The sequence below is a fragment of the Scomber japonicus genome, chromosome 24 (assembly GCF_027409825.1).
Source record: "Scomber japonicus isolate fScoJap1 chromosome 24, fScoJap1.pri, whole genome shotgun sequence".
NCBI classification, from domain to species: Eukaryota; Metazoa; Chordata; class Actinopteri; order Scombriformes; family Scombridae; genus Scomber; species Scomber japonicus.
In genome coordinates, this window is record NC_070601.1 from 18,632,182 (window position 1) to 18,704,270 (window position 72,089).

Below are 72,089 nucleotides of genomic sequence, written 5' to 3' on the forward strand. Positions count from 1 at the left end.
TCCCAGCCATAAACCATCCCCAAGTAAGTCACTTCTCTCTGGTCTCCTCAGCCAAGAACCAGCCAAACGGCTTTCTCTTACCGCCGAACTGCTGTCCACTTGCATACACACCATTCACTCAGGATACCAAACTTCTCACATCGCCCTGACCCTCAAAGCAATGTTCATATTAGCATTTTTTCAGTTTCCTTGGATGCTCAGAATTCACTGTGTCACCATCGCACTTCGACCCGTGCCGCCTTGCTTGTATCTTCGACTTATCACTATTAACGCCTCATTAACATATCACCGCTATATCTGCTCAGACTCAACGATCTAAGATCCGCACGAGCACGTCTCAAATAATTGGAGGTTTTTGGGGGTTCGTCACTGCCCGGGCGCAGCGGCGGATCCTTCGTCCGACCTCCCCACACCGTATCAAGAATCACCGTACCAAGAATCACTCCGCATCAAGAATACACAATTCATTCAAATTCTGTCAATAAATCTGTTAAAACGTATCTCGTTGGTGATGTGTTCCTTGCTCGTGAATTACCTTTTAAATTAATCCATTGCAGGCATTATTGGTAGCACAGAGGGAGATCCTATTCCTTGATTCTCTGCGTCCTGATGGGTTTGGAGATGAGGCCTACAAAAAAGTCTTTAGGTTCTGATTATACATAATTAATGGCTTTGTTCTATGGCCAAACTTGTTGTCAGGCTACGTGTTCCAGAAGTGGTCTTGTTCTGATACCACAGATTCCAAAATAGCCTTGTTCTATAGCTAAATGTCACACAAGTGGTCGCGTTCTGATACCACAGATTCCAAAGTAGCCGTGTTCCTTGGCTACCAGTTCATAATTAGCCTTGTTATCAGGATAAAGGAATATTCATTAAATCAGATATGTAATGTTGGTACTCTTTTTTCCTTTAATTGCCAGGCAAATTGCCAGTCGCATTGATGTGCGACCATGGACAGAGAGGACAGGAGTGGACCTTTAAGTAAGTCTGTATCCCTGAGCCATGTTTGCTTCATGGCATTACAACTGAATGCGCACAGTACACAGTTGTATTAAAAGTATTTTACATTTCGATTTCAACAGAATTTCCCAAGGCAAACCACCGGGAATTCCTGTGGTATTTTCATGCTGATGGTAAGCCATGTTGTCTTCCTCAAAGAGGAAATTCAGTGTGCATTGTAAGTGTCAACGTTACAGGGTTTTTTTTGTATTACATAGTATGCCCTCTGCCTGAGCACTTCAGCCCCAATGTCATCCATGGAGGTACTGCTATTTCTGTCCTATTGTCAAAAATGTATTATAAAACTGTTTATTTGTAGATTGACTTGCCACTAATAAGACAATGGTGGTGTGTAGAACTCATGGAGAGATTTGGGATAGAGGGGTATGCATCGCATCACAGAAAAAATCAAATCTTTACTTTGTGGGGTCACTGTAGTCTAAAGGATGTAATTTTTCACAGGCATGGCCAGAGGTTTGCTTACTGGACCAGCGAGGCCTCCAGTCTGTTGAGGGAAGAACTTGAGCCTGTCTTCAGGCTGCCAAAATCCTCTGGCAAACCACAGCCTGGTACGTATGCTGTGATTCACAGGGAATCCACAGAATATGTCACAGACGCAATAATATCTGAAGTTAAAATACAATTTAACTTTTGTCATTTCAGTTACATCAAAAGCACCAGCGGCCTTCCCTGAGATACGACAGACACAGGTACGTAACTACACAATCTCAATTGTTATTTGGTCGTCAAAAGTTACAAGATTTATTTTGATTTGATTGATTTGATTTCATTTTGAGTTATTCCTAATTGTTTGTGTTACAGGGACTACTGGATGATATAGTGGCTGCAGCTACCTGGCTACATACCAATGCAAGGTTGCTCAGGGGGAAGGTGGCTGAGCCAAGTATCCTATCAGAAGATAACATGGAACAGCAGGAGATTCTAGAAACACTGCACTATCTGATGATACTGCAGAAATGGATCCCCTGCTGTTCGTTTTTTGATTACTTCCAGGATATGGAACTCTTCCAAAACATGGCAGACAAGGAGGATCTTAGGATCTGCTGAATGTTTTTGGGTCACTGGGATGACAGTAATCAAATCTGAGCTGGACATCTACGCCAAATAACAGTCCACTGAACATCCTCCTCAAGTACCTGCCTCCCCATCTACGTCAATTGTGTTTAAATGACACCCTTCCAGTCTCCACTCTCGGTAAGAGCCTGATGTCAGTAGTCTGTACTTTGCCTGTAGGATCAACACAATACTTAATTTATTTCCATCTTCTTGTTGCCTTACTTCAGATTAACAGTCCACTGAACAGGACTGACTGAGAGAGAGTGATCAAATCTGAGCTGGACATCCTCGCCAATTGTGTTTAAATGACACCGTTCCAGTCTCCACTCTCAGTAAGAACCTGATGTCAGTAGTTTGTGCTTTGACTATAGGATCAATGAATGCCTAACTTATCTTATTTCCATCTTCTTGTTGCCTTACTTCAGATTAACAGTCTAAAAGACTGTGTAGGAGAGAGTGATCAAAACTGAGCTGGACATCTACGCCAATTGTGTTTAAATGACATTGTTCCAGTCTCCACTCTCGGTAAGAAGCTGGTGTAGTTTGTACTTTAACTGTAGGATCAATGAATGCCTAACTTATCTTATTTTCATCTTCTTGTTGTCTTAATTCAGATTAACAGTCTAAAGGACATGGCTGTCTAGGAGAGAGTGATCAAATCTGAGCTGGACATCTACGCCAAATACAATAAAGTCATCCTCATCATCCTCCTCAAGTACCTGCCTCCCCATCTACGTCAATTGTGTTTAAATGACACCCTTCCAGTCTCCACTCTCAGTTAGAACCTGATGTCAGTAGTTTGTACTTTGTCTGTAGGATCAATGCCTAATTTATCTTATTTATCAATGCCTAACTTATCTTATTTTATTAACTTAACTTATTTTATTATCTTGTTGTCTTACTTCAGATTAACAGTCTAAAAGACTGCCTAGGAGAGAGTGATCAAGTCTGAGTTGGACATCTATGGCAAACACAATAAAGTCAATTGTGTTTAAATGACACCGTTCCAGTCTCCACTCTCGGTAAGAACCTGATGTCAGTAGTTTGTGCTTTGACTATAGGATCAATGAATGCCTAACTTATCTTATTTCCATCTTCTTGTTGCCTTACTTCAGATTAACAGTCTAAAAGACTGTGTAGGAGAGAGTGATCAAAACTGAGCTGGACATCTACGCCAATTGTGTTTAAATGACATTGTTCCAGTCTCCACTCTCGGTAAGAAGCTGGTGTAGTTTGTACTTTAACTGTAGGATCAATGAATGCCTAACTTATCTTATTTTCATCTTCTTGTTGTCTTAATTCAGATTAACAGTCTAAAGGACATGACTGTCTAGGAGAGAGTGATCAAATCTGAGCTGGACATCTACGCCAAATACAATAAAGTCATCCTCATCATCCTCCTCAAGTACCTGCCTCCCCATCTACTTCAATTGTGTTTAAATGACACCCTTCCAGTCTCCACTCTCAGTTAGAACCTGATGTCAGTAGTTTGTACTTTGTCTGTAGGATCAATGCCTAATTTATATTATTTATCAATGCCTATCTTATTTTATTATCTTGTTGTCTTACTTCAGATTAACAGTCTAAAAGACTGCCTAGGAGAGAGTGATCAAGTCTGAGCTGGACATCTATGGCAAACACAATAAAGTCAATTGTGTTTAAATGACACCGTTCCAGTCTCCACTCTCGGTAAGAACCTGATGTCAGTAGTTTGTACTTTGTCTGTAGGATCACCACAATACTTATCTTATTTCCATCTTCTTGTTGTCTTACTTCAGATTAACAGTCTAAAAGACTGTCTAGGAGAGAGTGATCAAATCTGAACTGGACATCTATGACAAACACAATAAAGTCAATTGTGTTTAAATGACACTGAACCAGTCTCCACTCTCTGTAAGAACCTGATGTCAGTAGTTTGTACTTTGTCTGTAGGATCACCACAATACTTCTCTTATTTTCAATTTCTTGTTGTCTTACTTCAGATTAACAGTCTAAAGGACTGTCTAGGAGAGACTGATAAAACTGAGTTGCACATCTACGCCGATTGTGTTTAAATGACACTGTTCCAGTCTCCACTCTGGGTAAGAGCCTGATGTCAGGAGTTTGTACTTTGTCTGTAGGATCGACACAATACTTAACTTATTTCCATCTCCTGGCCCCTTACTTCAGACAAACAGTCTAAAGGACTGTGTAGGAGAGAGTGATCAAATCTGAGCTGGACATCTACGCCAATGGTGTTTAAATGACACTGTACCAGTCTCCACTCTCGGTAAGAAGCTAATTAGGTAGTTTGTACTTTAACTGTGGGATCAATGCCTAACTTATCTTATTTCCATCTTCTTGTTGTCTTACTTCAGAGTAACAGTCTAGAGGACTGTCTAGGAGAGAGTGATCAAATCTGAGCTGGGCATCTACGCCAAATACAGTAAAGTCATCCTCGTCATCCTCCTCAAGTACCTGCCTCCCCATCTACGTCAATTGTGTTTAAATGACACCCTTCCAGTCTCCACTCTCGGTAAGAACCTGATGTCAGTAGTTTGTGCTTTGACTGTAGGATCAATGAATGCCTAACTTATCTTATTTTCAATTTCTTGTTGCCTTACTTCAGATTAACAGTCTAAAGGACTGTGTAGGAGAGAGTGATCAAATCTGAGCTGGACGTCTATGTCAGTCGTGTTTAAATGACACTGTTCCAGTCTCCACTCTCAGTAAGAACCTGATGTCAGTAGTTTGTACTGTCTCTGTGGGATCAATGTCTAATTTATCTTATTTCCATCTTCTTGTTGTCTTACTTCAGATTAACAGTCTAAAGGACTGTGTAGGAGAGAGTGATCAAGTCTGAGCTGGACATCTACGTCAATTGTGTTTAAATGACACTGTTCCAGTCTCCACTCTCAGTAAGAACCTGATTTGGTAGTTTCTACTTTGTCTGTGTGATCAATGCCTAACTTTAATTTCTTGTTGTCTTACTTCAGAGTAACAATTTAGAGGACTGTCTAGGAGAGAGTGATCAAATCTGAGCTGGACATCTACGCCAAATACAGTAAAGTCATCCTCCTCAAGTACCTGCCTCCCCATCTACGTCAATTGTGTTTAAATGACATCGTTCCAGTCTCCACTCTCGGTAAGAACCTGATTTGGTAGTTTGTACTTTGACTGTGGGATCAATGCCTAACTTATCTTATTTTCATCTTCTTGTTGTCTTACTTCAGACTAACAGTCTAAAGGACATGACTGTGTAGGAGAGAGTGATCAAATCTGAGCTGGACATCTACGTCAATTGTGTTTAAATGACAGTGTTCCAGTCTCCACTCTCAGTAAGAACCTGATTTGGTAGTTTGTACTTTGTCTGTGGGATCAATGCTTAACCTCAATTTCTTGTTGTCTTAATTCAGATTAACAGTCTGACAGACTGTCTTGGAGAGAGTGATCAAATCTGAGCTGGACATCTACACCAATTGTGTTTAAGTAACACGCTTCCAGTCTCCATTGTTGGTAAGAAGCTCATGTCAGTAGTTTGTGTCCATCTTTCAAACATCTTGTCTGTGTAATGTTAATACATTACTTTTCTTCTTCCTTTCCTCCATCTTTACTGCTAACATGGATGTATAGCCTGCTGAACATGACTGAATCCTTGACAGAAGAAATCTGGACTCTACTCATCTTCCTCAAGTCCTTTTTGATTCTTTCAGAAGCTAAGTGCTCTGTTTGTTGTATTCATCTCTTTTGATGTTGGGGGTCTCATCGTCCAGTCTTTGCAGCTTTGTTTGTTAGTTTTCATAATTTTGGTTAACATTGGTATTGGTTTTTAATGCATAAAAACATTTAGCGAGTCCTTTTCATATGAGCACAGGGTTAAGCCAAATGTTTCCTTTGTTGTAGCCATAACACCATTGTTTTACCTGTCTTTTTAATATTAATCTGAAACTCATCTTCTATTTTCCCTCTTGTTTAACAGCCTGAATAAACAGGACAGAATTACTGACTGAAGAAACCTATACTCGACGCATCTCCCTCCAGTTCTGTTGCCCCTAAAGCTAAGTGTTCTTTTTCTGTGGTTGATATTTTCATGTTTAATCACAAATGTTTTATTGTATGGTCAAAAAACTACTACTACTTCTAACAAATAACAACTACCCAAGTGAGAATGATACAAGAATTAGCATTTGAACACGTCCCAACACAAGACACTGAGGTAAAGTTAACTTGTATGAGGTAGAACTGGTGCTTAATTTGTTTTATTAACTGTAATATCTACTGAGTGTGTGGACACATGTTTAAAAGACAGTGCCATATAGCTTCAAGTTTACTATAATATCTGTTGTACTAATATCGTTATTTTTGTGCAATTTCAGGAAAAGATGAAGATGATCGGGAGACTGCACAGTTGACAATCATCCTTCTGCCTTAAGCACCTACATACCTGTATGCTCCAGATTCAGATTGCTTCAGTCTTTCTCTCTCTCTTTCTGTATCAACCCCAACCGGTCAAGGCAGATGCCCGCCCACCTAGAGCCTGGTTCTGCCTGAGGTTTCTTCCCGTTACTGGGGAGTTTTTTTCTTGCCACTGTCGCCAAGTACTTGCTCATGGGGGAATGTTGGGTCTCTTTAAACTAAAGAGTACAGTCATAACTTCTTATGTGATTACATAAAATTGTCTTTACTTGAATATATGCAAAATCTTTCATATAGCTATGTACATACATGTGTCTTTTGTTTCCTCCATTGTTTATATTAAATTTTTAAAGCATGTGGTTAAAATTCAAGATTTAAATTCTTTGACAATCCTGTTTAAGCTCTGTCTTTTGTTTTGTCCATCTCTGACATCAATTTGATGGAAACACATTTTTGTATTTTTAGATTAAAATGTTTGGTTCATGTTCAAAATGGAATTCTTTGGTCCTTCAAAGTTATAAACTGAAAGTTACCAAACTTTCAGTACTGGCTTGAGCATTCATTCATTTGAAATGGTCTTGTAATAGTGTGTCAAACAGAGGCATGCATACCACAGTTTAAATATCTGTCTGCATCAAAACAACAGCTGAGGAAGTCCATCAGGTGAGTGGAGGAGCTGTGACAGAACTAGAAAGGGTGGTACCTGTGTCTATAACAAAGTATAAAAGAGTGCACATCACACATCAGATAAATCTTGGCCTCTTTTTCGTTAACAAAACGGTTCCAAAATCAAAGCTCTATGAATGTAAAATTAATGTAATGTAATGTTAAAAACTTCTGTTAGTTTATACCATTCTCAATTGAAAAAATATAAAATATTAGATAGATATAGATACATAAGATAGTGTGTATATATCTATATATATTTATATATAGATATATATTGTATATATGCTATCTTATCTATCTATCTATTTTATAGCTATATATAGATATATATTGTATATACATACTATCTTATCTATCTATTTTATATATGTATAGAATAAAATAATAATACAATATAAACATATCAATAAAAATATAGATAGATAAGATAGTGGATAGATAGATATAATTATTATTACTATTACTTTGTATTATTTTATTTCCATGTCTGATTTCCAGATAGTTCCATGATATGTATACTTACTCTTAACCTCTGACAACTTTTTATAACCAAACTATTTATATTTATTCATATTTATGTAATTATACTATTGATTTATTTTATTTATATTTATACATGTCTGATTTCCAGATATTTCCATGATATGTATACTTACTCTTAACCTCTGACAACTATTTATAACCAAACTATTTATATTTATTCATATTTATATATTTATACGATTGATATATTTTATTTATATTTATATGTTTATACAACTGATTTATTTCGCGTATCGCGTTTTGAGTCTGGGGGCGTTTTTTCCAAGCGGAGTTGCCGTACATAACTGTCCAAGATGGCGGACGATCGCGGACGCTACTGCGCATGTCAGACTCAAATCGGGTAGCGACAGTAGGGACGTAGGGACTCAGACAGAGACATTACTCAGATCGGGTAGTGACAGAGGCTTTTATTTTGACAGCTACGATACATTACCAGAAATGCATGCCTTTATTTTGAAAATCCGGAAGCCGGAAGAAGTGTTGACGCAGATCTTTTGCTGTCAATAGTTCTGAGCTGATCCTGTCTCCAGCGAATTTAGACATCTCAACGATCATCGGCCACAAAGCAAAAACGGTAAATAAATATGTCTGTATGCTTTAACTCAAGGGATTTAGCAGTCACGTCACGTGCTCATGTGCAATTTATCGTACAATATCATGGGGCTACATTGTTGTGGTAATATGGATTTTTCTATACTTCGATTGTATGGTTTAGTTAACGTCAGTCATTCTTTTTACAAAAGAATACAGAAAAGGAGCCGCCCGTGTAAAACGTCTGTGTATGCTAACATTAATTGAAGCATAATAGCTTGCTAATGTGTCTTAGCTTTGCAACACTTGCCAGCTAACGTTAGCTAAGTTAGCCCATTTAGCTCATCTAAATATGCAGTTAATATACTGGAAATGTTTTCTATAGATTATTTTGTGGGTAAAAGTAAAGAAAGTCGGTTACGAGGCTACTCACTTGTTGCTTTTGTCAGTGTAGATATCAACGGCTGCGTTACTGTTAGCTCCTGTAAGTTAGATGGATCCGCCAAATTCCATCTAAAAACTAGCCCGTTTAATGTGTGCTTGCGTGTTTTGTCAAGCATATTTGATCACATTTCCTGATTACGCTTGGATATGCTGCATACATTTAAACCATGTGATTTTACAGTAGACTTCCTATTTTGAGACCGATATATATTTCCATTATGTGCAGTGAAGCATCTGATAACAAGGGTTAGGGTTAACCCTAACCCTAACCCTTTAATCGGAGTGTAGTTCGTTTGACCCCTTGTTTCAGTTCGTTTACGTCGGTCAGTCTGCAGCAGTCGCACTCAAGTCCGCACCAAAATTAATCGGTCCGAGGCCACCCAAATTTGGTGGTCTCGATCCGCACCATCTACTGATCTCTGGTGTGGTTCCGGTGGTGAGAAAGCAACCGGAAACAAATAGGTTACGAGTTGTAATGAATTATGGGTATGGGGGATACTGAATTGTGGATAAAAGTCTTTCTGAAGTGACGTGCAGTGCGTATTTGGTGACTCCAGTGCATCACCAGATTATTTTCCAGTCACAGCCATGCCTTCAAACATGAGCAGAGGAGGGAAGTAACGAAGTATTTGTACTTTGTTACTGTACATAGGTAGATTTTTCAGGTATCTGTACTTTACTTGAGTATTTTTTTTCCTGACAACTATTTGCTGTAACCAGAGGTGGAAAGAGTAATGAAATATTCTACTCAAGTAAAAGTACCACTACTTTAATGAAATTTTACTTAAAGCGATGGTACAGTGTAATTTTGACCTAGTGTCATATCCACCATTACTCTTTACTCTTCCATGCATTGGAAAGTTTGTAAGTACACCAGAAGTTTATTAAAATAACACTTACCTGATGGCTTTTACTCACTGAAATACCGTGCGGTCGTGCGCGATCCCGCACAGAGAACATCTATTGCTGGAAGAGACTAGTTGTAGTAGTGAAGAAGGAGCAAGAAGCGAGAGTACAGCAGAAGACATCAACGACATGGCAGAGTTTGAGGTTACTATTGAACGTGAAGATATTACAATTAATCGGAGACCCTTATGTAAACGAGTGGTATGAGAAAAAAGTTGTAGATGTTGTTGATGGATGAACATAGCCATTTTATACAAGTTAATTCATTTAATGAAAAGTTTTATTTAAAATAAACACAGAATTTAGCCACATTTGCAGTGCTATTCCACTTCCCTTAAAACATATAATACAAAATACTTATTTATTCAAATGTGTCTATCAAACTTCTTGACCTTAACTGTATCTCTATTTGCTCTTATGAATATGATATTTAACCACAGTGCTGTGCTTCCACCTGAATAATGGTGAAGATGATTGATATTAAGTAGAAGACTGAGAGCTAACCACCTGGTGCTCTGGTTTTGCGTGGTTTTCGCGTAGTATTTTGAGTCTGACTAAAATATCTCAACCACTATTTGATTCATCAACAGACAATACTAAGCAGTAGGGCTGGACGATTATGGCAAAAATCATAATTTGTGGACCCCAGGAAGAATAGTCTTCATCTCTATGAAGACTAATGGGGATCCAAAGGATACAATAAACAATAATCACGATTATTTTGATCGATATTGAAATTGTGATTATAAAACATGATTATTCATAGATGTGTAAACATAAGCATTTATTGAACCACCAGAACTCAACTTGAAATATATTTGAACACCACAACCAGAAATAAATTAAAATCAACAAAAATATATATAATGATAAATGGAAATAATAATAGCAATATGTAAAAACATTAAATAAAAGTAAATAGCCAAAACCTACCAAAACAAAAATCCCCTGGCTGCCGAGCTTATTATACAAATTGTTCGTCTTGCCATGGTGTGCACTGCGTCAAGCAGTTCACATGCTCTCACGTCACCTGTCATTTCTCACGCTGAGAAGTGATCCCACCGCACAGAAATTCATATATTATGTAATCCATACATCCCAACTCTGCATATTGATAGCGGCTCTCTGACGCCCGCAAATGAGACACAATCTCCCGGAGTCTGGAGCGAACGAGCAAGAGCGAGGCTAGAGAGTGACTGTGGGCACTTGTGTGTGTTTGTGTGACTATCAATACAGCACGTGTGAGAGCACAGCATCATGATAGCTGTGTGATCTCACGCCAAACTTTTCATGAAACTTGAGAGCAGTGAAGATGTCCCAGTCCTACCTTTCTTCTTGTCAACCAAAGGCCTCTCTGTCATTTTAAATCTCCCACATCTGTGCAGAAACACACCGTCCCTCCAGCAGGTCTAACATAAGGGGCGGGACACAGAACTTGCTGGGAAAGACGGGGGCGATGGATTTATGTCGCATGTGCGCCGTGCCGGGCGGAACAATAATGTTTTATGTCGATTATTACATTTTTATAATCGTGGGAGGCCAAAATCAATATCTTCCAGCCCTACTAAGCAGCAGACTTAAGTTGTCATTACAGCTGCAATGATTAATCAAACTAATATGTTGATCTTTGATGATTTTGAGTAATTATTTGGAACAAATGTTCAAATATTCTGAATGAAGACCATTAATTGCAGTGTATTCCTTGCTATGGGGTGTGTAAGTGTGTAAGAGAGAGAGAGGCAAAGCAGAGTAAAGTAAGTGAGGGTTAAAAGAGGAAGTGAGATTGTAGAAAATGGGGTAGAAAGTCAATATAAGAGAGAAGGAAGAGTGACGCAGACATTAATGTGAAGCAATTACATTATGCTACTGGGTCACTGGCTTCTACATTTTGATTTTCAAGCTACTGAAGGCAGTATGTTAATGTGAGCTACAGTCTGTTTGCAGCATATGAAGCATTTTTAGTTGACCCTATACAAATAGTTTTATATATCAGTGATTATCACATAACAAAGACTAACTTAATTGTCATGTTTATTCTTAATTCTTGCACATTAAAAATGGTATGATCAGTCCCCCATATATTGTTTTCAATGCTCTGTTTATTATTATTTCCAAGATGAAAGCAAACACAACATAGAACATCCCCCAACAATCTCAGCAATAAGGAAAATAAATAAACAACAATGATAATATACACATATACATATACTAGGGTTGTCACTAGGCATGGGCCGGTATGAAATTCTGACGGTATGATAACCTTAGGTAAAAATATCACGGTTTCACAGTATTATGATTACGGCTATAAAATGTGATATTTTGAAATGTCTGTATTTAAAAACAAAAAAAATGTTTTTTTCCCCATTGAATGGTCTTTTATTTTTAGTAAATATGTATTTAAAATAAATGATAATAAAAAAAACTGAATTATTTCTAAATAAAAAAAAAAAGTGCAGTCCTTCAACTGAGGCTAAACCTGCAGCTCAAGTCACGACATAAATAATTGAAAAAAGTAAAAACACTTCTAAGATAAATATAAATAAATAAATGCAGGCAGGAGCTTAAAACTGAATCTCAACAGTTTTTGGAGACTTGCTCACGATCATATTGGATGTATTTCCTCCTCGCGCTGCTACTGTCTGGGACCTTCTTCCTCCAAGACGCGGCCGTCTGTCTTTTTACGGTAGCCTTATAAGTATAAATACAGCCAACTTGGCGCTTTTAGACGGGAGGAAAGTTCGGGGGGCTCGCCTCCTTCAGCCATCATACAGCCTGCAGAGCGACCTGCTTGTAACAGCAACCGGAGGTGCGCTACTTTACGCTGCAGCTGCACACGACCAGGGACCTCCACTCTCTCTCTGACGAGACGTCACATTAAAAAAAACCTGCTCATACCGCAGGAACGGTATGACGGAAATTTTTAGTGGTTTTGAAACCGTGACTTTTTCATACCGTGGTATACCTTGAAACCGGTAACCGGCCCATGCCTAGTTGTCACGATACTAAAATGTCAAACTCGATATCAATACCCAGGAAAATATTCGATACTTAATACCATTTTTGATACTGCGGGATGAAAAATGACAAATACTTAAAGGCATAAAAAATATTTTTATTAACATGAAAAACTAAAAAAAGCTTTTTCAATCTCAACATGGAACATGCTTTCTCAGCAGAACCGCAGATGCTAGTTAAGTAATCAGAAAATGAAAAAAAAAAAAACATAAAAAAACAAGACAATCACGTTTTGTTTTCACTTCACATACATGCAAAATAAATAACCCAAATATAACACAATTTGACAATATTTTAAGGTTGTCTGAGGTATTATTATTTTAACTTATTGCAAATAATCCAAAAATCTAAAATTAACAATAGCAAAAATATGCAAACAACACTTGTCTGAGGTAGTGCAAAAAGAAACTGGTTTTCTGAGGTAATGCAAACTGCAAAGAACAAAAATAGCAACAATGACATGTTTTTTGGTTGTCTGAGGTACACAACACACAAAACAACAATTAGAACAATATTTTAACAGTAACAACAACCAGTTAAAATGAACATCACACAATTGAAATGCTGTATTCTCAGCTACACTTTAAAAACAAAAAAAAGGCTGACACAGAAAAGTGCACATTTATTAAGGCACACAAGAGTTCAGAAAGTGCATTTTACTCTATGAATGACTGTCTTGGAGTCGTATTTTCGTTGCTTGTCAAACAGAAGTGGTAGACTTGGCTGTGCTTGTTTCTTCTGTTTAGTTGCAAGTCGAGTTTTCTCTGCTTCACTCTGCAACTGTAAGAGAAAACAACACGTTTGAGTAACGTTAGCTAGCTAAAGGCTGCTAGCCACGGCTAGTGGCTAATAGAAAAACAACCAACATTAATTGAGCAGAACGACGGCTCGTCCGGCTGAAAATGTTTAACATTGAAAATTTACATTCAGCGACTCCTCAAACCTCAAGGTAATGAATAGAACAATTTAATTTAATTAAAACACAACAGAACAACATTACCAAAACAGAAACACTCAAACACTTCATTGAAGGGCTGAGCTGGACAGGACAGGTTAGGTAGAGGCTGGGAAGGGAAGGGCCTGCTTGGGCTGGACTGGGCTAGGCTTAATGGCACATTGTGCAGCTGTGGTCAGAGCACTTGATTTTCCTTGGCTTTCTGAAAAAGATTTTGAGAGCCTCCTCGTAGGGGAAGTCTTGCATTGATGGGCCTTCCTCTTTGACATGTGGACTGAAATTCGTCATGCAATGGGATGCTCTTTGGCGCGGTTCTCACTTTTCGCGCTTTTTGATTTAGCATCATATCTCTCGTACGTGATGGGGGGGGGGGGGGGGGGGTGGTGTTTGGCGCCTAGATTTTCTTCCCGCCAACAGAATGGTAGGGGAAACATGCAGCAAAGGACCTCCGATCGGGATTCGAACCGGTGGCGGCTGCGTATATGGCATGTGCTCTAACCACTCGACCACCTGCGCGCCCCAGTTGTACTCCTAATTAGAAGTCACTGGTTGTTGTAGCTAATCTCAGTTAAATAATATGGGATTCAGATCGTTTATTGAAAATTGCAATTTGAGTAAATTATGATAAAAGATACTAATAGATAATTACATTATGGCCCTTCAGGAGGGCTGAAACAATTAGTTATTTTATGGATCCATCGATTGACAAAAAATGAATAGCCAATTATTTTGATAATCAGTTAATTGTCAACTTCTTCTGATTTCAGTTTCTCTGTTGTGATGATTTGCTGTTAGTGTCTGTTTATTTAATTATGTATACATTTATTTTTTAACTTGAAGTGTGTCTGTCTCTTCCAGGTTACTATTGTGTGGAGGTCACAGCTTTGTGTGTGTGACAGTGTGTGTATCTGAGACATCACTGTGCAGTGTGTGTGGGTGGGTGCGTGTTGCGCCGTTGTGCAGTGTGTGTGATGTCTTCAGAGCTGCTGGTAGACTTGGGTGAAGACCCTGCAACTGCACAGTTGGGACAGCTGAAGCTGGCTACAATAGAGGACCAGCAGTGGCCTGCTGATGATTCCACTATCAGCAAGTCAGGTGAGAGGAACTCATAACACACATGCACTCACACACAAAGACACACACACCAAATCTGAAAGAAAGGTTGTAACCAAACATTGTTTCAGAGTTCTGTATGAGTTTCAGAGTTCATTGAACAAATGCTTCTAAAGTTGAAAGCAATTGTCTCATGTATACCTGTATGCCTTTGGTACGTCATAGAGTAAAGCAAAGAAAGTGTGAAAAGAGATCAATTTTTGCTTATTCTACAAAGATATTCTAAAATGGCCTGGACAGATTAGTTGGTACCGCCAGAAAAGATTCTAAATAATTGGATTACAGTGATATTTTAAACGAGCTGTTCTTTATTTAGTGTCAGCCTTATTAAATGGAGAAAAGTAGTCTCTCTGCTGCTTGGTATCATTGTGTGCACCACACTAAACATGGACCAGAGAAAGCAAAGGAAAGAGTTGTCTGAGGATATCAGAAAGAAAATTATAGACAAGCACATTAAAGGTAGAGGCTATAAGAACAACTCCAAGCAGCTTGATGTTCATGTAACTACTGTTGCAAATATTATTAAGTTTGAGGTCCATTGGACTGTACCCAACCTTCCTTCCTGGATGTGGCCGCAACAGGAAAATTGTGCCCCAATTAAACAGACCGATTGTGCGAATGGTTAACATAGAACGAATGAAAACTTCCAAAGAAAGGTCAATGTGCATCATCTGTCACTTTTTAAGCAACTGTGGGCTCCATGGAAGAAGACCTAGGAGGACTCCACTGGAAAGAAAAATATTAAAAAAGCCAGACTGGAATTTGCTAAAATGTATATTGACAGGCAGTGTTTCCCCCATGTACATTCAGCAGTGGTGCACCGCCGCCGTTGAATTCTCAGCGCAGCTGCAAAAATGACTGCTTGAAGTAACGTGACGTTAACTATATTGATCATCTCGATTTCATTAGAAGTTGCTATCAGCTAGTTAACCATATAACTTCGCTTTTGGCTTCGGTGTAGGTTAGGCTTCATAACAGCAGCAGCAGGAGATGAGGAGAGCAGCAGGGGAATCTAGCGCACATAGTTTGTATGGAAGCCTAATGATGGTAAAAGTAAAACTGGTTACTACAAAAATAAACCATTATTATTATTTATCTTTTATTTACAGAAAATACCTCTTTTTTGTGTAGCATACATGTGTATGTTATTTTGCTATCAGACATTAACATTTAGTGGTTTTGTTTAAATTATTGTTTATAATTTAATATTACTTCAACAACTCAGGGATGTCCAAGCAGCAACATGTTGTTTGAGCACTTTTTTGCATTGTCAATTTGAAATAATGTTTTTGTTTTTGAATGAAGGGTTGGAAATTTAAGAATATTTTTTTATCAACAGGAAGTCGGCCATCCAGGAAAAACTGCCCAATTTTGATGATTTTTTGGGCATTTCCAGCCCTTATATTTTAACAAGCTCCTCCTACATTTTCAAATTCTGTCAGTGTCATCTTAACCTTTGTGATAATAAGTGATCAAAATCTAAAGTCTGCATCAAATGCCCTTACCAAACCCACGTCAAACTCTGATTATGAAGTTAAGCAGTCATCCAGATTCATTTGTGGTCTTAGTTTGCCATCTAGTGGAGACAACGTGTATTGAGGATAGATAGGATGATAGGCTTGTAACCTATAGAAATATATTTGTTTCTAATTTAGGCTGTGTTTACTTCTAGACCTATTTCTGTGTCATCTTGATGAATACTTTGTTATAACATGTTACAGTTTCAGAATATTGCAGTAGATCATGAAGTCAAGCAGTCATCCACATTAATTTGTGGTCTTAGTGTGCCATCTAGTGGAGAAAACGTATATTGATTCATGATACCAGATCAGCAAAAAAGTTACTGTTTCTAGTTAAAGTTTATTGACTGTATTATTACTATGTTCTTACACTACACTCCACCAATGACACATGGAGATTTAAGGCTGCAAATTAAACTACTGTCTCCTTTATCCTTGATCAGATGCCTGTGGTGGCTGTCATTCTACATTCAAAAACTTTGCTTGTTGTTTCCAACCTTTGGAATAATCAGATTTACATGAGCTCCACATGGTGTGTCTTTTGCACATCATACACATGACTTCTGATTGGTGGCTGTACTTGTCACTTAGTGGCTGTTTTCTACCTTCACATAGTGGACACAAGCAGTGACAATTCCCCATCACACAATGTTCAATTAAAGGCGCAGGCAAAGACATCTACATGCCCACTGTGACCGCCCTGCAACTTCGGCACGCACCTACATGAACGTATGGCATTTATCGCAGTTTGGGGGCATGCTGGGAAGTGCGAGGGCCCGTAGACGCTGCTTGCAGCTTTAATTAGTGCCTGAGCGTTGATCAGTGTGAAGCCCTATTATTATTTCGCCAAAAAAATCACAGTTTTCGCTGCCTTAACCTGCGCTTAACACACACCAGTTTGGGCCAAAAATGTCATATTTTGTGTCGCACAAAAAGGCAGGGTAAAATAGCTCTACAGCGCCACCTAGGCACACTTAAAATCGCTCCAGATCGAAATAGAAGAATGAAATTCAGTATGCATATATATCATGACCAGACGCACCAAAAACGTACTCGGACCTATACCCTAAATCCAACAGGAAGTCGGCCATTTTGGCTCAAAGTTGCGATTTTAGCCATTTCCAGCCTGCATACTTTAAAAAAACTCCTCCTTCATATTTGACCTCAGTGACTTCAAATTCAGTCAGTATCATCTACAGACCTTGGAGATGAAAAATTATGAAAATGGTGACTTTTTGTCATTCCCGGGGGGTGTGGCCTGCTGGTGAATTTTGATGATTCGCCATAAATCCAACATACAAGATCCTTTGAGGCCCAAACTTCCTGTGCTTGATAAGAGTCCCGCCCTGAACAGATCCACATGTCAATACTGGATCTGTGTCATAGCGCCACCTACTGGCAACATTAAGTTGTATGTTTTACGCTTTGACGCGCTGTGGGTAGCACGTTGATCAGAGCCCCCTCAAATTTGCTCAGAAAAGCTTCAAGACCTTGGGGATGGTTTATTCCGAAGATGGTGACTCCCTGTCAAAAGGTGTTGCCATGACAACGCTGCGTTTTTTGATGTCTCCTTTGATGCCTCTACAGTCACGAAACATAACACACACGTCTGGAGTGGTGCCAGGTAACATCCTATATAGGTCATTGGCTTGGGCGAGGCTAAATGGCTCAACAGCGCCCCCTTGAAAATTTTAAAATTGAAGCCCCGCTTTCCAAAGTTACATAGAAGAATTAAATTCAAGAGGGGAATGTATTACATCCGGACGCAAACTCTTGGAGCCATTGTCTAACATAGTCAGCCATCTTTTAAAAACAGGTACATTTTGCAGTTTTTTTGGCCATTTCCAGGCCTTATATTTTTAATGAACTCCTCCTACATTTCTGACTCATCCGTCACCAAATTCAGTCAGTGTCATCTTAAGCCCTTTGTGATGATAAGTTATTAAAAGCTAAAGTCTGCATCCAACGCCCTTACTGGGGATTTCCACCGGGTCCATCAGCGGCGCAGAACAGCTGCGCTACGGTTTAGTCCTCTGTCCGGCGTCAACTCACACCGGGAGTGTTACAGGAGCGGAGTGGAGCATGCTCTGGGAGAGAAAGCTGCCTTTTAAAATGAAGTTGCTCTGTTAATACAACAATTACGGCAGCCCAATCAAATCCGAACGAGTGCCTTTAGTCTACAGTAATTACTGTAGTAGCAGCACAACTAAATGGCCCGATTTTGCAGCAGATGTAATAAAGCCCACACAGCACGCTGGATGCAAACTAATATTAAGCCTATAGCCTATTCATTATAATGTCGATGGATATAAATTGAGTTCATAATGATAAAATAATACACTAAAAAATGGTCGGATTGGGAAACCTATATGCATAATGTCTCCTCGTTGCATTTAGTGTTACTTGAAATGACCAGGGCCAGGGATTACATTACCCCCCTACGCCCCCTATAATCGGCCAGCCAAGGACCTGTCAGGGACCAGCCAAGGAGCCATCAAGGAAATAGGGGAACTTTAAAATGGCTTCATCTGTAACATGTGAAGCACCAAATTCTGGGCCCCCATACATAAGCCTCCTGAAGGGACCCCCACCCCACCCTAAACCCACCCCCGCTGGCCCCCAAACACACACACTGTTGTCTACCTTTAAGTTGTTTTACTGTGGTTTGTGAATTGTGTTGTTTTCAGTTTGAGCTGACAGTATTGGAGATCGCAAGGCAGGCCTATTAATGACCCCCAAAGTAGACTATAACACAACTGTTATCATTTACTTCCTATAGGTTACTACACTAAAATTGCTAAGGCTACAGTACAATACAACCACACAAGACTCACCAGTCAGTCAGATTTTACTTTCAAAAGAAATCTAAACAGGTTTCCATAATGCCACACATGGCATAACATTGCTGTGATGTGATAGTGTTAAACTTTGGATCCTTAATAAACAATAAACAGCAACAAAATTCTACATCCAAAAACAAAACATGACTCAATAGTCATTATGACTAAGTCTGCAGTAGAGGATAATGGAGTAGCTGATCCACTTTCTGTTTCTGAAAGGGACTTTTGATTGAAAAGGTAAGATTTAGATTCGCTAATGGGTAATGGACATTTGCTGTATTATGTGCTAGGTTACTTATGCCATTAACTAGATTTTTAAATTATTGTCAGCATCAATATCATCAATAATAACTGCTAAGCATGTTTCAAAATGAGTAGGCTGCTGCAATTGTTACAAATAGTATTTTATAATAACTGTTATAAGTCTATTTAGCCTTCACCTAAGAGAGCTATTGATTTTGGTGATGGGTTGTCTCCATTCAAAGCAGTCTCACGCACTGGCCGTGAGACACTCATATCAAGCAGTTCACACACTCTCACACCACACCTGACATACTTTTTTTTGCTTCAATTTGTTACATTTTCAATAGTCAGCCCATGTACAGATAAATGCCAAAAAGGGAAAAAAAGAAAAAAAGGTCAACAAGAGAAAAGACAAGGAGAGAAGAGAAAGAAGGGGGGTGGGAGGGGTGGGGGTAGAGACGTGGAGAGCTACTGATCTAAGGTGCTTGCATCAAATTCACTTGTAAAGTATTCTAAAAAGTCGCACCAAGTTTTTTTGAACCTTTTTACAGAGCCCTGAATTGTGCATCTGATTTTTTCTAGCTTAAGAAAGGCCATCACCTCACGGACCCAATGTGAATGGGATGGAGGTGTGGTCGATTTCCAACCAAAAAGGATCAGTCGGCGGGCTAGTAATGTTGAAAATGCTATGAAGTCTGAATGATGTTTTGATAGCCCGCTGTTGCTAGGGGTAACCCCGAATACTGAGATAACTGGGTCTGGCTCAATTCTCTTTTTACAAATATAAGAGAATGTATTGAAAATCTCTGACCAGAATGTGTGTAGTTTTGAGCATGTCCAAAACATGTGTCCCAGAGTGGCAGGGGCCTGATGGCATCCAATGCAGTTTGGATCTGAGCCGGGGTATATCTGGGCCAGTCTGACTCCAGAGAAGTGCAGGCGGTTGAGTATCTTAAATTGAACCAATCCGTGCCTAACACAAATTGAGGATGTATGTACTATATAGCTCTTTGCCAGGTTTCCTCAGAAAGCTCCATGCTCAGGTCTTCACTCCACCGTTCTTTCAGGTGATGGAGAGAGCTACCTTCCATGTCCTGTAAAATACTATATAACTGAGACACACAGCCTGGTATGTGGGGCTTAAGCTTCAGGCATTCATCAAGTGGGCAGGCTGGAGGTTTGTGCGGGAATGATGGAAAATATGTACTAGTGAAATTGCGTATTTGACGGTACCTAAAGAAGTGGGACTTTGGTAGGTTGTACTCTTTCACAAACTGGTCAAAAGAGCCAAACAGTCCATTAATGAATAGGCCTGAAAAGCTGCATCTAACAAAGAGGGTCTAAAAAGGGGATTGGAGATGAAAGGCATTGACACCAAAGCTAGCATAAGGCCAAAGTGTTTACGAAATTGGGTCCATATACGTAGAGTGCCTCTCACAATTGGATTGTCTGTATGAGCCCCCACTGCTAATGGTAATGGGCCACACAACATAGATGCTAAGGTGACTGGTGAACATGCCTGTTGTTCCATAAGAGACCAGTTTGGACCTTCCCCTTTCACAAAAGTATTGTACCAGACAGTCACTTTATGAATATCGGCTGCCCAATAGTAATATAAAAAGTTTGGCAGCGCTGGACCACCATTTGTTGTGTTTTTCTCCAGGACAGAGTTGCGTACACGTGTTGCGTGGTGTAGTCTTATTCCAAATGAATGTGCTAATATATTTATCTACTTCTTTAAAATATGATTTCGGAAAGAAAATGGGAACCGTCTGGAATAAGTAAAGAAATTTTGGTAGAATAACCATCTTAACTGAGTTAATGCGACCGGCCAGAGATAATGGAAGCGTTGACCAGCGATTGGTATCCTTCCTAGCTTGATCTATAAGTGGTCTAAAGTTAAGTTTGAGAAGGTCTTTATGGTGGCGTGTTACCTTGACTCCTAAATATGTTAGGGGGCCAGTTGTGACTCTGAATTCGCATGAATCAAAGGACATCGTCAATGCTTTTCTATTAATGGGGAATAATACACTCTTTGTTAAATTGATTTTATAACCTGAGGCCAGACTGAATTGTGAGATTGTGTCCAGGCACTTTGGAATAGAATTTTCAGGGTCTGACATAAATAGCAAAAGGTCGTCCGCTTATAACGAAACTTTATGGACTCACCCCCCGGTTAATTCCCAATATTTCATTGTTTAGTCGCAGAGCTATAGCCAATGGCTCAATGGTGAGATTAAATAGAAGAGGGGACAGCAGACAGCCTTGCCTCGTTCCCCTATGGAGGATGAAATACTCAGAATCGATGTTATTGGTCCTAACTGATGCCTGTGGCATAGAGTACAGTCTTTGAATCCAAGAAGTAAAAGTCGGGCCAAATCCAAATTTGCTTAATGATTTAAAAAGGTGTCCATATTCGATTCGATCAAAAGCTTTGTGTGCGTCCAGTGAAATGACTATCTCTGGAAGTTGGGTCGAGTGTTCACAATACACTATATTAAAGATGATATATATGATTATGATATAGCTGCCTGCCCTTTATGAAACCTGTTTGGTCAGGGTGCACAATAGTTGGTAAAACAGATTCTAATCGAAGGGCAAGGATTTTTGTAAGTATATAGGCAGGAGTAGTAAAAATCAATCCTTGAATACATTTGATGTGCAGTAGAAAAAAAGTGTTGGACTTTTAAATCTCCAAAGATCTACCACACCACTGGACTGGCAAAACGTCTTAATAATATGAGCAGATTTGGAGAGAGGGCCTGCTGGGATTTTAGAGCGGTCAAGTGTGGGTTGCAGGACAGTAATAAAATCTCCTCCCAATATCAAGTGGTGTGTGCCAGACTCTGGGATGCAACTAAACAGTTGCTTATAGAAATCAGGGCTGTCCCAATTGGGGGCATAGATATTGACTAAAACCACTGGAAAATTATACAGCCTGCCCTGAACGATAACAAAGCGCCCATTTATATCAGAGATCATAGATGTGTTTCCTGTTGGAATATTACCTCTGCCTTAAGTTTCATCAGGTGGGAAAATACTTTGGCTTCGCTTTACGGGGTGATTGAGTCCCCTCACATTCCAGCTTACAAATTTTGTTGATGTTCTACTCAACCCATCTAGGAAGGCCATGGGAAAAGGGGACTGACTGATGTCCAGAAATATTCACTCGGCAATAGATCCACATCTCTAGTTCTGGGGAGAAGGGGGGGTGGGGAGAGAGAGAGGACAAAGAGCACAGCGAGAGAGAAAAAAGAAACAAAAAACAATAACACAAAACACAGAAAAAACCCCTAATGCAGGGGTAGACAATAAGGAAAATTTGCCACTGGCCCTCCGGGCCAGTGGCTTTTGAAGATCACTGGCCCGACTATTGTAACCAGTGGCCCAGGTCAACGTCAGGTATAGATCCCAATAATCACGAAAAAGAACAATTCAGTAAATGGCTTTTCTTTCTTCAGCACATAATAGGCTGTGTGGAACATGTTTTCCATTTGTTTTTTGAACCCTGCTGCCATTTCACTATTGACATGCACACAAGCTAACACAGGAGATGTTACATTCTCTGCCTTCTTCTTTTTAAAGCAGTTTTGGTGTGCGATGCTCTTTTCATGAGGGTCAAAGCCAGTAGCCCGCTCTGCTACATGGCCCTTGTAGAGTGGAGAACTCCTCAAATAAACAAGCAAGAAATAAAAAAAATAATTTTTACTGCTCATCCTTTGTAAATATATAAAACTAGCTACTCTACATTTCTATAAAGCAAGTGTCTATCGTTAATTGCCTGTTAAAATAATTGCATCCAGGGCTTGAAATTAACTTTTTGATCTACTAGCCAAGTGGCTAGTAGATCAAAAAAGTTACTAGCCAACCAGATTTTTTACTAGCCAAAACCAAAACGTTGCTTTACTATTGTATTTGTATTTCATAGGGGTGTGACGATACACTCAGCTCACGAGACGAGGCACGATATTGGGTTCACAAGATCAAGACGAGACTTTAACTTTATTTTTAAGAAAACTTCAATGAGGAAATAAATGACTGTTCTTTTATTTGAAATTCACAAAATGGAATTGAAATATTTTAACTAATCATCTTATAATGAATCACTTCAGTTCTACTTTCTAAATATATAATTATCCTATGCAGCATGCAGCACTGTAAAAGGTTTCCCCATATAGATATTTTATATATTGATAATTTTGATATTAATGGAAATAACAACCATAAATACCTAAGTTAGATAAATCACAAATACTAAAAAGTAAATTATAAAGAGTAGAAACAATTCTAATATATAAATATAAATTAAATAAAGAATATAATTCTCACAAATTATAACATAAAATAAAATAAATATAAAATAAATAAAACAACACAGAAATAAAAGTAAATTGCACAAATCCTGTATCACATAAATATACAAGTAGAACAAAATATAAATTGTGTTATAATTTGTTAGTGTGACTCATTTTACTTTTGGCATCATTAGTCTTCCATAGCTGCGCTAGATTCCTCCGCTGCTCCTACCTCAGGCTCTCAGTGTAGAGACCTGAGGTCAATCTACTGCTGCTCCTCTCCTCATCTCATACTTCTGACTGAGATCTTCTCAACAGGTAGAAGCTGTAACAAGCTTAATAATCCACGAAATACACGGTATCAGCAGCTGCACTGAGCGGCCGCGCGCGTTCTGCGGGAGCGAGCAAGGTGTGTTTACGTCCCACGGAGAGCACAGTCTGGTTGCATTGACGGCTGTCTTTGATCGGGATCACGTAAAGTATTAGCGGTATAAACCGAGACGATTTAACAGAAATCATCGCAAAACATTGGAACCACGGGGAATTAATGTGAAGTTAGATTTTTTTTACTTGTTTTTCTTTTGTTTGTTTTTTTTAATCAAGGGCATTATTTTTACTGGCCCCATCGGGCCAGTGGTTGGAGCGTTCTGGTGGCCCTGACGGTTTTAAAAGTACGTCGGGCCACCGGGCCATTTATATTGTCGACCCCTGCCTAATGTAACATGTAACCCCAATTGTTGGCCTCTCCCTAACTGAGAGGCTGCACCCACACTCCCTCCTAAGCCATTATGAAGAAACCTGTTCAACATCTTACTTATCGGGGCTGAGGCCCCATAAGAACCTTATGTACCAACAATTTAGCTTGACAGCTGTAACATTTCAAGTCAAGGAGACCTGTTCAGTGTGTGCGCATTAGTGTCTGTATTCATGTCTATGCATGTGTGTGTGTGTGTGTGTGTGTGTGTGTGTGTGTGTGTGTGAGTGCGTATGCATGTGCGTGTGCGTCTATGAGGTCGATGACGCATGAATGTGCCGGAGTCTGTGCAACTGAAACAAAATAAAAATGTGCATAGGTATCATTGTATGAAAGCTCACCACCTAGCCACTTATTAGCAGATTAACCCCATGTCATATTACCTCGTAAAACAATATTGTAAAAAATATTGTCCATCCCTGGTGATCCCAAACAATCATTAACAGTATTTATGAACCAATTCAGTGTCCCTGTTATCAGCCTTAGTATTCACAAGGGATAAAGCAAACTGTACTGTATGACATAATTATGTGGGATTAAAAAAAACCCAAAAACAAACAAACAAAAAACTAGCTAACAGCAACCATGTTTACTGGAAAAGTTAAATGTCTCTACAATCAGCATCAGGGGCTAATATGAGAAAAAATAACATGGCACTATTTGTGCATTACCATCCACAACTTCACAAATAAAGTACTCTTTACTCAACAACCAGACCTTCACTTACTGTCTAGTTAGAACGGCACTGTACAAGAAAGTGTAGTGCCGAAAATGTCTTTCCTGTCAGCCATACCTGCTTTTTACCTGAGATCGCCTTGGCAATCTCAGCATAGAGTGGCGAGAGTGTCCGATTTCTGTAGAAATCATGTGCCCGTTGAGAGTTCTTTTACAAACGCTTCAGCTTTGACTGGATCCGTGAAGGTTCTCTGCACTCCATCCCACGTTGTAATCCTCAGCTTGGCTGGGTACCACATCCCGTATTTTACGCCCTCACAACGTTGCAGAAGTTGTCTCACCTGCTTGAATGCAGCCCGCTGCTGTGCCACTGACTGTGCGTAATCAGGAAAAATCCGAATCCTGTCACCGTGATCGGAGATGAGATTGTGTGCCGCAAGTGGTTTACGCAGGACCACAAAGGCTCTTGGTTGCTGCCCTTCATCCGGAGCTTGTTGGAGGGTGCGGTGTGCTCTGTCTAAGACAGGCGGTTTATCCAGCTTCAGTGCTTTCTGTAGTATTCCAGCAACAAATGTAGTTGGGCGGGTGCCCTCCTCACGTCTTTCTTTGATACCGAAAATGCGTAAATTGCCTCTCCGTGATGTTGCCTCTAAGTCCTCGGTTTTTGCCGTGAGGCTCACCACTTCTTTACTCAGCTGGGACACCTGTTGCTCAAGTTCAGTAATGGTGTCACAGTGATTGGTGGCTACAACTTCCAAGTTAGCGGTGCGCTGCTCCAGAGCATTAGCCTTAGCGTTAGCATGCTCAGTGTAGTGTTGCACGGTCTACCGGTACCCACGGTAGATTGCGGTGCCAAAACGTCACGGTGCCTACTATACCATAATTACTACACAACGGTACTACCGTTGAACACGGTGCCAGCGGGACCGATAGTTTCTGTAAAAACAAATCTGGCTTGTGAGCGCAGCTGTGCTGCGCTCCTGCGCAGTGGCGCTTGCCACATCTCTTCTCTGCAGCTGCAGAAAACACAGACAGTCATAGCAGAAGCAGCGGACCTGAGCGTCATGATAGCAGAGCTTCAGTAACGGAACTGGTTGTTCCAATAAAAACGAATTCTCCCGCGGCCAAACTCAAAAGCGCTTTTGTCAAAGTGAACGTGTTAATGCATGCAGCGATCTGGGGAGAGGGGAAATTTGGACTTATAACACGTTCAAAATATTCATAAACTTTGATAAATAGGCGAACAGCACTGTGCAGCGGCAGAAGTACTTCGTAGTACAGAGCATCTCTCCTGTTCACAGCTTGTCGGCCACAGGAGAGCGTCCCGTCTGACAGGCTGTGAGTTGACGAGCCACACTGGATGGCAGAGGAGAGATGTAGAGACGCTAATACTCTACACGTGATTAAACATGATTTTAGCGGTGTAATTAATTCAAGTTCATGTTGTGTATACTTGGACTGTGCTGATTATTCTGGTCCACAAGTATTTTTTTTTATGTACATTGCAATTATTTTTTACTTACCCAGCAGAGTTACAATGTAATGCATTAAATGTATGTTTAGCACCAACCAATATTACCGTAAGTAATTCTAACTTGTGTAAATACACGTTCATAAAAATAATAATAAAAAAAGGCTGTGGTATCGTGATACTACCCGGAACCACGATACTTTGGCTGGTATAGTATCGTGGGTATTCATTTTGGTATCGTGACAACACTAGCTCAGTGGCCGTTTTCATTTCGTCTTTAACAATGCTTATTTGCTTGCATATTTCGGCGTACTGAGTCTCCGCTTTCTCATCTATTTTTGCCAGCAGTTCAGCCTTCAAAGACGTAATAGCGTTGAGTATAGCTGATTGACCAGGGTCCGTGCTCTCTGCATGTTCTGGGGCCTTAACGCTACTCCTCAGATCCGGCATCTTGTTCGCCGAAAAGTCGTAACAAAATTGAGTGCTTGGGGCTCTGGTACACTATTCCAATTTCTCCCCCCACTTCGATGCCCGTGAACATAAACATATACATTATTACAAGTTACACTAAGGCCAATTGCCACCATTTTTCCACAACATTTGGGCATACCAGCTCCATGATTAGAAACATGGTTTACATCTCAAAACACATTTTGAAGCAGCTAAATGTGTTATGAAGCCTAGCCTACAACGAAGCCAAAAGCGAAGTTATATGGTTAACTGGCTGTTAGCAACTTCTAATGAAATTGAGCGATTGATCAACATAGTTAACGTCACGTTACTTCAAGCACAGTCATTTTTGCAGCGGTGCTGAGAATTCAGAAGCGGCGGTGCATAGGGGACACAATGAATGTGCATATAAAAAAAATAATTAAAAAAACTGACGCAGAAAAACAAAGTAGCACGGGACGCAGGACATTTTTAGTAACTTCATCAAAGTAATGAATGTATTATGGAGCATGCAGGCACGATGGTCTTCATGTGACAGCTCTTTATATTGTTATGATCTCTTCCTCTTTCAGTTAGGCCCGGTCAGGTGGGAATGATGACGTGTTTCTCCGGGGGGAATCCCAGACCCCAGTTTGCGTCTGAGGCACTAATTTAAAAGTCTCCTTGATACATGACTGTTGGTTAGTGTTGAACTTACTTGGTTAAGATCTATCTCTGCAAGCAGCAAGATATTTTTTCCAATTTCTGTTATTTTTTTGGGCCAGATAACATTGTAATCTACTTTGGCTTTTAATTTCTTCTTTCCAATGTTATAAATATGTTTCTTTACATTGTGTTATATTTGTTTGTTTTTTATTTGTGTTTGGAATGCAGTGTTGGAGTGAGAGTGTGTCTAGGAAGAGACAGTCTCAGCACCAACCATTATAGGGGACTCTTTTCTGGGCTCAACTCTTTAGTTTGGAGAGCTTTGGAATGTAGCGTGTCTAGGGGGCTGGATTTAATGTCATTTAAAAAATTGAGTGCTCTCTTGGAATGGTGATTGTCAGTGTGTATCTGCCTAATTCTGCTCTACTTGTATTTGTTGGTGCTTTTATGTAATCAGTAAATGTATCTTCACTACCATACAGTGCAATGGGCAGAATGACACTATCACATATTTAAAGCCAGATTCTAATTTTGAAATTATAAAATGGCTGGAGAGATTTTGTCAGTGTTGTCAGTTCTTCTTAAATAATTGGACATCCAGGGGGATTATGTTTGTATTTAATTGTTTCTTCTAATATTGGGAGTTTTTCTTTTATATGAATAAATTTGATTTATTGGTATTTCTTTGTACACTCCAGATGTCACCATTTTGGATGGATAATGGCTGTGGTTGCTGAAATTGTTCCACATATTCCAGAATAGATTTTGATTTTCAGTATCTTCAAGTTTCACATGGATATGGTTTTGTTTTTTTGTTCCAAATTGTACGTTTATATTTGTTGTGATTTGGCGCTATACAAATAAAGATTGATTGATTGATTGATTGATTGATTGATTGTTTAAAATTTCATTGTACCCTCCGTAAGGTTGGGTTGTTTGGTTGGCAAAGTTTTTCATTTTTTTATTATTGATACTAATTACACTGTGAAGTATCAATGCACAGGTGTAAAAATACTCCTACATGAAAAAATCTACGTCACTATTGTTTTATCAAGTAAGTAAGTATTATCAGCTTGATGCAGTTAAATTATTGCAGTAAAGGATATCTGAAATGTGAGCCCGATTACACACTGCTTTTTGTAAGACATCAAAAGCCAAAAGGTTTGGAATCCACTGGTTTCATCTTTAACAATGTGTTGTATTATAAAAGCTTTTTATATTATCCACTTTGTCAAATCTTCATCTGAAAAGTAACTAAAGCTGTCAAATAAATGTAGTGGAGTAGAAAGTAGAAAGTATTTCCATCCAAAATGTAGAAAGTAGCATCACATGGAAATACTCAAGTAAGGTTCAAGTACCTCAAAATTGTACTTAAGCGCAGTACTTCAGTTAATGTACGTAGTTGCTTTCCACCACTGGTTAAATCTGCTGTTGACACTGTTATGTTTCTAACGGCTACATTTCTTCAACTTTAAAATGTTTCACTCAGTACATAAAAGTTTATGTTGAAAGAAGTAAAGTTAATTTTTAAGCAGTATATCAGTTTTTGTTTTTTTTCTTTCTATCCACCTGTATTCCTGACAGTTCAGTTTGTGTGTGTTTCAGAGACAGACATCTCCCAGCACTTTGACGCTGGCTCTCCCCACCTTCCCTGGGACCACCCCTTCTATGACATCGCCAGACATCAGATCATTGAAGTGGCAGGTTGGTCCTCCGACCATAGGTCTATCTCTTGCCACCCATCTAGACTGTGGCATTTAATCGTTTTGCTTTTATCTCATATTACCAATAATTCTTTGGGGTTAATCCCTAAAATGACTTCTGTTAGACATAAGGCTTGTCTCAAATTTATTTTCACTCAAAATTTCTTAGAATACACATTTTAATGAAGCTTGAACACTTAAATGTCATTTGTGCTGCTTGGCATGACTAAGAGCAGATTTAATTAATTATTTAAGGGGACACTTAAATCAGACATCTGATCTTGATGAAGGAATAATTCAAGTTGATAATATTTACTGATGTACATTGTATAATTGAGAACAAAATGGCCTTGGTACTTAACACCAAACTGGTCACGCTGGATGATGTTACAGGCAACCTAACATTCACCACGGCGTCTCCAGGCTCTTTCACACTTGTCACATGTGCTCAGTGTGAACCTGCTCTCATCTGTGAAGAGAATGGGGCGCTAATGGCAGACCTGACAATTCTGGTGTTCTCTAGCGAATGCCAATCAAGCTGCACGGTGCTGGGCTGTGAGCACAGGTCCAACTCGAGGACATCAGGCCCTCATGCCACCCTCATGGAGTAGCCTGCTGGGGGTAATTTTATAGGGCTCTGGCAGTGCTCCTGTTACTCCTCACACAAGTTGCAGATACCCTGTCCAGCTCTCCTCGTGTAACGGCCGGTTTCTTGCTATCTCCTCCATGCTCTTGAGACTTTGCTGGGAGACAGAGCAAACCTTCTTACTGCCCCACGTATAATTGTGCCATGCTGGAGGAACTGGACTATCTGGGCAACCTGATCGGGCTGCAGGAAGCGCCTCATCCTACCAGTAGTGATAAGGAACCTAGCAGAGCACAAAATAGAAACTAGAAAATAATCAGTCAGAAAGGATAAGAAGAGAGCATCTGTCTGCGGCGACTACATGCAAAACCATTCTCTTTTTGAAGGTTGTTTTGTTTTTGCCTCTCCATTGCACCTGTTGTCGCTTTCATTTGCACCAAAGCAACTTGTGCTTCCTAAATGGACAGATCCAAGAAATGTAACTGACTTGGTGTTATACTGTGATGATTAAGTGTTCCCTTAATTTTTTGAGCAGTATAGATCATGTTGAACCCTTTTCTGTCTCTCTTTGTGCAGGCGATGATAACTTTGGTAGGAAGGTGATTGTGTTCAATGCCTGCAGGATGCCCCCACAACATCAGCTAGACCATCACAAACTGCTAATGTAAGTACTACTATATAACCTGTGACTGGTTAACATCAAGTCCTTCAAATTTCTGTACATGTGGTGATTTTTATTTAAAGAGAAGTAGGATTTATTGAGGCTTCAACTTTTTAGTGTCTGGTGACAATTTGTTGCAGATAAAGGTTGTGTTTTTAGAATAGACTAAAGGCTGATTTATGCTTCTGCGTCGGACCGACAGCATAGCTACGTGTAGCCCTCTGTGTCCATGCGGACCCTTACGCCGTAGCCTGACGTGCACCTCCAAAAAATCCTAACTACGCGTCACGGCAACGCGGACCGCAAGGGCTGTGATTGATCTGGTCAAAGCGTCAGTTCCTCTGGCAGTTGCTTTATTTATTAATAATGAACAAAAGGTATGTGTTTTCTGTTATTAGCGCACATAGCGCAATGCTACATGCTACTGTGACCAGAAGATAAAGGATACAGATAGAGACTCCTCTGTAACCACACACACACACACACACACACACACACACACAGTCACACCCCCTAGCAACACGTTCCTTCGACGCAGAACTTCGAAAGGACAACGACGGCGTCGGAGTGACGGCGTAGCAACGGTGTCGCTCTGACACAGAAGCTAAAATCAGCCTTAACACTCCCTTAAGTAGTTCCTTGTGAAATAGTATATTTATATTTCTACACTTCAGTCCCTGTTCAGGGTAAGGTATTATGAGGTTCCAGGACTGCCGTTGACCATATTACAGTTTTATGTGTATTCATGGTTCCCTCCTATTTATTATTAGACCGTGAAATTTTGACACTCAGACCTTCCCATCAGTGTCACTAGAAGCTCTATTTTTCTATTTGTACAGAAAATGAACCTTTGGTCAGGGACATCAAATGAGCTTTCCTAAAATGCCGTCCTGAGGACAAAAGATATGAGATCAAGATAAATTATAATTAGCGCTGTCAATTGACATTATTTAATCGCGATTAATCACATGATTGTCATGAGTTACCTCGAGATTAATCACACTTTTTTTTCTAAATGTACTTTAAAGGGATATTTTTCAAGTTTTTAAATACACTTATTAACATGGGATTAACACATATGCTTGTTTTATGCAAATGTCTGTTTATTATTATTGAAACAATCTTCTTAACAATCTTCTACTTCTTTAGTGAAGAGATAAAATATATCATGACACACTGAAGTAACATGTTTATACTATACTGTCCCTGGTTGTGTTGTTGGCTCTGTAGGTTTTAACTGGATATCCAGTGTGAACTTGGTGGTTGGAGGCAGCTGCAAAGTATATATTTTCAGTTTTACAAGAGTTTTCAAAACCGAACTCAGGTGATAGTTTGGAGCCAGTGAAAGAACCACAGATTATTACAGGAGCAGTAAGTAAGGGATATTATGGAAAAACTTAGTTAGTTGCTGCAGTTTCTTTTCTGCATTTCTGAAAAGCCGACCTTTTGTTAGATATAAACTACTGACAGTGACAGGAAATATGAGGAGGGAAGGGCATACAATAAAGATCACTGGTTAAAACTGAATTAAGGACATTGACTGCTTATTCTTCTGGGCATGCCATCAATATTTACTATTTTCCACATATCCATATGACCCAGTATGAAGCAGAAGTCTACAAAAGGAAGTGTGTCCCAATAACTTCTGTAAAAGGAAGGAAACTAAACACCACTTCAGTTTTCTTTTCTTGCTACAATTTTTGTTCTTTTCACCAACATCGTAACGTGCTGAATCCCCTGCCCTCATATGAAGTCCAGGGGTACACACATACACATACAGTTGAAACCAGAAGTTTACATACACTGTATAAAAACACATATAACCTTTTTTCTGTGTCCCAGAGATGAATGTGCTTTGGTGCTGAAATGTGCGTATCAATCCCAGAACAAAAGCAAAAGACCTTGTGAAGATGCTGGCTGAAACTTGTAAGAGAGTGTCATCATCCACAGTGAAACGAGTCCTGTACTGACATGGGCTGAAAGGCCACTCAGCGAGGAAGAAGCCATTACTCCAAAAGCGGCATAAAAAAGCCAGATTACAGTTTGCAAAGCACACAGGGACAAAGACCTTAATTTTTGGAGACATGTCCTGTGGTCTGATTAAACTAAAATTGAACTGTTTGGCCATAATGACCATCGTTACATTTGGAGGAAAAAGGGGGAAGCTTGCGCCTGAGAACACCATCCCAACTGTGAAGTAGAGGTCGACTGATACCGGTTTTTTAAGGCCGATGCCGATACGGTTTTTTTTACATCAGCCTTAGCCGATGGCCGATGTTTTTGAGCCGATATTGCTTTTTCTCCCTCCATTTACATGATAAAAATGACATAAAGTCTCAATTTAACCAAAAAAATAAACATTTATTTACAAAATTAACAAATTAACAAATTGTATTGCAGAACATAAATAAATAAAAATAAGAACATGAATATGTAAGCATAAATAAAATAATTACAATATTGCACACACTAGCAACAAGCACCATAATCTTTTTAAGTACACTAGGTAAGTGTACTACGTAATGTTTAAGCTTAAGTCTTTTTAAGTGCACTAGGTAATCTTGTAATGACACAAGAGTGTAAGGAAAATGTGTAACCAGAAATACAAAAAAACAACAACAATTTAAAAAGAAATGTGCATAATCTGCATATTAACCCACATCCAGTACCTGAGTATTCTTTACCCCACCCACCCCTCACTAAAAGTTCTTAGTACTCCCAGTTTAAGAGCTGCAGGTTGTAATGCAGGAAACAGAGACGCTCTGCAGGGTTCAATTTCTTATCAGCCATTTCTTTAAAAAGAAGAAACAAAAACACAAATTCAGTATATTGTTATCCAGTGCTTTCATCTTAAATTCATTATATCACCCCAATATTATGTGCAGATCATTTGGGTGCATGAGGGTAACAGTAGTGTGCAAGGGTCAAAAGGCTTTCATCAACATCTACAACACAGCCCTGATGATAAATTGTTTGCTGATGGATACTATTACAAGCCAAATAGACATAATCTGGTTATCGCAAAATGTAAAATAAAATGTTAGTAGGTTAATTAGGTTCCTTGTCAACTAATTTTAATATTTTTTAAGAAAACAAACTCTAAAAAAGTAGTCATTGAAATAAAGTGTTTAATTTTTCTACATAAAAGAAAATGTTTTATTATGCCGCCTATTATGCAAAGACAACACACTAGTAGGATGGTAAAATAACGTTGATGTCAGATGCACTTGAAGCAACAGATTGTTAAGTTTCTGCTCTAAAAACAAGCAACATGTTGCACCTATGTTTGTTGCATTATCAACTTTAACACGAATAAATATTCAACCACACATAAACCATTTCTCCCATCATACTTCTAAAAGCTCTTCGAGACATGGAGCAGCTCACACACACACCTGTGACAGCCGCTCCGTCCTGCTCTCAGTCAGAGTGAGAGAGCGAGACAAACACACACACCACTGTAATAGCTGCTCCGTCCCCCTCTCAGTCAGAGTGAGAGAGCGAGACAAACACACACACCACTGTAATAGCTGCTCCGTCCCCCTCTCAGTCAGAGTGAGAGAGCGAGACAAACACACACACCACTGTAATAGCTGCTCCGTCCCCCTCTCAGTCAGAGTGAGAGAGAGAGACAAACACACACACCACTGTGATGTCTGCTCCGTCCTGCTCTCAGTCAGAGTGAGAGAGAGAGACAAACACACACACCACTGTGATGTCTGCTCCGTCCTGCTCTCAGTCAGAGTGAGAGAGAGAGACAAACACACACACCACTGTGATGTCTGCTCCGTCCTGCTCTCAGTCAGAGTGAGAGAGAGACAAGCGCACATGCATTTGGCATTCGTGTTTTCACTTTCAAAGTGTAAGGCAATAATACAGGTAAGTTAGACGGTTAAAAATACTTTAAAGTGTGAAAATGTACCGTTCTCTCACGGGAGCTGCGTTGTTGTTGTTGGCAGTCTTCCAGCTGCACGCTGCCAGTGAGGGAGGGGCGTGCGCTTCACGTGCTCTCCAGCATCTCCAACAACAGTGGGCAGGGTTAGGGTTAGGGTTAGCTGGTTGGGCAGAGCTGAAAAGGCGTGTGCGAGTAAGGCGGTCTACAAACCTGACTCAGTTAAACCAGTTCTGTCAGGAGGAATTGGCCAAAATTCCAGAAAACTATTGTGAGAAGCTTGTGGAAGGATACCCAAAATGTTTGACCCAAGTCATACAGTTTAAAGGCTTCTACTAAATACTAATGAACTTCTGACTTTGAAGAAAGTAATAACAAATTGTCTAAAAAAATCTCTCTCTCATTATTCTGGCATTAAGCAAATATAAATAATTTTGGTAATCCTAACTGACTAAAAAAATATGAATATATTAAAATGACAATGAATGTGTTTTACTTTTTACAGGTATCTTAAAGGAACACTGGATCAGTATGTAGAAAGTGACTACACTCTGATCTATTTCCATCATGGGCTGACCAGTGAAAACAAACCATCTCTCGGCTGGCTACGAGACGCATACAGGGAGTTTGACAGAAAGTAAGTTCACAAACACAGGATCCACAGAACTTTTCATATCAGAACTCACTAAATAAATCCTATTGCTATTGAGGTGGATCAAGGCATAAGTGTCAGTATTAAAATAGAGCTGATCAAATTCAGATCTTTTGATTACTCTAGGCAAGGCAAGGCAGCTTTATTTCTAAAGCATTTCATACCCAGTGGCAACTCAAAAACGTGGAATTTGAAAAATAAAAATAAAACCCAATAATAGTGAAAACATGGAAACATTAAAACATACAATTTAAAAACTACCCCCCCCCCCCCCCACTAATAATAGAAATACATTAAAAACAAAGTACAGAAAAATAGAAAGAGAGAAAAATACAATACTGTATTTTGTCAACCTCAGCTTGCTAGTGTTGCAGCACTGCTCTCCTTTATAACAGCCCACAGTGCAGTATGCGAGTGAAAATCAGAATGTGTGAATTTGGAAATTATTTGGGCACATCTTAATTCAGGCAGCTGTGGCTCAAGAGGTAGAGCGATTGTCCACCAATTGCAAGATTGGAGATTTGATCCTCAGCTCCTCCAGTCCACATGTTGGTGTGTCCTTGGGCAAGATCCTTAACCCCCAATTGTTCCTGATGGGTGCTATGAATGAATGTGTGTGTGTGTCTCCACAGTCTCCAGGCTAGCACCCTGTGTGGTAGCCCCTGTCATCAACATGCCCAACACTGGCCTTTTGTGCACGGAAGTTGAAGGAAAGAACATCAAAATGAACCTAGAATTTTAAGGCAGATTGTCAGTGGTTGTTAAAGTATGATGTATGACTATGGAAATATCCTGTACATGAGGGGGAAAATGTAGATATAACCACACAAGCACACACAAAGATTTTTTTGTTGTGGTAGAATATATATAGCTATAATATAGCTTATTGTGTTTGTAGAATAGCATTATGTGTGTAAAAATGTTCCTAGTGTGATGTTTGCTGTAGATGTGTCTATGTGTTTTCAGGTATAAGAAGAATATCAAGGCTCTATATATTGTCCATCCCACCATGTTTATCAAGACTCTGCTGATCCTCTTCAAACCGATCATCAGGTTCTTTTTTTTCTATAATATTACTTCCCATATTTATAAGGATCATACATACAGTAGTAGCCACTTCAAAGTTCCCATCCAAGCTGAAAGCCAGCTGAATGGCAGCCGACTCCCAGCTGAGTTCCAGCCGAGTTCCAGCAGCTGGAGTGACCCCCTCCTTCTCCTGGGCATGTCTATCTTTTCCTGTAAACCCACCTATTCATTGTAATACAGGGTTTGACCAGGAGATGGCGCTTCTGTCACAAACTAGCCCACATTCTGATGTTCTATGAATTTTTACTGACCAGTCATCCGAAATTCATCGGATCAAATCAAAAAATTTAATACTGACTACTGATTATTTTGTTATTTGTTTGGAATCTAACAAAAAAAAACGAAAAAAAAGCCTTTTCAAATTTTAATTTTAGGCTCGGATAAATAATGCGAAATGGCAAAATTGGCCACAGGACTGTATTTGATTTTAGGCAATTATGCAGCACATTTGTGCCAGCCAACCCCGGTCTATTCAGTACATGCTTTAAGCCAGGTAAGCCCATCCACCTTATTACCATTATCATTGCTCAACTTTTTGTTTGGGCTTAATGGGCCAAAACCAAGTGTACTCAAGCACAGCTGCCTCCGACACACACGTTCCGCAAAAACATAACGTGTGCTGTGCGCCGGTAAAACACAACACAGCCAATCAATTAACACAACGCACTATGATTAAAAAGTACAAGCATATTCTTCTGAGTCATGCCTGAGTCATGCAGTAGCTTACTACAGATACTTGTGTAAAAAAGATGTACTGATTCAACTCTTTACTCCAGTGATCATTCACGCTCGCAGCCTCTCCAGCGGAGCAGCTATAGAACAGACTTAGTTTAACTGAATGACTTAGAAGTCGCCAAATGACTTACTTTAACGAATTTTGTTAGTTTATATAATGCAGATTTGTAAAATATTACTTTTATGAGGGTCACAGTCACAGACTGTATAAACTTAGCATTTGATAATTGTGGTAGCAGCGGTGCAGCAGATGTAATGAAGTCCACGCAGCACGCTGGATGCAAACTAATATTGAGCCTATATCCTATTCATTATAATGTCCATGGACATAAATTGAGTTATTTTGCCTTAATAATGATACAATCATACACAAAAAATGGTCGGACTGGGAAACCTATATGCATAATGTCTCATCGTTGCATTTAGTGTTACTTGAAATGACCAGGGCTCAGCTAATGTTGCCTTTTAAAAATCGTTGATTTCCCGGGAAAAATATTAAATATTTTAAAAATATTAATTAATATTAATTAATTAAGTGTACAGTGCTCAAGCACACCTCTTCCACTGTGCCAGGGAAGTGTACCGTACTCAAGCACGGTACACTTGCACTCACACCAGCCAAATAATGGCACCATAGACTGTATAAAAGAAACCGACCAGTATGAATGAAGTGAGCTCACGGGGCGAGCACGCGGGGAATAAAAAGACGACAGTTTATGAAAGAAGGTCTTTCATTTCATTGGATCACTTGCTGGTGACGATCAGCCTGTGGGCGGATTTAAGAGACCACACGTGGGGTAGAAGCCGCTGATTGGCTGAGAAGCTTTCACTCAAAGCTTTCCTCAGGCTGCTTATTGGATGAACAGCTAGAATGAAAACTAACTAATGCTGTGTCCGAAATCACTCACTACATACTATGGGCCTGAGTCAAAATGGGTGGGCCTGGACCTAAAATCCATTCTCCATTCATCCATCCATCCCTCCATTCTAACCTGTAATTTTGTTGTACATTCATTGTATAATGATAATGAAGCTCATTTACCCTTTACAATGCCGACCAGTCAACCAGAACCCCAGCTCGTCATTTAAAAATACATTTTATTTTAATACAATAATATAATACAATACAAAGCACAATTACTGTGCTTACTGCTTGGAAGGATTATTTTCACCAGAAATTTTTACTGTAAGTGTAAAAAAATAGGTACCGGACTTGGCAGATTTTACCTGAGTCCTGTAATTACCGGATAACGGAAACCCAGTATGTGGTTGTCACCGTCCGTTGCTTAGGGGCGACTGGGCATTTCCCGACTGGGGCCTCATTAACCACGTCATCGCTGGGGGATCACATTACCCCCCTGCGCCCGTTATCGGCCAGCCAAGGACCGGTAAATGACCAGCCAAGGAGCAATCAAGGAAACGGGAACTTTGAAATGGCTTCATCTGTAACATCAATTGTCTACAATATATTTATCACTTTTATCTTTTGCACCAAGTAAAAAAAAAAAAAAAAAGAATAGCACACAGTTCAGTTAGTGAGTGTGTCAAAGGTAGAGCAATGTTACCTGAGTGGTGTGAATACCTCTGTTACTTTTCCATGAGCCTTGATTTCCTGTGAATTCAATGAATCATATCTTTTCATGTCATCTCTCATAGGACGCTTCAAGCATAACCAGTGCTTTAAATTAGGAATGACAACAGGTTTATCTGGTATGGCTTTGGAGCAACTTTATGAAAAGATTAAATCACTAAGGCATGACTCTAGTGACATCAAGTGGCAGCCATACAAAACTGCAACACTAGAAAATTTGTCTTGTTTTTGATTTACAATTTTCAGGTTAATGACAGATCCCTGCGTGTAGTAATACCAACCCTGCGTGTAGTAATACCATTCCAACAATAATACATTTGATACTGGAAAGTAACTGAGTGCTTCACATTCAAACTTTTATAGTACAGACACATTTTTCAAAATGTTAAGCAGTAAATATGATGCACAAATAAGTATTATGCTTACCTGTCCAATAACTAATGTCAAAACTGTATAATTAATGAAGTATTTCAGAACTTTTCAAATCAAAAACCTTAGGCTTTTCCTGAGCACATTTTGTGTCTTTCTCTGTGTAGTTTTAAATTTGGCAGGAAGATCAACTATGTGAGCTATCTGAGTGAGCTGGAGGACGTGGTGAAGTGTGAGCAGCTGGTTATTCCTGCCCGTGTCAAAGAGTAAGAACTGGTGTTCAGATTTGATTCTAAAAATCCATTTTGAAAGGATACACAATGCATTTGACTTCCTACTACGTTCCACTGTACACACTATACACACTTTTGAATATATTTTGGTGGTGAAATAGCAGATTGTTTTACATTCACTAATGTTTTACCTATTATCCACTCTCACAATTACAGTACAGCTGTGTTAACCTTTACTGCTGATAATCTAACTTTGTCTCTGTGTCCAGGTACGACAACAAGTTGAGAGCATCTCTGAAACCAGCTGCCCAGCCTCCCATGTCTCCTCCTCGCAGCCCTCCCCTCCCCAACCAGATCTTTGGGGTTCCACTCACAGTGTAAGTCACTATATCTCTGCCAATCTGTCTGTTATATCCAGCTTTGGCATGTTGAAATGACTGGCGCTTATAGAAACATTTCCTTGTCTCTAGATTAAAGGCTTCACAGATTGTACACTACAGTTGTTTTAGATATGTATTAAAGCCCCAATCAAATTATAATGACCTTTAGTTCAAGCATGTCATCCTAACGTGTGTGTGTGTGTGTGTGTGTGTGTGTGTGTGTGTGTGTGTGTGTGTGTGTGTGTGTGTGTGTGTGTCAGTCTCAGGCAGAGGAGTCCAGATAATGATTCAGTTCCTGTGGTGATGAGAGACACCATTAGCTTCCTTTCAGAGCAAGGTGACTCTTATCTTCTAGTTGTACAAACCCAAACACACACGCTCAAAAGAATTTAATAAATTCATTCCGTAACAACTTCCTGATTGCTCCTTTCTGTGTGTGTGTGTGTGTGTGCGCGTGTCAGGTTTGGAGATTGAGGGCATCTTCAGACGGTCTGCCAATGTGACCCTGGTAAAGGAGGTCCAGCTCAAGTACAACTCAGGTAGGTTATATTGGCCTGTTTTAGCCAATGTGGAACCACATGGCTCTTATGAAGTCTGAACAGTCATAAATCACATGAAATCCAATTTTTGCAAACTAGATTGAAACCACCTTTGGGAGGTAGTTTCAAATTGCATTTGGACAGATGTGTCTGAGTCTGAACAGCTCCAAACACTCAAATCGGATTTGACTGTCTGTGACATCTCTCTACGTCTCTATGCTACGTCACTCTATGCGACACCAGACCTGTGCTTATTCCAGTTCTTGTTGCTAGCTGATATCTATGGAGGAAATGGAGGACGTCGAAAACATCAGTCCTTGGACAGAGGACGATACCAAATTCTTAATCTTTGGGGAGATTGCTCTGTTCAAGCGAAGCTCGAGGGTTTATTTATACAGCGCATTTGTGCCAGCCAACCCCGGTCTATTCAGTGCATGCTTTAAGCCAGGTAAGCCCATCCACCTTTTGTTTGGGCTTAATGGGGTATTTGGTTCCATTGTCACACAAATCACGCACAGAGATTCAGAATCCGAATAGTGTTCATGGATGTCGGAACTATTTTCTGAGAGGCGGTGCAGGATTTTTGTTGGGAGGGGCGGGGGAAGCACGCACACGTATCAAAGAGGATTTGATTTGAAGTTATTTTATAATAGCACGCAGTTATAAGAGAACTATCATGGATGAACACCGCATCTTTATTGTTAATAAAATTAAACTTTGATAACTAAATCAAGCCTTTTAAGGAACATGACAGCATTATTTGTACCCTTGAATGAAAAAATAAATAAACAAATAAAAGTCTTTGCTCTTGATTCAGGGCTTTCGTGCATTTCCAAAAGTGGACCTTCTCTCAGTTGACCTGATGAAGATTTTAAGCAGGGTCGAGACATCGCTTTCATCCATAAGGTCACTGTGAGCTTTCATAATGGCCAAATCTCTCCTGCGTCATGGTGCTGCGCAGCCAGGTTTTCAGCCTGCACAAGACTGAGAGAGAGCGACAGATATGGGCCAGATAGAGTTTAATGAGCATTAATTATATGAAAAAGATAAAAGTAAGTCAGACAAATTGTTTTTAACTTCAGATTCTTTATTAGGGCCCGAGCGCTGACCAGCGCGAAGCCCTATTGTATCTGTCAAGATTATTTTTTTATTTTTATTTTTTTCTTGCATGATAACGCCCTTTATGCCCCCCTAAACGTGCCCCAAAACTCACCGTCATTCGTGGTTGCTGTGGTGACGCGGCAAATTTCGATGTCTCGCCATGAAATGTCAAACCCTCATAACTTGACTCCACATGGTCTGAGCTTTTCCAAATTTCATATGGTTGTTCAGCGTCCTGGTCTGAAAACATGTACAGTCTCATATTTAGTGACAGTCATAGCACCACCTACTGGCAACAGGAAGTCACTTGTGTCATTCTTTCACTAATTACTCCCATAATCTTAAGTATTTACACTTGAAATTATCTCAGCTGAGACATAAGACCTTGGTGATGCTACATTCTCCGACTGAGCCGCAGCCCGACATGCGTGGTGGGGCGAGGGCCCGTTCATCGCTGCTTGCAGCTTTAATTATTATCATTATTGTTACAGTAACTAACTACTTAATTAACTATTGGTGTAAAACTGAAAACTCAACCACACATATATGCTGGACATAGTGGGGGCACTACACACATCTACAACTACACACGTCACTCACTTAGAAAAGATGTAAAACTGAATATCTGTGTCTCCACTGTGGTTGTCACCGTCCGTTGAAATACTACGTATTAAATAGCGCGTCCTGTTTTGAATCACTAGACTGGATTTGTCTCATGGGCTATATATTGGTTTGACAGTGACAGTGATCAGTCAGAGGAGTTGTTAAGTGTCCGTGAGTGTTTCTGGTGACGGACGGTGTCCTGTCAGATGTACGACAGCTTCAATTACATCCTTAATTTCTAATGGATTAACTATATTGCACCCTTCATTAGGCGACTTTATACAGAAGAATAGAAGTAAAACAAGTAATATTAATGTATATAATATTTAGCCCAGTATTTTAATCAGGATTAATCACAGAGTTGTAATGTGATAAATCCAGTTATTTGTTTTTAATCGTTTGACAGCCTAGTCTTTTCTATGAGCAGTGGGTCTAAACCCGCTGCTCCTCCCTGTGGACAAATGAGACATTGCAGCTGGATAATGACCCAAAACATAAGCCAGAACTACCTTAGGAAAAAAGACCAAGATGGTAAGCTTGAAAACATTTTTTCAATAAAAAACTGGAAAAATTGGGGTGTTTTGACCAGTAGTGTAAACACACTACTGGTTTCTTTCCTAATTGTGTGTTTGTGTGTGTGTTTTGTAGGTACGGCAGTTGACTTCAAAGAGATGGAAGATGTCCACTTAGCTGCTGTGATTCTGAAGACGTTTCTAAGGGAACTACCTGAGCCTCTGCTGACTTACCAACTCTACAACGATATTGTCAACTTCACCTGTATGTTCTCCGATATTGATAGAATTATCTATTATTTGGCGAGATGGTGCCAATGTAATAAATTAAAAATGACTTCCTGTGCATTCAGGTCATGGACAGGGTATAATTCCTCCCTCCTTACCTTTAGTGAAAACTATTGCACTTTGATTTTCAGTTCTGCCACAGTACGGCACCTTAGGGGCAGCTGTGGCAGCTGTGGCTCAGGAGGTAGAGTGGTCGTCCACAAATCAGAAAATCTGTGGTTCGACTCCCCGCTCCTCCTCTCCACGTGTCAAAGTGTCCTTGGGCAAGATATTTAACCCCATATTGCTCCCGATGGCTATTTTCCCCCTGATGAGCAGGGGTTAGGGGGCCCAAATAGCTGTAATAAATGTCAAATTATTAATTGCCTTAACACAGAAAATCATCATTTAGCAGTGGTGCTATATGTTGAAAGTATATAGGGGAAACACAGAAAGAAAGAAAGAAAGATTGAGACAGAAATAAAAAGTATGCGAGTAAGAGTGGGAACATGTTCATGGATAGATGGATAGTTGAAACTAAAACTTCATTTTTACTTTGTAATTATTTGATGTAATTCAGTGTAATTCTGTCATTAATCAGTTAAATATATGAACTACACTGCAGAATGGAGTCTCTGGAACAAGCAGGGTCAAAGCTTATTGGTAGTATTGTCAGTGTCCACAGCTAAACAGTAAACCTGGGAAAATGTGTGAGTTCTCACTCACCACTAGGGATGTGCATAAGACTATTTTTTCATGGTTGACTAATCAAATATTCGCTGCATCCCGACATTCACAGGGGCTAAATAAATAGATAATGCGTCCAAAAATAACTTTACATATTAAGTTTTAACTGAGCAAACTTGTATTTATTTAAATTATAATCAGCCTTCATTTCTTTACAGAAACCCTTTAATTAAAAGAAAAAATGTTACAGACTTACAGACCCCTAAAACGGAGTGGAATTTTACAATCATGTTAGCAATGAGAGATGTAACACTGGTTTTCTCACTGCGACTTTTGTCACACTTTCAAGGAGCTGTTACAAATGTTGACATACTAGTTTGGTAAGTACCATCAGGTCCGTCTCCCTCAGTAACCATCACAGCAGATGGATGCTTTTTCACAGTCAGAAGTTTGCCCACGCTGGACTTTTGTGTGGCTTCGTCTGCATCACATTCCCACCAGTCAGCTAGCTAGCAGGCCAACCTTCTACCGACTCAAAGAAGCCAAGGGCAGCAGTAAAAATTCACTCTATGTCAGGTTCTACTTCAACACAAGGCGGAGGTGATTTTCAGAAATTACTCTCCAGTAGTTGTTAATGAACCCCTTCATATTAGACTACACAGCTCAATAGCTTAAGTTTCTCAATGAAAAAAAAAAAGACCACACCATAAAGGTCGACCCTGCGAACGATTATTTAATGACACATCCCTATTCACCTCAGACCTGTCTTCCTACTGCACCATTGATTATCTGACATACACACAAACAGGAAAACATCAGAAAATGTCATTGTCTACTACTTACAGTAAATAAACTTTGTCTGCTACAGCATACATATTCACTCCATAGATGACTTCTATTCATGATGGCTCCTCCTAGCAGATGGTCACACTGAGCCTGACAGCGTCCTGCTATACAGCCCAAGAGCCACAGACTATAAACAATAACTCACATTAGCTCTCTTGCTAATGTCGCCATCTTATCTAACTTACATATATGAACCCACATCAGATAGCATGCTAGATGGCTAATTAGTGCTGCAGCATGTAATCTGCAAATGTTACTTTAGTGCATTTAATTGGTTATGTGGTCTTTATTATTTAAAACCACTGTTAGCAACACACTGGCTCCACATGACTTTAGGCTTGAATATCACTTCCACTGAACAGTTTGGCATGACTATGATTGAACTAAAGAAAAGGCAAGAAGGGCTTTTTACACCATCCAATGAGGACCTGGCTCTAAATTCTAAATTCAACAATAGACCCAATAATGTTATATGGTAGTGAAGCGTGGGGTCCATTAACCACCAAACAATCTAGCCCAACCCAATCATCTCAAAACAAAAATAAAATTGTCAAATATTGTAATGAAACCACTAAATCACAAAGTAAATTAGAAATTCTATTTGACCCTAAACAGAGAGTACATAGTACTAGCGTAGTATCAGAGCACCTGACTACCACCTGACTGATAGAAAAACACTGACAATGTGCAGACTGTTTTGAAACAACCCTCAGAAACTGCTTTATCTATGTGGGGAGAAGAGTCAATATGACCTTTACTTAGTTGCAACACTCAGGTGTTCCAACTAAGTAAAGGTAAATCAATGAATCTGATTACTGATCTGTCACATTTATACAGAGATTTTAACCAAATTTGAGAACCACATTTGTACAGTGCATGTAAACACATTTCAATTTCTTCATAACCTGATGTAAATGTACTGATTTACTACTCCATTTACAGGAGCTCTAATTCACTCTAGTGTTTTGTGTGTTCCAGCTGTGTCCAATGACAGTCAGGTTACAGTGATGAAGACTTTGGTAGAGTCACTGCCAGAGGAGAACTACAAGTCACTGAGATACCTCATCACGTTCCTTGCACAGGTACAGATGACACACTACACTTATCATCTTACCTGTAAATTAGTTTTGTCTGTTACCTACAGGTTGCTGTGTGTGTGTGTGTGTGTGTGTTTGCAGGTGTCAGCTAATAGTGAAGTGAATAAGATGACTAACAGTAACCTGGCTGTGGTTTTTGGTCCCAACCTGCTCTGGGGGCGGGACAACGCCATGTCACTCAGCGCCATTGGACCAATCAACAACTTCACCAGAACCCTGCTGGACCAGCAACATCTGGTCTTCACCTAAATCCTGGCCCATTCTCTTCCAGTCAGAACCTCCGCTGAGAGGATACTTCTCAACCCACTGCACTTAGACTAAACCAACTCCCTCTGCTTTCCCCTTTAAACACCTACAGTAATATCCCATGAACCAATAACATTTCATTTTTGTCTCCAACCAGTCAACATTCTGATTGGGCCACAAGCAGAGCATGTTGTGTTTGAAGTGGTCATTTCCAGTCCAGATCAAAGTTGCAACTTCAGGCATAAATGGACATAAATCGAATTGTACAGTAATGCTCTCTCTAAAAATGACTTATAGCACAAAATTCAACTTATCCAAGCTTATAAATTGAATTCTCATCCATTCACAGTGACTCTCTCTGGTCCGACATATTTAACATCACTTGTTCGTGGCAAAGTTTTGACCAGGCAGGTCATTTATTTTTGCTACTTTTGTGTTGCCTGGAATAATTTCTTTCAACTTGTGCAAAAATGTTTAGTTTCAAAACCAAAACAGTGATCTGTGAGAAAATTCTGAGTCTCTCAATCAGTCACTGCCTGGTTGCAATACAGGCAACCTTCTTGACTCCTCCACCACCTTACTACACGCAACCAACCCTTCTACTTCTACTAGAAATTCTAGCCCTAATTGCATGTGTTTATAGTTAACTGTCTAAGTGAACACAGTCTGACTGTAGTCTTGTAGCAGTTGGAAATAGAGTCTCTAGACATCCCTGTCATCTCTGTATATCTGTGCAGTGCTGTTGTCAGTATGTCTCTCTGCTGTTTTCTATATAGTGCCAAAAAACAACAGAAAAATGGCCTCCAGTGTTCTGAGAAAGACCCAGAGAGAATAATAATTCTAGATAATTACAGAGAAAAGCAATGCAGTTACCAAATGTCACCTCTAGGATTATGCTCCAAAAAAAGAGATAAAAGATAAAGAGAGTGGAGGTGCACCTCCATGATAGTTTCTCAGGGGAAATTGAAAAAAAATGAACCTGGTACCAAACAGTGTGGACAATCTATAATGCTGTAATTAAAGCAGCTAGCAAAATATGAGTTGTGTCATTATACCGGCAACTCAGAAAATGTTGGAGGAAATCAGTGCTGGAGCTGGTGTAAGTAGCAGCAGCTCTATAATATACTGTACCATATCATGGTATGACTCTTTATGGCTTTCTCCTACATTTGACTTAATATTATTATTCCTGGATTTAGTCAGCATAACTTCTACCCCTGTTACAACATTAGAATTCACCAAACTCTCAGAGTACTTCTCAGAGTAGCTTTTTTTAATGGTACGGAATAGACAGCAGACTTACAGTAGCTCCATACAATGAAGTGGAATATTCAGTTGTAGAAATCTGGAAAACTTACCCGTGTTCTGCTGGCTAGAATAAGCAGGAAAATTACTTTCAGTCTTTAACAGATAACTCATTCCATTTTTCCTTAGTGCCAGAAAATTCCACCTTAAAGACCAAAACTAACATTGTTAGTCTGTCTTTTAATACGTTCTTATTTCCCTACCATGTTTATCTTATCCAAACAACCACTAGATTAGAAGCTATAGCCTCATGTTAGTTTTAAATTCCATTTTCACTCCAGGTTATAGCCAGGGCTGAATAAATTAAATGCGCTGGCACTAGGTTTAGTAGAAGACTTATATGAAAACAAATACCAATCTTATTATCATGAATCACAAAAATTGAACCAAGCTCTATTCAGGGAAAGTTGGATGCATGATTTTGATTTGAAACATCACGTCAGCTGGGTTAGTCAGTAAATTGTTCACATAATGTACTGATGTCATTCTTCAGGATTTCTGGGAGTTGAAAGCTTGTGCCCAGTGCAGCTGTTGGACTCCTGGTTGTTGTGTTGTTGTGTGAGGAGACTGTTGGTCTGATCACATGACAGTACTGATGCAAGTTATCATCATAATCTTTGTGTTGGGTTGTTGTAAATCATTATTCTTTGTTTTCCTCTAATAGTAATGATTTTGTCATCTTTAGGTGCATGGCATCACCTCTGTGTGCATTCTGGATAATTGAGTTTGGAATGGAAGATGGTGCAATAGTAATCCTTTTTATTTATTTTTATTCATCCTATATAGGCTTGGAATATTACTTTAAATAATTAATCATAATGATGTGAGTTTTATTTATATCTTTAGTTGCCTTACATTTTGCTTGAGGCTTTGTCACTAATGGAGCCTGCCCAAGTTGTATGATGGTTTCTGGATATCAGCAGGGTCCTCTGGTCTGTCAGTTAGGGATCTTCTATGCTGAGCTGTGTGATTATTGAAAATAACACTCAGCACAAGGGGTTGATTACTGAACCTCTTGAGTGCATTTGTTTTTTCATGCAGTTTGGTGTGAATTATCTTGCTTGTACAGTACCATGTCATCTTGCCTACAAACATTTCAGCATTGTTCATTCACTTTTTAGTACAAAACACTGTTTAGATATAAACTTTGTCAACCTTGAAATAGACAGAAGGAGTTGTAGACTTCCAGTTTTATCTGCCCAGGACTCTCAAAACTCAAAACAAATGAAGAAATCTGAGATAAAACATCACTCTTAAACAATCTGCGATGTAGGTTCATCTGGTTTTAAATGGTCACAAGCCAAAAATGTTTAGAAACCAGTGGTGTATGGTACACTAGTGATACACAGTACAGGTTTAAGTCACTGTTTGTAAGCTCCATTTAGACCTGCTTCAGCTACATCATCAGTCCACACTAACAGCGGCTTCAAAAGAGCTATGTGAATATAAAAAAGAAATAATCAGAAGGCAGAGGGCTAGCAGTTTCTGTACTTTGTTGTGAATCTTCAAACTTTATTTCTGGTCATCATTCAGTTTCCAAAGCTTTAGTTCAGATACCTTTCTCATTTTCTGCCAAACTTTCTCCAAATTCCACTCATTCAAATCTTTGTGTTCTGTCACATTCAAATCATAGCTATATAAGACTTTGGCTGTATTGTCACAGGAACAAAACAGTTACCTTTGTCCTGTGTGACCCTGATCAGTTTTGTCCCCTTTCTGTGGTCATGCAGTCTCTGGTGATGACTCCTGGCCAAACTCTGCTATTGATTCAGTTGTCTTTTATTCTGTAAAATGGCCAAAAAAAAAATCAAATCTTTGCTTATTGTAAGCCCCAGTCATGTCAGTGTCTTGGTATTTTGACATGTTATTGGTGTATACATGAATGTGTGTATGTGTGTGAGTGTAAATGGCCTCAAATAGACACAATAGGTCTAATTCTTGGGGTTAAAGTATATAGCTAAAAAATGAAAAACTCCTGGCTGAGGTATGTGTGTGTGTGTGTGTGTGTATACATATATATATATATATATATATTGTTGTAATGTGGAAACATAGTGACTCGAGTTTTGGTGATTCTTATTATTTGAGATAAGGACTCTTTAGGTTGAGAAAGTTGTACAACACAGCTGTCAAGACCTATTCAAAACCTCATTGCAAAAATAAGATGAGACCAAGGTAGTTTTTCTTAGCCCATGAAAGACTGACTATATGTATGTGTGTGTGTAAGTGAGAGTGTATGCATGCATGCATGCATGCATGCATGCATGCATGCTTGTGCCTTATTTGTTTTCCCCAAGTGATCATGTGATTAGCCATCAAAGTGCCAGTGTGCCCATTCTGCCATAAATTAAAACAACCTGAGGTGTGTTCCACAAAGCTTTGGTGTTTGTATGTTAAACAGTGTTCAAATTTGGATGCTAACAGGCACAGCAAACACAAAGGGGACAATGGAGCTCCTTGTCAAACTCCTCATCTGGTTGAACACAGCTCAACTGTAATGGATTATGTAATGGATAATGGATTATAGCAGGCTTGAGAAATGTAACCCTCATAAATATGGAACCCATAACTACTAAAGAGGATTAAAGCTACAAGAAAAAAATTAGTTCTCATTACGTTATTTTAATTTTAAGGTTACACATGCTTCAATAATTTCTATAATATCAAATGAATCTAATGGATTTAACAATTATTTTTTATCATCCACATACAACTAGTATCAGCTGTTGTTGCAGATATTAAAAACATGTGACTTCATGCTCTTCAAGCACTTCAGAATCCAACTATATTTTTTTCCATCTTTTGTTTTACAGTAAAATCAACCAAGTATCTTTCATGTTATTTAATTTCTATACAAATGTTTCTCCTCAACTCTGCTGTTCGATTACAGTCCTGCATAATCTATGGATCTTTGTACTGTACAGTTGTCATGGTGACAGTGAACAATATTCCTCTCTGGGAGAAATTATTTGGTTTCAAGGCAGATTTATTGATACTTAGTGATGTTATTTTCTGAACTCTTTTTCATCCTTTACTTTTGATATGCTGTGGATCTTACTCTTATATATGTACTGTATAATATAATGGTAATAAGCTGTAATATCAATGTGTGCAAACAATAAACAAATGGTGAAAGACAGCTCTAGATTTTACTGTTCCTGAAAGACAAATTACTGTGTAAGGGTTCTCCACGTTTATTCACTTTGATTACCCAAATATGCAAAGATAAAAGCATCATCACCTTTCTGTCCCATGTCATGCATATACTGTGTTCACAACATTTATATAGCATGGGTTAGGGTTAGGGTTAGGGTTAGGGTTAGTGCTCAGGAGTCCAAGGGAGGTTGTGGTGCACTGGCCTGGGGATGTGCGGTCCGTTGCATTCCCCCCGCCTCCCTGCAAATGAAATAGGTGAGTATGAGTTCCATTTTATTTGTATGCAAGTAATTTTTAATCAATTATAATATATGTATATAATTATATATGTACCACAATCAATTTTCATAACTGAAATCACCAAAAAACCTTAAAAAACCTGTGTACAATGTGGTTTATGGAAGTGTGTGGTATGTACATATGACCAGGTACAGATGCAGCCCAGGACAAACAAGATGAGAGTACAGTGACCTTGTTATTTTAAATTAAACACAGTTGACCTTAATTGAACACAGATGGAAGAAGACACAGATGATTTCCTTTAATGTCTTTATTTTTATTGATTGAGTTTTAGGTGGTGGTGTGTGTAAGTGATCTCTGTCCGAGCTATATAAAGAAGGTTATGGTTAGTCAACAAGGTTATGTAAAGAAAACAAAATTAAAAAATTCTATGTGTGAGTTTTCTTGCTCCAGATTCTCTCCACTCTCCTCCCCAGGAACAGGGATCCAGATGCGGCCTATAGTGAACTTAAGGTGAGTAATATGCTCTGTTGGGGTAGGTTGTAATTGACAGTGAGGTCCAAGGTGCGCCCTCCCCAGTGCTGTACTACTTATAATGTGTGTATGCCTTAGTATGGAGTTCTGTTCTATGAAGGTAAGTTTTATGTGTATGTGTAGACTTTATAGGTGAAGTGGGTCGGTCACTGCAGCGAGGCCTCACTCACACCAGGCAGGGTTATGTTTAGCTGTCTGCACCAGTGAGAGAGGACCCCACTAGCAGTTTCCGGAGTCCAGTGGATGTTGTTCTTTTGAGTGTGAAAGAGTTCCTGAGGAAGTGGGTGAAGAAAGGAGAAGTTCTGTTGTATGTATAGATTGATTTTGTGTAATTTATTCTTTTGTGCTGTTGATAAGCGTGGTGAGAAGTTAATGATAGGGATCCAAATTTCAGCACTGGGGAAGGCGCAGCTGGCCTTTTCATGCATGGAGCGGAGCTGTTCGATTGTGGCTGAATCCGCATCCTCGTCCCTGTTATAAAGTCCCACTGAAAGAATCAATACCCGAACCTGGCTGTGTTGTCCCGACTTCAGTATTAATTTTTTGAAGTCGTTGAAGGTAGCCCCCGGGTAGCTATCAGCCTGCACCGTGTAGTATGAAAGTTGGGGGATAAAACCAATGTTAGTGTCCCCCAGGATGAGAAATTCTTTGCGTGTTGGGATTTCCCAGTCCTGGAGCTCGTTGCCAGGTCCGGCCGCATGACAGATGGGGCTGGGGTACTCGTCCTCGGTCTCCTCCTCCTCGGGCCACTCACATGACTGCGACACAGTTAGATCTTGTGAAGGGGGGTCAGGGATCGGTACAGATTCTGTCATATTGACTTTCTGACCATGATATTTCATCATTTGGTCCCCCCTATGATCTTTTGTGTGTGCCCGGGGACTGGCCTCTGGGTCAGAGTATGTCCCCTTGTTGTGAGGAGGAGACCATGGGAGTGTGGACACCCGAGTGGAATTGATGTCCACCTCCAGCACACCTCTGTCACGGCCAGAGCATGTAGGCTTGGTGTTGGAGCTCCAGGACTGGGTAGCCTGATTGACTGTTTGGGTGGTAATGTTTTGTTTTTTAACAGACTGATAGCTGTTCCCAGGGGCCACGATGGCCGCCGTCCTCTGGAGGTCCTGCCTGGGGGAAGAAGAAGTGGTGGGTAAGAGGAAGTCAGAGGTGGGAGAGGGGGAGGAAGAAACAGGTATGTCCGGAGGAGGATCCGGAGGGGATGGAGGTGGTGGGGGGTGGGGGCCTGTAGGGAAAAGGAGTGAATGTGTTATGTTGATGGTGTCCGGGTCCAGTCTGGCTCCATATCGTTTTCTAGCCCAGTTTGTGGCTACGTTAAGAGCCAGCTGGTTACTCTGTGTTCTGGGGAGGGAAGTGATGAGGTTAGTGTAGTGTTCCTTGAGTATAACCATGTTATTGTGCATCCACGTGTTTGTGTTTTGTGTGATCCGGTCCTGAGTATTGTCAGTGGGTGAAGCAGGTTTAATGAAGTGTGTGAGTCTTTGTGTCTGTTTTAACATGCCTGTGGGTATTTGTCCTGTGTTTATGGCTGTATCTATGATCCTTGAGTGATGAACTGCTTGTATGAGCTTAAAATGTTTTTTAGCTGATGCTCTAATGTCCGGATCCAAAGCCTGTCGTGATGATGTAGTTGAGTGACTGTAGTTGTGTGCATGTGTGGTGTATGAGGCTCTGCCCCTAGTGTGATGTGTGTTGGGTGCGATGTAGGGGGCCCTGTGGTACTCGGCTGCAGGCCTGCCTTGTCCCCCACATCCCTGCCCACACCGGTGTCTGCAACCCTCCACCAAACTTGCACCCATGTGTGGAGCACCCACCTGTTGCCAGTTACTGCTGTTGTTGCTCCTGTAATGTGGTTCCTTCCTCTTTCTAGGTCCCGTGTGTCCCGGATTAGGGTGTCTGGGGTTCCTGGAAAACATACTTGATGTTCTGGAGGTTAGGTCCGTGGAGTAGCAGAAAAAGGTTTAAAAAGGCCAGATGGCGGTGCGGTGTTAAATGGTGGTGCTCCTAGGGTGATATTAAAACTTAACTTTTAATAAATAAGTTTAAAATACCAACAACGGGTTTAAAAAGTGGTTTAAAAGGCCGAATTGCTATAAAAAGGGTAAAACAAGACAATCCGGTGAGAGCAAGGTCCCTGACGTTTCGCACTCCTGGTGCTTCTTCAGAGGGAAACTGTGGGAAAAACGGGTTAGGGTTAGGGTTAGGGTTAGGGTTAGGGGTTAGGGTTAGGGTTAGGTTTGGGTTAGGGTTAGTGCTCAGGAGTCCAAGGGAGGTTGTGGTGCACTGGCCTGGGGACGTGCGGTCCGTTGTATTCCCCCGCCTCCCTGCAAATGAAATAGGTGAGTAGGAGTTCCATTTTAATTGTATGTAAGTTATTTTAAATCAATCATAATATATGTATATAATTATATATGCACAACAATCAATTTTCATAACTGAAATCACCAAAACACCTTTAAAAACCTGTGTACATTGTGGTTTATGGAAGTGTGTGGTATGTACATATGACCAGGTACAGATGCAGCCCAGGACAAACAAGATGAGAGTACAGTGACCTTGTTATTTTAAATTAAACACAGTTGACCTTAATTGAACACAGATGGAAGAAGACACAGATGATTTCCTTTAATGTCTTTATTTTTATTGATTGAGTTTTAGGTGGTGGTGTGTGTAGTGATCTCTGTCCGAGCTATATAAAGAAGGTGATGGTTAGTCAACAAGGTTATGTAAAGAAAACAAAAATAAAAAAATTCTGTGTGTGAGTTTTCTTGCTCCAGATTCTCTCCACTCTCCTCCCCAGGAACAGGGATCCAGATGCGGCCTATAGTGAACTTAAGGTGAGTATGCTCTGTTGGGGTAGGTTGTAATTGACAGTGAGGTACAAGGTACGCCCTCCCCAGTGCTGTACTGCTTATAATGTGTGTATGCCTTAGTATGGAGTTCTGTTCTATGGAGTTAAGTATTATGTGTATGTGTGACTTTATAGGTGAAGTGGGTCGGTCACTGCAGCGGGGCCTCACTCTCACCAGGCAGGGTTATGTTTAGTTGTCTGCACCAGTGAGAGAAGACCCCACTAGCAGTTTCCAGGGTCCAGTGGATGTTATTCTTTTGAGTGTGAAAGAGTTCCTGAGGAAGTGGGTGAAGAAAAAGGAATTTCTGTTGTATGTAGAGATTGATTTTGTTTAATTTATTCTTTTGTGCTGTAGATAAGCGTGGTAGGGTTAGGGTTAGGGTTAGGGGTTAGGGTTAATCAGTGAAGTAGACTGGTCAGATGAACAGGGGGATTTTTTCTTTCAATACAACTTCCTTTTGTTTGTGTACTACATACTAACCCTAACTATAGGAGGATGGACTATAGGAGATGTTCAGCAGCTGAACTTGAATTACAGATTTAAAGAAACATCACCCAGTTTGGTGCATTTATCTTCAATAAGTTGTTGTAGTAACACAAAATGGCCACTGAGTACCCATTATAAAAACAACACATCATGTTAAATTGTGAATTTGATTTTTTGTGTCTCTGTTGTCTGCAGGCTGAATGTAAACCAGTTAGGTTACCTGAACTGTGCCAACTGTTTTTCTATAAAAGTCAAACACGAGTTTCCTGAGTGCCTCTTATTTCTTCTGTTGACTTTCCCCTGCTGCATTGTATTGTATTTTATTCTATTCTGTCTTACACTGTGTAATTCTATGAACAGCTTTTGAAGTTAGCATGAAATGTGCCATGCTGTATTTGTAGTTGTAACATTAACATTGGTTGTGACAGGATTGTGACTTTTTATGCCACATAAGCAGCATAAATGCCACACGCTATGATATATGAAAGACAGCAGTATACCTCTGGGCCTAACCCTCAGCCCTCTGGCCCTAACCCTAACCCCCAGCCAACTCAATCATGACAGACCACTGCACTGACTTGTATTCAAAATGAACCCTAACCCTAACCCAGTTGGGGGGAGGGGTTAAATTTCACAAACCTAACCCATCCACTAACCCTAAAACCCTCAACAACACATTTAATCATAATCCTTGAATTAATTAAAGAACAATCACACTGATTGGCATTAAGGGTTAGGGTTAGGGTAGGGAGAAAGGAGGAGCACGGTCCTTCCCACCCCGGAACCCCCAATACCCTCATTACCCCTGGTCCCAAAGGGGCTGACGAGGGCGCTTCTTACTGCATGCCGCAGTCCAGCCGTCAGCCATGCTGAAAGGTAAGTTTAAATATTAAAATTCAAATTAAAAAATAAACAACTGGAAACGCTTTAGGATTAAATCCCTAAAATAAAGTTCTAAAAAATAAGTGTCTATGTAAACTTAAATTGTTCTTAAAGTAAAAAAAAAAAAGATTTTAAATGTAAATAAACTTTCTGTATTTAAATATGCAAAAGTAAAGGGTTCGGGTTCGGGTTAGGGCTAACCCGAACCCGAACCCTGAGACAATGGCACACTACAAAATACTGAAGGCTCAGATGTCTGAATGATGTTGCTCAGTCGAAAGACAAAAGCAAACCCTAACCAATCATTTAATCATTTATTATTTATCTATTTATGTATTTAATTGTTAATATCATGTATTTATGACTGATTGGAGGTGAATAGATAGGTTTTACTATGAATCTTATATAACCCTTTACCTTGTTTAATCTCTGATATCACAGGATTTTACTATATATTTTATTTCTATATTCTCTATTTAAATTGAGTGTATGTATATATATTGTCTAACACTTATAACCATTTTATGAACCATTTATCTATTTATTCTATCTATTCTTAATATTTTATTTATTAGATAGATAGATATACTTTTATTGATCCCAAGCTGGGAAATTACAGTGCAGCAGCATTACACACAGTGATGATAACAACATATAGTATAAGAATATAAAGAACAAACTAAACATAATAAAATAAATAAAATGTAAAAGTATATACAACTAATTGACAGTGTTGATTTTAGTGCAAAGTAAAAAATGTGCGATGTGTGTAACTGTGTGTAGAAAATAAAGTGCATAGTGACTGTAACTAATGACCAGAGTTGTTTAGCAGTGTGATGACATCATGTGATGACATCATGTGATGACATCATGTGATGACATCATCTGTCCCTTCGACAGCGGAGCTGTAGCAGCCTGAGTGAGAAGCTGCTCCGCTGTCCGTCCTCTGTGTGATGGAGACCCAGTACAGAGCCCTGACCCTGAGACCCAGTACAGAGCCCTGACCCTGACCCTGAGACCCAGTACAGAGCCCTGACCCTGAGACCCAGTACAGAGCCCTAACCCTGAGACCCAGTACAGAGCCCTAACCCTGAGACCCAGTACAGAGCCCTAACCCTGAGACCCAGTACAGAACCAGCCTTCTTGATGATCTTATTAAGTCTGTTAGTGTCGCTGGCTCTGATGCTGCTGCCCCAACACACACCAGCAAACAGACTGGTAGAAGATCTCCAACATCTTGCTGCACACGTTGAAGGATCTCAGCTTCCTCGGGAAGTAGAGTCTGCTCATCTCCTTCTTCTTCACAGCCTCAGTGTTAGATTTCCAGTGTGTTGACAATCACCACTCCTAGATATCTGTAGTCCTCCACCTCCTCCCCTCTGGTCCATAGTGGCTGTGAATGTGTCTTCTTCCTCCTGAAGTCATCACCATCTCTCTGGTCTTGTTGACGTTCAACCTCAGGTGATTCTGTTCGGAGCACTCAGTGTCTTGTACTCCCCCTCCTCTCCCTCCTTTATACACTGACATCATCAGCTGGACAGACTGGGAAGGGTTCGGGTTAGAGGGTTAGAGAGAGATATTGGATTTTTTTATTGGGAACTATTAGGGTTAAATTTGAAGAGAAGTTGAGAGGTTATGAGGTTGATATTTAATCCTGATTATACCCTAACCCTTCCTGTTCTCGGCTGTTTTAGGCCTCTGGGATATCTTGTCTCCAGGTTGCTGATCCAGAGTCTTTCAGTCCGGACTCTCTGGTTCGTAGTCCAGTTTGGGTGCTTTGGATGACCGAGGCTTGCACCGACGAACAAGTGATTAAATAGACACACTTTGTGGTGTGGGTGTTCCCCCAGGAAAGGGTTTTAAAGACATGTTTGTTGGTCCTGTTGTGAAGGCAAGTTAGTTGTTTTTAGTAATCCCCTCGACCTCTGGGTCTAGGGGTCACCAGAAGCCTGACCTCTGGGTTTAGGGGTCACCAGAGGCCTGACCTTTGCTCTGACCAGATAATCCTGCAGATTCTTGTGTTTTCTGTATGCAGTGATTATTCTGTGTTCTTTAAACTTGTTTGAGCTGCCGAGTAGCCTGGTGAAGTTCTCTTTAGTAGCTCTGACCAGTTGGGTTGCTGGTGGAGAGCATGAGTTCACCAAGGGGAGCACAGATGACCAGTTGGGTTGCTGGTGGAGAGCATGAGGTCACCAAGGGGAGCACAGATGACCAGTTGGGTTGCTGGTGGAGAGCATGAGGTCACCAAGGGGAGCACAGATGACCAGTTCGGTTGCTGGTGGAGAGCATGAGGTCACCAAGGGGAGCACAGATGACACTAAAATAGTTTTAGTTTGTAAAAATAGTTTAGAGCTGCTTCCGGTTGAGCATGTGAGTGAACAAGACGCAGGTGGAGAGGGCTCCCGGGTGTTGCTACCAAATTTTCATATTTAATACTTTTCACACGTAGTTACACTCCCGTATTATTATTTTTGAGGTTTTATAACATTTTTATTTTTTGCTGGAATGGAGAAGCAACGTCGGAACAGGATTACCACCGCAGCTATGCCTACTACTGCTAAGAACTCTGACCATGCTAACGTGTCTGCTAGTGCCGATGGCGCCTCCCCTGTTAAGCTACCTGTGGACTTGGACAATCTTCGTGCTGCTTTAATGTCTGATCTAAAAATAGTTTAGAGCTAACCCTAACCCTGTAGCCTCTAGTAGCTAATGTCTTAATAGTGTTTTAGTTACATCCATGTCTGTGTGCTCCTAGTGTCTCTCCTCCCCTCCTAGTGTCTCCTCCCCTCCTCCCTGTGTCTCCTCCCCTCCCTGTGTCTCCTCCCCTCCCTGTGTCTCCCTCCTTCCTGTGTCTCCTCCCCTCCCTGTGTCTCCCTCCTTCCTGTGTCTCCTCCCCTCCCTGTGTCTCTCCCTCCTTCCTGTGTCTCCTCCCCTCCCTGTGTCTCTCCCTCCTCCCTGTGTCTCCTCCCCTCCCTGCGTCTCCTCCCCTCCTCCCTGTGTCTCCTCCCCTCCCTGTATCTCTCCCCCCTCCCTGTGTCTCCCTCCTCCCTGTTTCTCCTCCCCTCCCTGTGTCTCTCCCTCCTCCCTGCATCTCTCCTCCCCTCCCTGTGTCTCTCCCTCCTCCCTGTGTCTCCTCCCCTCCCTGCGTCTCCTCCCCTCCCTGCGTCTCCTCCCCTCCCTGTGTCTCTCCCTCCTCCCTGTGTCTCCTCCCCTCCCTGCGTCTCCTCCCCCCCTCCCTGTGTCTCCTCCCCTCCCTGTGTCTCTCCCTCCTTCCTGGGGGCGGGCCCCAGACGCAGGCTGCTGCTGCAGGATACACACCTGAGGCTCATCTGCTCATCACCCCACTGCTCAAAGACACCGGCCCTCCACTCATTCATCACCAGATCTTTACAGTTCACCACTTGGTAACTTTGTCAGGGTTAGGGTTCCTCACGGCTTCTTACTCGTGATCTCAAGTATTCAGTGTCCTCTAGTCTCCTGTGTATTTGTCCTCAGCCTTTTTCACTCCTCCGTGTTTTTTGCTCCCGTGTCTCCTGCCTCGTTTTGACCCTGACTCCCTTTGCTCCCAGATTCCCTGCCCTGCCAGCAAGCAGCCGCTCTGGACCCCCCCCCCCCCCCGGACCTTCTCCTCCACCACATCACACTGTCCTTGCCTGCCTGCCCTCCTGTGTCCTCCAGCTCCCTCTCCTGCTCTCCAGCCTCTAACCTCCCCTGTGGATTCAATGAAGTCCGTATTGTGAGTTTACTCAGTGTCTGCCTTCTTGGTCCACCAGCCACCTGTTGGCACAGTTTTAGTATCTGTCCTGAAGTCCCCTTCGTGACTACATATTCTGTGGAATTTCAAAAGTTGGGATTTCAGCGAAAAAATGTATTAATTGGAAACAAAAACATTAGCTTATTGGGAACTCTGAAATTAGACAGAGACGTTTTTACATATTGCCAAAAATCCATAAGGACCCTGCTTAGTGGAGCAAACCATTTTTAATCCCCCCCGGTAGACCAATAGTCTCTGATTGCAGCAGTGAAACCTACAGAACTGCAGAGTACTTGGACTTTTAATCCCCTATCTACAATGCACCTGAGTTACTTAAAAGATACACATGATGTCATTGATAAGTTAAAAAGTTTACATATTCTGGCAGATTCAATCCTCTTTACTATCGACATTGATCGTCTCTACACAAATAGACACCAGAGAGGACATTCAAGCCGTGGAAAACATTTAAAAAAACTATGATTAAAAAAGACTGTACAAAGAATTATTTGAATCTTTAGAGATTAGTTTAACTAAAAATGATTTTGAATTCAATGGTGAGTATTTTTTACAAATTAAGGGGACAGCTATGGGCAATAATACGCCCCTGCTTATACCAATATTTTTATGGCTCATTGGGAATCAGGCGCCTCTCTGTGTAATAAAAGACCCTTATTATTGTTATTCAGACGACATGTGAGGCATCAGGACACATTCAGAAGAGGATTTCCAGTTATTTCTGAACACCCTTAATAACTTCAATTCAGCTATAAAATTAAAACACACCTTAAGCAACAATTAAACTGACTTTCTGGACAGAACAACATTCAAAGGACCCAAATTTAATGAGACTAATAGACTGGATATTAAAGAACCTGACACACATGCTTTACTCCACAAAACCAGCTTTCACCACAAACACACATTTGCAGGTCTGATTAAATCACAGCTACTTATGTTCCATAGGATCAGCACACTGCATTTAGACCTCCTCCAGGCCTCTAGGGTGCTCTTCTCTGCACTATCTAGCAGAGGGGACTCTAGGACCTTCCTTAGAGACTGCTCCAAAACGTTCCTCCAAATTAAAGCCATTCAGGTGTCCACCATCATTCCTTTGGTCACCACATATTCTGCCCCCACAGTGAAGCTGGTTAGAGATATCAGAAATAACTTTGAAACTCTCATAAAAGGAAAGAGACTTCTCAGTGATTGTAGGATCATTGCTGCATTCAGAAGGAACAAAAACTTAAAGGATCACCTGGTGAGAGCCACAATTAAACCAATCCAAATTCCAAAAAGAAGCACATGAATGATTTCTTTAAACAGCTGAGGTGGGTATCAAACAGACACAATAAAAACATCTTCAAAGTTTACAATCAGGGAAATATCAAATCCAAACATTGTGTATCATCAGTTGTAAACAATGTGGCCTTCAATATGTTGGTGAGACAGGAAACACAATCCATACCAGATTCACACAACACAGATATAACATGTTGAGAAAGAAAGACTCCCACACTCAGCTGGTTAAACACTTTATTCAGCACGATGGGTCTGCAGAGCCTCTGCCCTCGAATCAAACCCAAACCCTGGCCCAGAGGCAGAGAGCAGAATGAACATGGATTCATAAACTAAACACCAGATTCCCACAGGACTTGAATTAAAAGTAAAAGAGTGACAAAGGATGAGCTGTTGCAAGTCTGGATGGAGCATGACAAAAAAAGATGACCCCCAACCGCGCAGCGGTTGGGGAACATATTCCCCGACCGCAACGCGGTCGGCCGAAATTTTTGCCTAACCCTAATTGATAACCCTAACCCTAACCCTAATTGATAACCCTAACCCTAACCCTAACCCTAATTGATAACCCTAACCCTAACCCTAATTGATAACCCTAACCCTAATTGATAACCCTAACCCTAACCCTAATTGATAACCCTAACCCTAACCCTAACCCTAATTGATAACCCTAACCCTAACCCTAACCCTAATTGATAACCCTAACCCTAACCCTAATTGATAACCCTAATCCTAACCCTAACCCTAATTGATAACCCTAACCCTAACCCTAACCCTAATTGATAACCCTAACCCTAATTGATAACCCTAACCCTAACCCTAACCCTAATTGATAACCGTTAGGGTTAGGGTTAGGGTTAGGGGTTAGTAGAGATCAACTCTAAGTAGGGTTAGGGTTAGGGTTAGGGTTAGGGTTAGGGTTAGGTTTGGGGAAAGAACGGGGTCCCTGCTCACACCAGGGTCCGTGGTGCACGGGCATCTCCGTTTGGGTGGCCAGCCTCCCACACTCCATCTTCCATTTTTAGGCTTTTATTTATTATTTATTATTATTATTTATTAATCCTTCTTTTAGGTTTCTTTTCCTCTTTCTTCGTCCTTTGTTCAGGTTTTATTCTATGCCTTCTTTGCGTTTCTTTTCCTCGTCCTTTTTTCAGGTTCTGGTGTCGCCTTGGCTATATCAAATATGAAATCATTTTTTGTCTTTTTGTTTTTCTATTTTTTTGTTTTTTTTCTTGTTTTTTCAGTTGGTTTATTTATTCTTCATTTTTCTTCTTTTTCCCTCCCTTTAGGTATACCATGGTTTTGTTTTTGTCTGTAGGTGGCGCTCGCGACGTTTCGGCCTCATTTCGGGCCTTCTTCAGGCATGCCACCCCAGACCGGTAAGTATGAGGAGATGTTACTCCTTCAGTGCTCTTCTTCCAACTGATTTTTCCTCTGTGTTTCTCCCTTTTATACTCTCCCTCCGGTAAGTATTTCGTTTCGTGTTCTCCCGGTAAGTATTTTTGTTCCGTGTTTTTTCTGTCTTTACAGCTTTAATTATCCTATGTAACCCTTTTATACATCAAATAAACACCGTTATGAATTTAAACTGTGTGTTTATTGTATTTATTAATTTATTAATTTATTTATTAATTTATTTCTAACCCTTTTTCCTTAATTTATGTCCCTTCCCATTTTCCTGATTACCATCCTTCACTTTTCCCCTGCGTACCTCGTATATTTCTTTTTGCCTTTTTTAACCCTGCTTTTATGGCTATATACGGAATCTTCAGCCGGGAATTACCGTAACTGGAATATTGTTTGTCCTCTTTTGGACTTTTTTTAGGACCGCATTTTGGGTTCCTTGGGGTTAGGGTTAGGGTTTGGGGTCAGGGTTAGGGTTAGGAGACAGACTAGGGTTAGGGTTAGGGCCACAACTGGGCATCAGTCAAATTAGGGTTAGGTTTAGGCACACAATTGGGGCTGGTTAGGTTTAGGGTAGAGTAGGGGTTAGGCTTAGCTTAGCATAGTATGGAGGCAGGGGACTGACCATTGATCCGAAACGTGGCGCTGGCCGGTTAGGTTAGGGTTAGGGTTAGGGTTAGGGTTAGGGTTAGGGTTAGGTTAGGTTTGAGGAAAAAGGGGTCCTGGGACACTTACACCCAACGGGCTGGTCCCAGGCACGTGCACGGTCCTCAGCACCTGGGTGGCCAGCCCCCCCATCTAAATTTAGGTTTTGTGTTAACCATATTATGTTTATTTATTGATTGATTTAATTAAATTTTTTCCTTTCTTTTCTCCCACAGGTTTTCTTTCTCTTTTTTCTCCCCAGGTTAGGATGAGGTAAGTATCCCCGGATTAGAGGTAAGTCTAATTAGGTTATCCAATTCCCTTCTTTTTTACCCCCCATGGATTAGGACAAGGTAAGTATCCCCGGATTAGAGGTAGGTATAAGGTTGTCAGGTTTAGATTAAGTCCGCCCTTCCTAATTTAAATGTAGCCCTAGTCTTTCTTCTTTTCTCCATACGAGCTGATAGGTCCTGTAATACCTTATCATGGGCTTCTCTAGGAGAAACACCCCCCCGGAATGAGGCTTCTTCGAGCACTGCACCCACACTTCCTGAGGAAGGACTGTCCCTCGGGAGTGCTAGCCGGCTTGGCTGGACGGGTGTCAGGCTTGGTTCTGGGTCTTGTGCCCTAGAAACAGGTCTGATCTGGGGTTTGGACTGGGGAGTAGGGATCGGAGCAGGAGTAGGAGTCTCCTGAGGGCCTACTGTGGTCAGTGTGCTTACATCCCTCCTCTCTGTTTGAGTGGATGAAGCTTGTTTTGTTTGTTGTTTTGGTTTGGGTTTTGTTGTCTGTGGAGGTGGTGAAGCTAATTGTGGTTCCTTCGGCTGTATGTTTTCCTCCACGCAAGCTAGAATTATTGCCTCCGCACGGTCAAGGACCTCTTTCTTTATGCGGGGCAGGTTCCTCTGGGCCCATTTTGTGGCAACCTGGAAGGCCTCTTTCCAATCCGGAAGAGGCTTCGATGAGATTTGCCGCAGGATGGAGTCCAACGTGCTCTCATAGTGGTCCTCCAGAATCTGGAGGGTGTTCTGGCCCCATAATTCGGCATTATCCCCGATCCTGTCCAGGGTGCCTGAGGTGGGGGAAGCCGGTTGGATGAGGGTAGCCAAATTAGAAATGGTACGTGTGACCATCCTGGGTTGTGGGAGCCCCTCTCTTGGGGTCACGTTGTCCAGGTGGTGTACCATTTTGATCCCTTTGTAGATCAGCCGCACCATCTGCCCGAAGGCTGGATCAGTGGGCGTGTCCAGTCTCCGTGTCTGCTGGACTTGGCGACCTGAAGCTCCCCTGGATGGAGCAGGAGGAACTCGGACCCGGGAAACGGGTACCGGCACACACTGGGCCCTCCCCCTCAAGTAGGGGGGGTACGGTGCACGGTCCCCGTCCCAGCGAGGATCTCGTCCCCCCCGCCAATATCCATATGGGGGGTACTGGTGCCGTTTTTTACGGTAGACATATGTCCATTCCCCGTCCGTATCCATCGTCATGTTACCTTTGTTTTTAGTAAAAAATGCCTCTAATAATGAAAAAAATGCCTCTAATAATGAAAAAATGCCTCTTCTATAATAATGAAAAAATGCCTCTTCAAATGAAATGAATTAAATGTTCTTTTTTTAAAAAAATGTCTTTATAAAATGAATTTGTTTTAAAGTAAAAACTGCTTGTTTTTTTAGTTTTCTGTTTTTTCCGTGTTTTTAATTTTTTTCTTTGTTTTTTAATTTTTTAATTTTTTTCGTGTTTTTAATTTTAATTTAAATAAAATAAATCTATTGTGTGCTCTACGCCGCGACGTTTCGACCTTGCACGGTCTTTCTCAAGCGGAAGCACACTTAAATGCAAATGAATGGAGTCAATGAAAAGTTGAGAGATGCTCTCTCTTCAACCGCCAGCTCAAAAGTGAGGGACAGCCGTGCTTCTCCTCCTTTTATAGTGTGGCTTCTCCGAAACTTTTCGGTCACGAAATGTTTTTACAGAGGGACAGCCGTGCTTCTCCTCTGTCTACAGACTCTGGCTGGAGCTGTCACGGAATAAAATAAAATTAAATTAAATAAAGAGGTGAGTAATCTTACTCTAATTTATTGTTATGGATTTTTTTATATTATTTATGTATTTATTTATTTTTAGGGTTACAGCCAATTAGGGTTATTTTTCAGTAGGGTTAATTCTAGGATTAGGGTTAGGGTTAGATTCCAGGTTGGGTTTAAAACAATATCCAAATTAGGGTTAGGGTTAGGTTTAGGCATCAAATTGGAATTCAAATTAGGGTTAGGGTTAGGTTTAGGCATCAAATTGGAATTCAAATTAGGGTTAGGGTTAGGTTTAGGCATCAAATTGGAATTCAAATTAGGGTTAGGGTTAGGTTTAGGCATCAAATTGGAATTCAAATTAGGGTTAGGGTTAGGTTTAGGCATCAAATTGGAATTCAAATTAGGGTTAGGGTTAGGTTTAGGCGTGGGATTAGGATTAGACATAGGGCAGGACTGAGGTTAGGTTTAGGGTTAGAATTAGGGCTAGGTTTAGGATAGGAAACTGTGAGCTAGGTTAGCTTGGTATGAAACCGGAGGACTGACCATTCCAGGCCCTGGGCGCTGGCTGGTTAGGTTTGAGGAAAAAGGGGTCCTGGGACACTTACACCCAACGGGCTGGTCCCAGGCACGTGCACGGTCCTCAGCACCTGGGTGGCCAGCCCCCCCATCTAAATTTAGGTTTTGTGTTAACCATATTATGTTTATTTATTGATTGATTTAATTAAATTTTTTCCTTTCTTTTCTCCCACAGGTTTTCTTTCTCTTTTTTCTCCCCAGGTTAGGATGAGGTAAGTATCCCCGGATTAGAGGTAAGTCTAATTAGGTTATCCAATTCCCTTCTTTTTTACCCCCCATGGATTAGGACAAGGTAAGTATCCCCGGATTAGAGGTAGGTATAAGGTTGTCAGGTTTAGATTAAGTCCGCCCTTCCTAATTTAAATGTAGCCCTAGTCTTTCTTCTTTTCTCCATACGAGCTGATAGGTCCTGTAATACCTTATCATGGGCTTCTCTAGGAGAAACACCCCCCCGGAATGAGGCTTCTTCGAGCACTGCACCCACACTTCCTGAGGAAGGACTGTCCCTCGGGAGTGCTAGCCGGCTTGGCTGGACGGGTGTCAGGCTTGGTTCTGGGTCTTGTGCCCTAGAAACAGGTCTGATCTGGGGTTTGGACTGGGGAGTAGGGATCGGAGCAGGAGTAGGAGTCTCCTGAGGGCCTACTGTGGTCAGTGTGCTTACATCCCTCCTCTCTGTTTGAGTGGATGAAGCTTGTTTTGTTTGTTGTTTTGGTTTGGGTTTTGTTGTCTGTGGAGGTGGTGAAGCTAATTGTGGTTCCTTCGGCTGTATGTTTTCCTCCACGCAAGCTAGAATTATTGCCTCCGCACGGTCAAGGACCTCTTTCTTTATGCGGGGCAGGTTCCTCTGGGCCCATTTTGTGGCAACCTGGAAGGCCTCTTTCCAATCCGGAAGAGGCTTCGATGAGATTTGCCGCAGGATGGAGTCCAACGTGCTCTCATAGTGGTCCTCCAGAATCTGGAGGGTGTTCTGGCCCCATAATTCGGCATTATCCCCGATCCTGTCCAGGGTGCCTGAGGTGGGGGAAGCCGGTTGGATGAGGGTAGCCAAATTAGAAATGGTACGTGTGACCATCCTGGGTTGTGGGAGCCCCTCTCTTGGGGTCACGTTGTCCAGGTGGTGTACCATTTTGATCCCTTTGTAGATCAGCCGCACCATCTGCCCGAAGGCTGGATCAGTGGGCGTGTCCAGTCTCCGTGTCTGCTGGACTTGGCGACCTGAAGCTCCCCTGGATGGAGCAGGAGGAACTCGGACCCGGGAAACGGGTACCGGCACACACTGGGCCCTCCCCCTCAAGTAGGGGGGGTACGGTGCACGGTCCCCGTCCCAGCGAGGATCTCGTCCCCCCCGCCAATATCCATATGGGGGGTACTGGTGCCGTTTTTTACGGTAGACATATGTCCATTCCCCGTCCGTATCCATCGTCATGTTACCTTTGTTTTTAGTAAAAAATGCCTCTAATAATGAAAAAAATGCCTCTAATAATGAAAAAATGCCTCTTCTATAATAATGAAAAAATGCCTCTTCAAATGAAATGAATTAAATGTTCTTTTTTTAAAAAAATGTCTTTATAAAATGAATTTGTTTTAAAGTAAAAACTGCTTGTTTTTTTAGTTTTCTGTTTTTTCCGTGTTTTTAATTTTTTTCTTTGTTTTTTAATTTTTTAATTTTTTTCGTGTTTTTAATTTTAATTTAAATAAAATAAATCTATTGTGTGCTCTACGCCGCGACGTTTCGACCTTGCACGGTCTTTCTCAAGCGGAAGCACACTTAAATGCAAATGAATGGAGTCAATGAAAAGTTGAGAGATGCTCTCTCTTCAACCGCCAGCTCAAAAGTGAGGGACAGCCGTGCTTCTCCTCCTTTTATAGTGTGGCTTCTCCGAAACTTTTCGGTCACGAAATGTTTTTACAGAGGGACAGCCGTGCTTCTCCTCTGTCTACAGACTCTGGCTGGAGCTGTCACGGAATAAAATAAAATTAAATTAAATAAAGAGGTGAGTAATCTTACTCTAATTTATTGTTATGGATTTTTTTATATTATTTATGTATTTATTTATTTTTAGGGTTACAGCCAATTAGGGTTATTTTTCAGTAGGGTTAATTCTAGGATTAGGGTTAGGGTTAGATTCCAGGTTGGGTTTAAAACAATATCCAAATTAGGGTTAGGGTTAGGTTTAGGCATCAAATTGGAATTCAAATTAGGGTTAGGGTTAGGTTTAGGCATCAAATTGGAATTCAAATTAGGGTTAGGGTTAGGTTTAGGCATCAAATTGGAATTCAAATTAGGGTTAGGGTTAGGTTTAGGCATCAAATTGGAATTCAAATTAGGGTTAGGGTTAGGTTTAGGCATCAAATTGGAATTCAAATTAGGGTTAGGGTTAGGTTTAGGCGTGGGATTAGGATTAGACATAGGGCAGGACTGAGGTTAGGTTTAGGGTTAGAATTAGGGCTAGGTTTAGGATAGGAAACTGTGAGCTAGGTTAGCTTGGTATGAAACCGGAGGACTGACCATTCCAGGCCCTGGGCGCTGGCTGGTTAGGTTTGAGGAAAAAGGGGTCCTGGGACACTTACACCCAACGGGCTGGTCCCAGGCACGTGCACGGTCCTCAGCACCTGGGTGGCCAGCCCCCCCATCTAAATTTAGGTTTTGTGTTAACCATATTATGTTTATTTATTGATTGATTTAATTAAATTTTTTCCTTTCTTTTCTCCCACAGGTTTTCTTTCTCTTTTTTCTCCCCAGGTTAGGATGAGGTAAGTATCCCCGGATTAGAGGTAAGTCTAATTAGGTTATCCAATTCCCTTCTTTTTTACCCCCCATGGATTAGGACAAGGTAAGTATCCCCGGATTAGAGGTAGGTATAAGGTTGTCAGGTTTAGATTAAGTCCGCCCTTCCTAATTTAAATGTAGCCCTAGTCTTTCTTCTTTTCTCCATACGAGCTGATAGGTCCTGTAATACCTTATCATGGGCTTCTCTAGGAGAAACACCCCCCCGGAATGAGGCTTCTTCGAGCACTGCACCCACACTTCCTGAGGAAGGACTGTCCCTCGGGAGTGCTAGCCGGCTTGGCTGGACGGGTGTCAGGCTTGGTTCTGGGTCTTGTGCCCTAGAAACAGGTCTGATCTGGGGTTTGGACTGGGGAGTAGGGATCGGAGCAGGAGTAGGAGTCTCCTGAGGGCCTACTGTGGTCAGTGTGCTTACATCCCTCCTCTCTGTTTGAGTGGATGAAGCTTGTTTTGTTTGTTGTTTTGGTTTGGGTTTTGTTGTCTGTGGAGGTGGTGAAGCTAATTGTGGTTCCTTCGGCTGTATGTTTTCCTCCACGCAAGCTAGAATTATTGCCTCCGCACGGTCAAGGACCTCTTTCTTTATGCGGGGCAGGTTCCTCTGGGCCCATTTTGTGGCAACCTGGAAGGCCTCTTTCCAATCCGGAAGAGGCTTCGATGAGATTTGCCGCAGGATGGAGTCCAACGTGCTCTCATAGTGGTCCTCCAGAATCTGGAGGGTGTTCTGGCCCCATAATTCGGCATTATCCCCGATCCTGTCCAGGGTGCCTGAGGTGGGGGAAGCCGGTTGGATGAGGGTAGCCAAATTAGAAATGGTACGTGTGACCATCCTGGGTTGTGGGAGCCCCTCTCTTGGGGTCACGTTGTCCAGGTGGTGTACCATTTTGATCCCTTTGTAGATCAGCCGCACCATCTGCCCGAAGGCTGGATCAGTGGGCGTGTCCAGTCTCCGTGTCTGCTGGACTTGGCGACCTGAAGCTCCCCTGGATGGAGCAGGAGGAACTCGGACCCGGGAAACGGGTACCGGCACACACTGGGCCCTCCCCCTCAAGTAGGGGGGGTACGGTGCACGGTCCCCGTCCCAGCGAGGATCTCGTCCCCCCCGCCAATATCCATATGGGGGGTACTGGTGCCGTTTTTTACGGTAGACATATGTCCATTCCCCGTCCGTATCCATCGTCATGTTACCTTTGTTTTTAGTAAAAAATGCCTCTAATAATGAAAAAAATGCCTCTAATAATGAAAAAATGCCTCTTCTATAATAATGAAAAAATGCCTCTTCAAATGAAATGAATTAAATGTTCTTTTTTTAAAAAAATGTCTTTATAAAATGAATTTGTTTTAAAGTAAAAACTGCTTGTTTTTTTAGTTTTCTGTTTTTTCCGTGTTTTTAATTTTTTTCTTTGTTTTTTAATTTTTTAATTTTTTTCGTGTTTTTAATTTTAATTTAAATAAAATAAATCTATTGTGTGCTCTACGCCGCGACGTTTCGACCTTGCACGGTCTTTCTCAAGCGGAAGCACACTTAAATGCAAATGAATGGAGTCAATGAAAAGTTGAGAGATGCTCTCTCTTCAACCGCCAGCTCAAAAGTGAGGGACAGCCGTGCTTCTCCTCCTTTTATAGTGTGGCTTCTCCGAAACTTTTCGGTCACGAAATGTTTTTACAGAGGGACAGCCGTGCTTCTCCTCTGTCTACAGACTCTGGCTGGAGCTGTCACGGAATAAAATAAAATTAAATTAAATAAAGAGGTGAGTAATCTTACTCTAATTTATTGTTATGGATTTTTTTATATTATTTATGTATTTATTTATTTTTAGGGTTACAGCCAATTAGGGTTATTTTTCAGTAGGGTTAATTCTAGGATTAGGGTTAGGGTTAGATTCCAGGTTGGGTTTAAAACAATATCCAAATTAGGGTTAGGGTTAGGTTTAGGCATCAAATTGGAATTCAAATTAGGGTTAGGGTTAGGTTTAGGCATCAAATTGGAATTCAAATTAGGGTTAGGGTTAGGTTTAGGCATCAAATTGGAATTCAAATTAGGGTTAGGGTTAGGTTTAGGCATCAAATTGGAATTCAAATTAGGGTTAGGGTTAGGTTTAGGCATCAAATTGGAATTCAAATTAGGGTTAGGGTTAGGTTTAGGCGTGGGATTAGGATTAGACATAGGGCAGGACTGAGGTTAGGTTTAGGGTTAGAATTAGGGCTAGGTTTAGGATAGGAAACTGTGAGCTAGGTTAGCTTGGTATGAAACCGGAGGACTGACCATTCCAGGCCCTGGGCGCTGGCTGGTTAGGTTTGAGGAAAAAGGGGTCCTGGGACACTTACACCCAACGGGCTGGTCCCAGGCACGTGCACGGTCCTCAGCACCTGGGTGGCCAGCCCCCCCATCTAAATTTAGGTTTTGTGTTAACCATATTATGTTTATTTATTGATTGATTTAATTAAATTTTTTCCTTTCTTTTCTCCCACAGGTTTTCTTTCTCTTTTTTCTCCCCAGGTTAGGATGAGGTAAGTATCCCCGGATTAGAGGTAAGTCTAATTAGGTTATCCAATTCCCTTCTTTTTTACCCCCCATGGATTAGGACAAGGTAAGTATCCCCGGATTAGAGGTAGGTATAAGGTTGTCAGGTTTAGATTAAGTCCGCCCTTCCTAATTTAAATGTAGCCCTAGTCTTTCTTCTTTTCTCCATACGAGCTGATAGGTCCTGTAATACCTTATCATGGGCTTCTCTAGGAGAAACACCCCCCCGGAATGAGGCTTCTTCGAGCACTGCACCCACACTTCCTGAGGAAGGACTGTCCCTCGGGAGTGCTAGCCGGCTTGGCTGGACGGGTGTCAGGCTTGGTTCTGGGTCTTGTGCCCTAGAAACAGGTCTGATCTGGGGTTTGGACTGGGGAGTAGGGATCGGAGCAGGAGTAGGAGTCTCCTGAGGGCCTACTGTGGTCAGTGTGCTTACATCCCTCCTCTCTGTTTGAGTGGATGAAGCTTGTTTTGTTTGTTGTTTTGGTTTGGGTTTTGTTGTCTGTGGAGGTGGTGAAGCTAATTGTGGTTCCTTCGGCTGTATGTTTTCCTCCACGCAAGCTAGAATTATTGCCTCCGCACGGTCAAGGACCTCTTTCTTTATGCGGGGCAGGTTCCTCTGGGCCCATTTTGTGGCAACCTGGAAGGCCTCTTTCCAATCCGGAAGAGGCTTCGATGAGATTTGCCGCAGGATGGAGTCCAACGTGCTCTCATAGTGGTCCTCCAGAATCTGGAGGGTGTTCTGGCCCCATAATTCGGCATTATCCCCGATCCTGTCCAGGGTGCCTGAGGTGGGGGAAGCCGGTTGGATGAGGGTAGCCAAATTAGAAATGGTACGTGTGACCATCCTGGGTTGTGGGAGCCCCTCTCTTGGGGTCACGTTGTCCAGGTGGTGTACCATTTTGATCCCTTTGTAGATCAGCCGCACCATCTGCCCGAAGGCTGGATCAGTGGGCGTGTCCAGTCTCCGTGTCTGCTGGACTTGGCGACCTGAAGCTCCCCTGGATGGAGCAGGAGGAACTCGGACCCGGGAAACGGGTACCGGCACACACTGGGCCCTCCCCCTCAAGTAGGGGGGGTACGGTGCACGGTCCCCGTCCCAGCGAGGATCTCGTCCCCCCCGCCAATATCCATATGGGGGGTACTGGTGCCGTTTTTTACGGTAGACATATGTCCATTCCCCGTCCGTATCCATCGTCATGTTACCTTTGTTTTTAGTAAAAAATGCCTCTAATAATGAAAAAAATGCCTCTAATAATGAAAAAATGCCTCTTCTATAATAATGAAAAAATGCCTCTTCAAATGAAATGAATTAAATGTTCTTTTTTTAAAAAAATGTCTTTATAAAATGAATTTGTTTTAAAGTAAAAACTGCTTGTTTTTTTAGTTTTCTGTTTTTTCCGTGTTTTTAATTTTTTTCTTTGTTTTTTAATTTTTTAATTTTTTTCGTGTTTTTAATTTTAATTTAAATAAAATAAATCTATTGTGTGCTCTACGCCGCGACGTTTCGACCTTGCACGGTCTTTCTCAAGCGGAAGCACACTTAAATGCAAATGAATGGAGTCAATGAAAAGTTGAGAGATGCTCTCTCTTCAACCGCCAGCTCAAAAGTGAGGGACAGCCGTGCTTCTCCTCCTTTTATAGTGTGGCTTCTCCGAAACTTTTCGGTCACGAAATGTTTTTACAGAGGGACAGCCGTGCTTCTCCTCTGTCTACAGACTCTGGCTGGAGCTGTCACGGAATAAAATAAAATTAAATTAAATAAAGAGGTGAGTAATCTTACTCTAATTTATTGTTATGGATTTTTTTATATTATTTATGTATTTATTTATTTTTAGGGTTACAGCCAATTAGGGTTATTTTTCAGTAGGGTTAATTCTAGGATTAGGGTTAGGGTTAGATTCCAGGTTGGGTTTAAAACAATATCCAAATTAGGGTTAGGGTTAGGTTTAGGCATCAAATTGGAATTCAAATTAGGGTTAGGGTTAGGTTTAGGCATCAAATTGGAATTCAAATTAGGGTTAGGGTTAGGTTTAGGCATCAAATTGGAATTCAAATTAGGGTTAGGGTTAGGTTTAGGCATCAAATTGGAATTCAAATTAGGGTTAGGGTTAGGTTTAGGCATCAAATTGGAATTCAAATTAGGGTTAGGGTTAGGTTTAGGCGTGGGATTAGGATTAGACATAGGGCAGGACTGAGGTTAGGTTTAGGGTTAGAATTAGGGCTAGGTTTAGGATAGGAAACTGTGAGCTAGGTTAGCTTGGTATGAAACCGGAGGA

At 40.9% G+C, this 72,089-nt stretch overlaps 1 protein-coding gene across 2 annotated transcripts; it reads left to right on the plus strand.

Annotated features, from left to right (window-relative positions):
• The first annotated feature begins 8,211 nt into the window (after positions 1-8,211).
• On the plus strand, positions 8,212-49,770 carry arhgap1 (Rho GTPase activating protein 1). 2 transcript variants are annotated; one of them, XM_053314440.1, is made up of 14 exons: positions 8,212-8,257; positions 14,393-14,629; positions 29,146-29,244; positions 30,406-30,493; positions 34,888-35,019; positions 36,001-36,087; positions 38,983-39,081; positions 39,318-39,425; positions 39,689-39,765; positions 39,890-39,967; positions 42,320-42,448; positions 44,962-45,065; positions 45,162-45,370; positions 45,483-49,770. In XM_053314440.1, exons 2-13 carry the CDS (start codon positions 14,506-14,508, stop codon positions 45,327-45,329), a joined length of 1,293 nt encoding a protein of 430 aa, XP_053170415.1. In that variant the 5' UTR covers positions 8,212-8,257; positions 14,393-14,505; the 3' UTR covers positions 45,330-45,370; positions 45,483-49,770. The 2 variants fall into 2 exon arrangements, with proteins under 2 accessions (XP_053170415.1, XP_053170414.1); XM_053314439.1 differs by having other exon boundaries at positions 45,162-49,770.
• Positions 49,771-72,089: the final 22,319 nt, after the last annotated feature.

Bases quoted from the DNA above. Each gene is read 5' to 3' on its own strand.
- arhgap1 (XM_053314439.1), top strand. From the start codon at position 14,506: ATGTCTTCAGAGCTGCTGGTAGACTTGGGTGAAGACCCTGCAACTGCA. The intron at 39,766-39,889 runs GTGACTCTTATC...TGCGCGTGTCAG, and splicing joins TAGCTTCCTTTCAGAGCAAG to GTTTGGAGATTGAGGGCATC. The intron at 42,449-44,961 runs GTATGTTCTCCG...TGTGTGTTCCAG, and splicing joins CGATATTGTCAACTTCACCT to CTGTGTCCAATGACAGTCAG.